Source organism: Canis lupus, chromosome 19 (genome assembly GCF_003254725.2).
Source record: "Canis lupus dingo isolate Sandy chromosome 19, ASM325472v2, whole genome shotgun sequence".
Lineage (NCBI taxonomy): Eukaryota > Metazoa > Chordata > Mammalia > Carnivora > Canidae > Canis > Canis lupus.
Genome location: NC_064261.1, coordinates 4,997,416 through 5,069,504, shown reverse-complemented (window position 1 = coordinate 5,069,504; position 72,089 = coordinate 4,997,416). Strand labels below are relative to the sequence as shown.

Below are 72,089 nucleotides of genomic sequence, written 5' to 3'. Positions count from 1 at the left end.
CACAATCTGTTCCACATCATGTCTGTCAGTGCTGAGAAATAAAGCCTGAAAATTTGCAAAGACTATAAACTTGCAAAAACAAACTTTGAGGCCACAACTGGCTCTGGAGAGACAAGATCACAAGATGTCCTAGAGGACTACTGGTTCGAAAAGTCCAACAATTTGAAAGCGACTTTGGTCTGGCCTGTTTCACCCATATCCTACTTGTGCCTCATCACTCTTCCAAAACTCACCTTCCCGAATCTTGCAAGTTCCAGCCTTAGCCTTATCTCTGTGAGCAGCGATGACAAAACACAAAACAAGACAAAATTTTGTAGTCTCCTTTATCAGATGTTTGTAACTCCATTCTTAGCAGTGTTTTCTCTTGCCAGGCAACAATATGAATAAATCCAGGGTGTTTGACAGAGGCTTTCCAGGTGACTTTTGTTGGGGTGAGGGGTAAATGGGACCATTCCTTCCTCTCCCTCTTAGAAAATATATTCTATTGCTAAAAATTGCTATTTCTCATGTGACTTTTTGGACATTACTATTTCTCATATCATCATTCTCTTTATATTTTTCATTTTCTTGCCAGTTGGACACTTCATGTTGTCTTATTTCTCTGTACAGATTCTTACTTTTAAAGAATGCTACCCTTGGGGCACCCGGGTGGCTCAGTGGTTGACCATCTGCCTTTGGCTCAAGGACATGATCCTGGGGTCCTGAGATCTAGTCTTGCATCAGACTCTCCATGGGGAACCTGCTTCTACCTCCACCTATGTCACAGCCTCTCTCTCTCTTTCCGTGTCTCTCATAAATAAATAAATAAATAAATAAATAAATAAATAAGATATTACCCTTAATTACAATGTATTTGGCTTAAGTATACTTTTAGTTTATTATTTGCTTTTTAATTTTGTTATTATTGAATATGGGAAATTATTAATTTAATTTTGTTTCATCTATCAATATTTCCCTTTGTTGCTTTGCTATTTTCTAAAAATTTTGTAAAACTTAGAAAGTTCTCTCTTAAAAAAAAAAAAAGATTTATGTATTTATTTGAGAGAGAGAGCATGAGTAAGGGGAGGAGTAACGGGAAAGAATCTCAAGCAGACTCCCCGCTGAGCAGGGAGCCTGACATGTGGCTGGATCCCAGGACCCAAGATCATGACTTGAGCTGAAACCAAGAGTCAGAGGCTTAACCTGCTGAGCCACCCTGGTGCCCCCAAAGCTCTCTTTCTTTAGTTTGGCACATTTACATATAATCTACTGTAGACTTATGATTTTATCACATTGTTTTCATCAAACTTTTAATATTTGATTTATGAAAATCACTTACAATACTTAGATATATTCTTGTTTCAAGCAATAGATAAGTACAGTTAAATTTTCAATTTTACCAATACCAGGATTCTTAATGATTCTCAGGCACCACTGTTTCCAGAGACAACCATAGTTAAAAGTTTGATGTTTATTCTTTTCTAACATGTTCCATGAAATAAAATTCATAGAATTATGTTTTTTTAAGTTTATTTTAATTAGCATAAATGGACATATGTCTTATACATTGTTCTTTCATTTGTTCTTTTACTTACCAGTATACTTTGGAGTTCATTTTAGGTCAGTACAAAGAGATCAACCTTGTTCTATTGGCTTTCTTTCTTTTTTTTTTTTTTTCTATTGGCTTTCTACTGTTGTGTGGGCACACTGTAATTTATTTAGGTACATACTGATGAGGGAAATATAGTTTCTTTGCAATTATTTTCACATATATCAATAATTAAAATCATGCTTTATATATACACTCATATTTATATGTTTATGTGCAGAATAGAAATAAAGTGTAAGATAGCTAGAAATAAAATTGTTAGGTCAATGTTTTTGAACTAATTAAATTTCTAGGCACTGCTAAATTGTTCACTAAAAGGGAATATTTCAATTTATAATATTATTAACAATGCAGTAGCATATTAATTTCCCATGATTAATACTTTAATATCTGAGTGAAAAAAACTGGCATATCAGTGTTGCTTTATTTAAGCTTCCCTGAATAATTGTGCTAGGTCATACTTACTAAATATATTGGCCTTTGTCATATTTTATTCTGGGAGTAGGTTTTTTTTTGTTTTTGTTTTTTGATTTCTAGAAGACCTTTCAACATTAAATAGAATAGTGTCCACAAGGGGCATTTTGGTGGCTCAGTCAGTCAAGCATCTGCCTTCAGCTAAGGTCATGATCCCAAAGTCCTGGGATGGAGCCTCTCAATGGGCTCCTGCTCCCCCTGCTTCTGTGTAATCTCTGTCAAATAAATAAAATATTTTACAAAACTAATGCCCTCAATAGATATTTATTTCATCACATCTATTACCTTTTCTATGATTTTTTAGGTTTAGTATTTACTTATAAAGCCCTCTCCACCCCAAAATTATTTTTCTAAACTTTCTCCCTCTGAATATGTTCATACACAAACTCTTAGTATCTATACACACTTATGTGTATTAAACAACAATTTTAAATGGACTTAATTTTTCAACCCATCTGGAATTTTCTGTATGGTTTAATCATTAGAAGGACATTTATTGAATAACTTACAGGGTTTTCTTTTTCTGGTCTGGTTTGCAATTCTACCTTTTTTATTAAGTAATTTTCAGAAAAAGACCAATTTGTAGGCTTATTTCCTAGGTTTTCTTGTTTGTTTATTGCAATTTTCTGCTCCTTTAATTACTATCATTTCATAATAATCTTTGATCCTTGGAAAAGTTCTCTCCATTGTTTATTTTTTCAAAATTGTTTATGATATTTAACTTCACTTTCTTTTTCAAATATAATCATATTCACACAAATTCCTATTGTGGTATTTTCAGAAGTACATTGAATATAGAGATTTATATGGATGAATTGGCATCTTTAAAATTTTTAGTCTTTGAAAAAAGAAATAAATAAAATAAAATAAAATTTTTAGTCTTTGACTCAGGATTTTGTCATGCCTCTCCATCACTTAGCTCTCTTAGGCTCTTTAGTAAAGTATTACTGTTCTAGCTAATAAATCTTAAATACCCTTGCTAGTTTTACTTTTAAATATGTTGCATATTTTTGTAGCAAGAGTTAAATAAATTTTCTAAAAAAAAAGAGTTAAATAAATTTTCTAATTTCATATACTTTTATATTAGTTACAGAGAGAAAAGCTATTTGAGTACTGTGTACTCCTTTTCACATACCTTAGTAAAAAAATAAAATGGCTAACCAAAGAGTGCCAACATCAATTATTACATAATTGTTTATTTCCTAATTAACACTTTGCTTTCTAAATCATATGTGTTAAATACTATTAGTTTTGAAAACAGAAATTAGTTTCTGCTTATTCTGTCTTTATAATGTGTTGTGGGATTATGGCCTTTCTTTTGAGGATAGTGGACACAATGGCACATTAATTTCAGGTGTACGACTTAGTGGTTTGACAAGTTTATACATTATTCTATGTTCACCATAAGTGTAGCTACCATATGTTCCATTTCATTAATATAATGCCATTGACTGTATTCCTTATGCTGTGCCTATTATTCCTGTAACTTGTTCATTCTAAGAGTGGAAGCTTGTATCTCCCTCTCCCCTTCACCCATTCACCCATTTTGCTCAACCTCCCATCCCCCAACCCCATCAGCTCTGGCAACCATTCCTTCCTTCTCTGTATTTATAGTCTTATTCTGATTTATGTTTATTTATTCATTTGTTCTTCTTTTAATATTCCACTTGTGAATGGAATCATATAAGTGGAATCATATGCTACTTGTCCTTCTCAGTCTGACTTATTTCACTTAGCATAGTACCCTCTAGGTCAATCCATGTTGTCTCCTGTTGTCTCAAGTGACATGATCTCATTTTTCTATGTCATACATACATATGTATGTATTATATCTCACCTTTTCCTTAAGCATTCATTGATTAACGAACACTTAGGTTCATTATTAGCCATTATTGTGGCTATTATAAATGGTTACAATAAACAGAGGAATACATACATCATTTCAAATTAGTGTTTTCATTTTCTTTAGGTAAATACCTAGTTGTGGAATTAACTGGATCAAATGGTATTTTTAGTGTTTTGAGGAACCTCCATACTGTTTATCACAGTAGCTGTAGCAATTTGCATTCCCACTAACAGCACACAAGAGTTCCTTTTACTCCAAAAAGTCACACCTATTATTTCTTGTCTTTTTGTTTTTAGACATTCTAACTGGTATAAGGTGATATCTTATTATGAATTGATTTGAATTTCCTTGATGATTACTGATGTCTTTTTTGTTTGTTAGCCATCTGTATGTCTTCTTTGGAAAAAATGTATATTCAGTTTTTTGCCCATTTTTTAGTCTGTTTTTTTTTTTTTGGTGTTGAGTTGTATAAGTTTTTTATCTATTTTTAATATTAATTCCTTATTGGATATATGACATTTAGTAGGTTGTCTTTCTGTTTTATTGGTGGTTTCCTTCGCTGTGCAAAAGCTTTTTATTTCGGTGTAATCTCAGTAGTTTATTTCTGCTTTTGATTCCCCTGCCTGAGAAGATGTATTCATAAATATATTGCTAAAGCCAATGTCCAAGAGATTGCTGCCTGTCTGTTCTTTCAGTAGTTTTCAGGTCCCATATTTGGATCTTTAATCCATTTTAAGTTTAATTTTCTGTATAATATAATAAAGTATTTCAGTTTCATTCTTTTACACGTAGCTGTCTAGTTTTCCTGCACTACTTATTGAAGAGACTGTCTTTTCCCCCTTGTATATCCTTGTTTTCTTTGTTATAGATAAATTGACCATATAATCATGGATTTATTTCTGGGGTTTCTAGTCAGTTCCATTGATCCATGTGTCTATTGTTTTTATTAGTTCCATACTGTTTTATACAGATTTTTAGTATATCCTGAAATCTGGTATTGTGATACTTCCAGTTTTGTTCTTTTTCAGTATTGCTTTAGCCATTTGGGGTCTTCTGTGATTTATTTTCCTTTTTTTTTCTTTTGTGATTTCATACAGATTTTAGTATTACTTATTCTAGTTCTGTGAAAAATACTATTGGTATTTAGATAGAGATTGCATTACATCTATAGTTACTTTGGATAATACTGACATTTTAATAATATTAATTCTAATCCATGAGCATGCAATATCTTTCCATTTATTTGTGTCATCTTCAATTTCTTTCATCTGTATTTTGTTGTTTTTAGAACATGAGTCCTTTCCTCCTTGTGACTTTATTCTTAGGTATTTTATTCTTTTTGGTGCAATTGTAAATGGCATTTTTTTAAATTTCTATTTCTGCTACTTCATTATTAAAATAATAGTTATGAAATCTAGGGACTCTGCAGATAGGGAACCATGGAGTGATTTTCAGGTATTAATTTTATGACTTTCAGGTATTAATTTTGTACCTGCTACTTTAATGAATTTGTTAATTACTTCTAGTAATTTTTTGGTGCAGTCTTTAGGATTTTCTGTGTACAGTATCATGTTAACTGCAAATAGTGACAGTTTAACATTTTCCTTACTAATATGGATGCCTCTTATTTATTTTTCTTGTCTAATTGTTATGGCTAGGACTTCCAGTATTACATTGAATAAAAGTGGTGAGAGTGGATATCCTTGTCTTGTTCCTGGCCCCTTTTGTTTTATTTTCTTACTTGATTTTTTGAAAAAGAAATTTAAGATAACTTTTTCAAATTTTTAAAATAAAGTTAAATATTAGGGTTGAAATTGCTTTATTTTTCAAGAACTTACATTGAAATTGTTCAAACCTTCTCTTTAAAAACAAAACAAAACAAAAAAAACCTTCTCTTTTTAATGTGCTAAATCTCTCATTTTCTTTTTCTTTTTCACATGTTTGGTATTTGATAGATTTAGTGCTTTCTTCACATATGACCCATACTTTTACTCTTAAGGTTATTCCTACTATTTTGTGACTATATATTATGAATGAAGGCGTTTTCCATTATATATGTATAGTTAATCTTTGCAGTATATTAAAATTATTTATTTTCATATTGCGATATTTCTTATAGCTACCTATTGCACTAAGCGTTTTTTTTTACAAATCTAGTAATTTATCACTTACAAATTTATGTAGAATGCTATGACTTCTATAAATAAAGAAAATTTACTCATCATTTATTTTTTTGTTTTATGTCTTCATACATAAACTACCGTGTTTAGAACAACATAGATAATACAGTTGACGTTCAGTATCATTTACTTATTCCTGAATTGGATAAAAATGCCTTTGATGCTGTAGTTAATAATACATGAGGGCAGCCCCGGCGGCTCAGTGGTTTAGCGCCGCCTTCAGCCCAAGGTGTGATCCTGGAGACCAGGATCGAGCCACATCCGCCTCCCTGCATGGAGCCTGCTTCTCCCTCTGCCTGTGTCTCTGCCTCTCTCTCTCTCTCCTCTCTGTGTTTCTCATGAATAAATAAATAAAATCTTTAAATAATAATAATAATAATAATAATAATACATGAGGATCACAAACCCCTTTGAAGATTTTACAAGAGCCTTAAATCTTAATTTTAATGATGACATAAAAAAAATTGACTACATTCACAAAATGTATTGTTTATTGAAGGACCCTTAGACTATTTACGTTAATTTACTAGACATATACATTTTTCATACTTGATAGTTATATAATGCTATTTTCATTTGAATTTACAAATATGTAAAATACTGAAGCAGATTCACTGAATTATTATGAGTGTATATTCATAATATATTTAGAGTTATTATAAAAATAACATTCTTAATAATAAAATAGCAAAAAATATACTATGAATGTTTTTGAATTAGAAACTGGTTATGCATTGGTAATATAGGCTTTATTTTAAGACACTTTTGTTTGCCAGTTTTTATATAGAATTCAAATTTGATCAATCAATGTTGAAGTTAAACTAAACTGCATGTAAAAGATTAACACATTGTTGACTAGAAGTTATTTAAGAACACACTTTACCCCAATTGGCACTATTTTTAATACTGTAAACAAGTATAATCATATTGATAATTCTAACCAAGGAAAAATCGATTCAATAGCCCTCTCTACTCAGAAATGCATTACTAAAGTCCTGCATTGCAGGAAAGATACTAAATTGGAATAAAACAAATATGGGAAGTTGGCTGTTAAACTTTCTAAATTCTGCTGAAGTTGACATCATGATATTGGGTAGAGTATTTCATCTCTCTCATTGTTCTTTACCTGCAGAGTTCCTAGATTTTGTAACTATCATCTTTATTTTTCTATCACAGATAAAGCAATTATTATAATAGTAGTAACATCTTGAAAAGCAATATCTTTGCCTTTTGGATATTTATAATCTGGTGCAAATAGCAGCTGTGAAAGCAGAACATATGACAATTAAGTGATGCTCTGTTTTCATATTTATGATTCTTGACTTGGGAATATGTTTATTATGCTTGTTTGAAAAATGCACTTTATCTCTGTCATCTCTCCCATCTAGCTGTGCTTCCTATCTCCAAATCAATAAACCTTAAAAGTGCCTTGTAATAGTTACAGTATGTTTCTCCAGGGAGAAATTGTTGTGTTAGGGTTTTGATGGTTTCTGACACTATACCAATTTCATTTGACAATGAATTGAAAGTTGAACAGAGCACTGAGCCATGCTGGTAATTTAATATTATCCTTGGAATACTGTCTTTCAATCTCAAACAGGAAGCCATTATTTGTGAAAACTGGACTAAGCTTGTTCTCATCAATGTGAATCCTTCATAAGAGAGATTAAGAAGTAATATCTAACTATAAACATGTTAAAATCTTATCATTGTTACTATTGATAATGTTTTTGAGACTAAATTTCTAAGACAACATAGCGGATAATAATTATTCTTTAACACCATTCACCATACTTCTACCTTTCCCACAAATGCTTTAATTCTCTGGTATTAAAAGTAGCCAGAAAACATTGCCTCAAATATCATCTCTTTCCCTTTATTTCTAGGGCCATAAATTTGTCATTTCAATGATCTAAGATGCAGTTCCTTCAACCATAAAAGGAAAAGAAGGTGAAACATTTTTTGTTTCAATTTAAATTGTTATACAAATCCTGTTGCCTTGATTTTGTTGCCCCAATATAAGATTCCGGTACAATAGTATCTCACGAGTATAGCTCACTGGAATCCTTCCTGACCTTTAAAGTTTTCACTTCTAATAGACAATATTTCTGTATCAAGAAGTCTAATATAGTAAACCTATAGCAAGAGAAATTTGAGATCAATATAATGCATAGATAAAATAGAGCAATATAGTATACAGTTAATTGAAGGAGCTGATAAAATATTTGTAACTTCTAATAATAAATTTGCCATAATAATTATAGAAATAAGAATTATTATGGAAGTCTAAGGATGCCAGGATCACTTCCAGAATTGAGTGATACTCTAGGGAGTGTAAAAATGTCATCTGATAAATGTAGAAAGGGTAAACTATAGGGATATATTTTTTTAGGAGCTTCTCTATAGATCTTGGAACCCTGCTGAAGGGAGCAAGAATGTAGGAAATACATTGTGAACCCTGAAAGTCCTTTACACTGTCAAGGTTTTTCATAACCAATTTCCTGATGAGAACTGATCTAATAAAAAAAAATATAAAGTGATAACTTAAAATTATTCTGGATATTTACCAGAGAGTAGAAGTGCATTGGGGAAATTATAATTTGGATTGAATTCCTACTAATTTTATATATGTTCAAAGATAGGCCAGGAAATAATTTATATGAAGTCCAGATCTCATGCCTCTCTGATAAATTTATATCTGCTTCACTTTACAAATTTAAGAATAATACAGTGATAAAACACAGACCAAATAAGCAGCAAATATAAACAAATGCCACCCTTGCATGCTTAAAACTTTATTGTTTTCACCTTTGTGTAACTGTATTTTGGCTAATAATGGGAATGATCAAACACCTTAAATATCTTTGCTTACTGATAAGAATTAATTATTACAAACTTAGAACCCAAAACACAAAGAAAGGTCTTGAAAGAACTATTTCAGCAGGCTTAATCCCAATGGGAGTTTAAAAGATCAGAGAAATGTTCTTGTTTATTTCAAAATATAGTGAGATATAAATATTTTCATTCTTAAACATATGAAAGGTATAGTGGGTATGTGAATAATTGCTTAGTGTATAAAAAAATGAGAAAATAGAATAGGAAAATATTTAAGCAAGATGAATACTGAATGAAGCACCTTATTATTAAAAGCCTTATTTAGAGAATTGCAAATTTCTAAATATAGTCAGGCAGTAAACAGTTACTCTTTTGAAGGGGGTGGTTAAGGTAAGGAGCCTAACTCTGCCATTTTAGTGAGACCAGTTGGAGTGGAAAGCAGACTAGCTAAATTCTTTATATAAGAAAAGTTTTAGCCAAAAAGTGCAAACACAACACACATACACATCCACACACACGGTTTAAGTGTTGAGGGAGTTTAAAATATTTATTATTCTGATTCTTCTAGGGAAATGAGAGGGAATCAGCTTTCCAAGGGAAAATAGATAAAAATACTCAGATCTAGAGAGACACACAGGCTTTTCTAAATATGCAGGATTTATTTCTCAAAGCAACTGTGATTTGTAATGGCTTGCATAATGTGGAACACAAAATAGACAAATACCTATCAAAGAATTCTATACATACAGATGTACAATCAATACACAATGTGATCCCTGGGATGTCTGGGTGGCTCAGCAGTTGAGTGTCTGCCTTCAGCTCAAGGCATGATCCCAGAGTCCCATACTGGACTCCTTGCATGGAACCTTCTTCTCCTCCCTCTGCCTCTCTCTCTGCCTCTCCCTGCGTCTCTCATGAATAAGTAAATAAAATCTTTTTAAATAAAAAAAATCACTATAACATATAGAATTCCATTATGATAATACTTAAGGTCTACAAATGGAGTGGCAAAAAATAAATGAGTTTTTTAGATTTGGAAAGACAAGAAATTATGTTTTGATAAGTTCCCTGAATGGATCCTTGGTATCTCAGTTGGTAGATATTAACATTATTACTCAGTTGAATTGTGTTCCCTCAAAGTTTATGTGTAGAAGTCCTGACCCCTAGTACCTCAGAATGTGACTGTATTTGGATACATGGTTTTTAAAGATGTAATTAAGTTAAAATGAGGTCATTGGGGTGGGCTCTAATCCAGTAAGAATGGTGGTTTACAAGAAGAAATAATTTGGATACAGATATACACAGAGGAAAGTCTGGGTAAAGACACAGGGAGAAAATGGCAATCTAGAAGCCAAGAAAAGAGCCTCAGAAGAAGGCTGATGCCTTGATTTTGAATTCTAGCCTCCAGAACTGTAAGACAATACATTTCTGTTGTTTCAGCCATCTGGTCTATGATACTTTGTTGTGATAACTTAAGCAGACTAATTTGGCATCCTCAAAAGAAAAGGCCATAGTGCTTTCAAATGTTACTTGTCTCCTTCCTTTATCACAGACTAGACAAATGTAATAATTTGGATAAGAGAGATGTTTCTAGACATGGATACATGAGATTTTTCCACTCTGAGGTGGTGTGCCATAGGGTAGGAAAATTATCCTGGGCTGAAATTTTATATTTAGGGAAGTAGGCAGAGCTTTCAGTGAAGATCATAGCAAACTTAAAGATGCTAAGGAGCCAGATTTTCAAGAGACTTTAATACTCTTTTATATTCACTGGTGAAAATAATGTTTAAAGTAATTTTTTCATAAAAATATCAAGACTATTGGCTTTTCTTTGAACATTACCGTCACAACTATTTATTGATCCATCATCGTCTATAGCTTTATTTGTTGGAGTCATGATTTAACAGAGCACTGAGGATCTAAGCTAGCACTGTCACATGGTAGGTAGCCACACATATTTGACAAATGAATATGCACAATGAACAATGCTAACTTTTCCACATACTTATTACTTACCCAGACTTTATTGAAAAAAAAAGTTATTTTCTGTGGAAAAGATGGCCGAGAAAATTTTATTTTCAACATTGCTAAAGTTATTCCTCTTTTTCAAGTGTTTACTAAAATTAGAAGTTTGGCCCTGGTATTAATTTTAATAAATCTAGGGATTCTATTAAATTATATGCTCAAAAATTCTTGGCTTTATGTGATTATAGTAGTATAGAGAACAGAATTTTTCAAATAGAATATTGTATCAGTTATATAAATAAATTATAGCATCATAAAAAATGTAGAACTGAAAATGTATCAACAATTACATTCATTGACAGGTAATGTGAGTTACAATAAATAGTAGTGTGTTTCATTTCTTTATAACATTATGTTCTCTTTTTAATTCCAAGAAGTATTAAAAAATAACATCTATAGAGGAGAAACTCATAATTACATTTTATAATTTATTTACTATAAATAAAAGGACCTACATTTATTTACTATCAATCTAAGACATAGGGTAAATATCTTAAAAATAGAATTTCTGCTTATTTTTTGACTGAGGAATATTAAGAATCAGTTTAAATTGCAAATATTCCATTTTAGCTATTTCTTCTGACATTAATAGGAAAATATTATGTTTTATTGTTTAAAAATAATTTTGTATACTTATTTCAGGTTTCTTAAGATAATGAAGAATTATGTATGATTTTGTGATAACTACTAGAGAAAGCATGGTGACCTTTCAGCAGCTCTGTTAACCTCTTCCAACCTGAGTCATGATCTATCAACAGGAATAACTATACTGACTTCTTGGCTTGCAAGATTTTATAAAGATTTAATAAATTGATACATATAGAAGGAATTTATATAAAAGCACAATATAGTACCTAGTTATTATTAACCAGGCTGCCATGATTTCTGCAAATTGTTGAGTAGTATCAGGTTTTCTTGGGCACAATCTAAACCAAGATCTTTTCAGCTGAATTTCATCATCACCAGAACAGAGAATATATCATATGTGAACCAAGGAAATCTTTAGAGTACCCTTTCATAACTCAGTAGTGAAAATTAACAACAACAACAACAAAATGGATGAAAACCAAAGGGAAAGGGCTGGCAACAATGGAAGAGTAAATGGTACAAAGGTGAAGCTAGAAGCAAGCATTTCAAATGAAAGTGTGTCTTTTGCCAGAATCATTCCCAATGTAAGTTTATAATAATCCTGGAAATGAGTAAATTGTATGAACCAAACCAGACAATTGAAGCAGGTGTCTGGCATTAGGAGAGATGAAAATGGTTTCTCTTCTCTCTGCTATCAAGATGAGGAAGATATAATAGGAATACATATTGATTCCAAGAAGAGCATCATGCCAACTCTGTATTGCAGATGGAATTGTGCAAAGCATCCCAAATGATTAAGAATGAAAAATAGTCAAAACGGGGACTCATGATGCTCAATAAAACAACTCTTAGCCTTCTTCTTGAATGTCCATTACATTTCACAGATGGTGAGACCAGAAAGTGACTATTTCCTTTCCTAATGACCACTACTACAAAATATATGGTAAATTGAGACTTAGTATGAATATTTTTAGATTTTTTAAACCTAAAATGAATGATACTAATATGAAGAACAAATTTGCACATGATGTTTCCTCCATCAGATGATGGAGGTGAGAATCTGGAGACATTGTCTAACGTAAAACAAAAGGTCTTGAGTCAACTTAAGGTCAGATCCAAAATTTACTATTTTCAAAAACTTGTGGAGTTGTAGAAGGCTACTGGAAACTAAACACGTTGATGTTTATAACACTGTATCCTAAATAGGTTTCTAATCAAAGGAATTGTAATACTGTTCAAATTCGTCTTGATGTCAGAACGGCCAAAGCCAAATGTTAATACTAAGCACTAGATCTAAGAAATAATGTTAAATAATATTTTTCTTAGATATTAATTTTGTTCCATTTAATGATGTACATTTTTACCAATGACTCTATAGGCATTTATATTTAAATATACTTATTTTCATAACCTAGTTTTGAAACCCTGAGTAGAAGCCAATTAATTCTTCATGAGGAGCTGATTAGATACACACCCCAACAACTTCCCTTATCAACCTCTCACACTGGAGCCACCATACACCTGTTCTAATTGCCCTCGGCCAGGTGCCAGAAAACTAGGAAGAACCTTCATTCCCCAGAGCCTGAAAAATTATTCAAATTAGCCAGGAAGCCCTGGAAACCTTGATATCCCTCTTCCCTCTTGCTATATATCAGCTTTCCCCTAGAGCTCTAGATTGCTATTACTCAGTCTTCAGGTTCAAATATCTATTTGACAGCCTTTATCTGTTTGGAGATGAATATTAAAAAATATAATAATTATTATTTTCACATATGTGAGTGTCACTGTGTTGTTTCTACTACCAAACTATATTTTGATACTAAACAGATATTGTGAAGATGAAGAATGTTCATTTCCTTTCCTTTAAGCAAATTTTGACACTATTACCATTCAATTTTATAAGTAGATTAAGAACCTATGGTAATTTTTCAGAGGAGGGAGAGAGATTGAGGTAAGGAGGGGTGGTGAGAGAGACAGAGAGAGTAGAAGGTGCTAAACATCAATAAAGACATTTGGAAATGGGCTGGCAAGATTTTGGAGAAGACTCCATGATGGGGTAGACATTTCTATATAATCACCAAAACCCATTTTGTTTTATTTTCCTTTTGGACATACAGGTAGCCTAAATGTTCCAGTCACCATGCAGTTAAGTATAGCCATGCACAAAATTCTACTTAATAAAATTATGGCAGAAAAAAAATGTCTGCTTTTCTAGGCTTGCTTAAGACCCCTTAAGAGTGAATTGCTGTGCTTTCTACCTTGTTACCTTCCTGGATGGAGATGTCCTCTACAGTGACCTGGGGAGCAGAAGGGTAAAGTTGGAGATGAAAGATTTAAAAGCATCAATATTGCAGGAAGGCTACTAACCAGGAATACCTGTTTTATGACTGTGATGAGAGTGAGACATGAATTACATTGAGTTAAGCATGAAGTTTGAGGGCTGTATTAATTATGTCAACTAACTTATAAATTGATATCCTTACTAAGAAATGAGTTCCAGTCATTTGGCTTTGTGATTAGGCACTGTGGTTGGGCTACATCTCAAAATGGGAAATACTGAAAGAAACCCAGGTTACATTTAGAGAAAAGTAATGACTTCAATTTTGGCAATGGGATATATGCTGATGTTGAAAAAATAAGACTCCCCTGCGGAGGAATTTCTGATTTGTGTATCAGTAACATTAAGTCTACAGCTCAAACAAGGATAGGTATAGTGCAAGATGACCTAAAGAGATAATGTGAGATAAAAGACAAGAAAAAATCTGAGGTACCACTAACAACAATAACGATAAAATATTCAGTTAATTTACTTTAGAAATAGTCCCTACCTTGATTATATTTTTTTAAGTTTTTATTTTAATTCTAGTTAGTTAACATACAATATTATATTAGTTTCAGGTATACAATATCATGATTCAAAAATTCCATACATCACTGGGTGCTCATCACCAACAAGTGCCCTCCTTAATCTCCATCACCTACGTCAACCATCCCCCTCCCCCGCTCCCCACTGGTAACCATCAGTTTATTCTCTGTAATTAAGTCTGCTTATTTGGTTTCTCTCTCTTTTCCCCCCACTATTCATTTATTTTGTTTCTCAAATTCCAAATGTGAGTGAAATCCTATGGTATTTGTCTTTCTCTGACTGACTTATTTTACTTAGCTTAGTACCCTATAGTTCCAACCATATCATTGCAAATGGCAAGATTTCATGCTTTTTGATGGCTGAGTAATATTCAGGAGATAGATAGATAGATAGATAGATAGATAGATAGATAGATAGATAGATATAGATAGATGATAGATCGATCGATCTTTTTTATATACATCTTCTTTATCCATTCATCTTTTGATGGATATCTGGGCTCTTTTTTTTTTTTTTTTTTAATTTTTTTTTTTTTTTTATTTATTTACGATAGTCAGAGAGAGAGAGAGAGAGAGAGGCAGAGACACAGGCAGAGGGAGAAGCCGGCAGAGGGAGAAGCCGGCAGAGGGAGAAGCAGGCTCCACGCACCGGGAGCCCGACGCGGGACCCGATCCCGGGTCTCCAGGATCGCGCCCTGAGCCAAAGGCTGGCGCCAAACCGCTGCGCCACTCAGGGATCCCCTATCTGGGCTCTTTCTAATATTTTGGCTATTGTGGACATTGCTGCTACAAACATTGGGGGTACATGTGCCCTTTTGAATCACTATTTTGGTATCTTTTGAATAAAACCTAGTAGTCCAATGGTTGGTTCATAAAGTAGTTCTATTTTTAACTTTTTGAGGGACCTCCATATTGTTTTCCAGAGTACCACCTCTTTTTTATCCATTCACCAATTAATGGACACTTGGGCGGCTTCCATATCTTGCCAATTGCAAATAACGCTGCTATTAGCACAGGAGTGCATGTATCCCATTGAATTAGTGTTTTTGTATTCTTTGGGTATATACTCAGTAGTGTGATTGCTGGATCATAGTTATATTTTTTAATTTTGAGGAACCTCCATATTACTTTCCACAGTGGCTGCATCAGTTCGCATTCCTATAAACAAGTGTTCCTTTTCCTTAGTCTACTTGTCAACATGTGCTGTTTCTTGTGTGTGTGTTTTTTTTAGACGTTCTGACAGGTGTGAGGTGACATCTCACTATAGTTCTGATTTCCATTTTCCTGATGACTACCTTGATTATATTTAAACAAAAACAAAATACACACACACACACACACACACACACAAACAGTGTAAGGTCAAAGTTCAGGGGATGAAGTTAAATGGAGCAAAAGCAAAGCATTTGAATTTCTATTATAATAAAAGAATCTAAATATTAGCTAAGAGATAATATTGGGGGAAAGTAACAATGAGCATTGCACACATTAGAATTTTAAATATTGATCATGAGAGATTGTGTTCTGGTCAGAGATTAATAGATCTGAAAATATGCATAATTCTGGTATCTGGTTCATATACAAAGAAACAAACCTGGATGGCACATTTACATTTTATCCATCAGCTGCTATGTAACCCAAATGGAAACTATACTTCTAAATATATTAGTCTGGGTTGATATCCAGAGAAAATATGCTTTTAATTCTAAAAAAGTAAAACAAACTTAAAAATCACTCTGGCAGGAATTTCATGGAAAATTAATCCGAGGTCTTAACTCTTATTTAAAAAAAAGTATTGTTATTTTGCAAGTCTGACAATATGTCATACTTTAAATGAAAAGTGACTTCAGGAAAATCATAGTAATAAATGTTACTGTTAAGTGTTAATGACTCAAGCAATAGGTTTACATTTGACTAACAATCCAATGTTTTAAAAAAAAATCATAGAAAGGATTTAATACCACAATCAAAAAATGCAAAACCTTTGCAGTTTACTACATATTTATTGTATCATTCATTCATCTAAGCTATTAATATAGATATAATCTTGGTTTTATTACTAGAGAACTTATTGCCTATGTAGTACCTGACACCTAGTGAGAGTTCACCAAATATCAGTTAAATAAATTAACGTATGACAAAGTATAAAAGAACTATTGTGTCTTTGTATCCAAAGTCCAGTTCTTATTTAACTTTGAATGTCTTCTTCTTCCTATTGATCCTCAGAATTCTCTGTAATGTTTAGCAGACATTACCGCTTTCATAAGCTCTGAAGGAGAAAAATATCTAAAGAACATCTCTTAGTTTACTTTGATTTCACAATCTGTTTTATTAGCCAAAAAGAATTTAATCCAGAGCATTTCTTCTGGTAGGAATAAATCCAAAACGTATACAACATCATGCACTTATAAGAATATAATTGGCAGCATGAAAAAGGAAATTCTTTTTTCAAAAGAATAGAGATATTTTAAAAGGCATGTATGATTTCTTTTTACAAAAAGTTGTACTTTTAAAAGGGGAGGGAAAGAGAAATTTTAATTATTATGGCTTTTTTTATATATCACTTCCTCAATGGTAAAAATATATGCCAAAAATATAATTAGTCAATGCTGAAAATGGTGAGCTATAAAAATTTGGGAAGTTTTATTCTTATATACCAAAGGAAGACATGGGATTTGGCATGCAATTGCTAATCCTTTAGTTTTTATTCTGGTGGGTAACCAAGGCATAGTGCAGATGAAACAAAAAAGCTAACAATAATACACAACCCTTGATAATAACACACATACCTATTTCAAATACTGTATAATCAACATTTGAAGTGAAAGAAAACATATCTGGACATCACTAATAGGCATTTTCCAATTATAGCTTTTTTTTTTTGCTAGTACTTGATTCATTTATAACATTTAAGAATGATGTGTGATCCCAGTTGCATGTAAGTAGCAACACATTAGTTTATACTCCAATGTAAGGTAAAGAGTAAGAATATATTCTTCAATATCAAAACAATTTTATTCCCCCATTCTACCCAATGCCTGTGTGCATGTTGTGCCATGACAGTGCTCATCCTAGTTATGCAATGTTCCAAATAGCTTGACATTTTTAGTTGTTCTAACTTGATTTTCTAAAAAAATTTTCCAGTAAGCTTTCTGACTTAGAATGTATTTACAAGATATACGCAAATCCATGGAATCCTCAAAAGTTCATTTTTGCTGACTTTATCAGCCAACATTCTAATCAGACACATTTTTTTTTTTTTCCTGGCCAACTACCTCACCAACTACCACAAAAGTTACCCTATGGTCATGGTAAAGCCTTATTTTGGATAGACATCTTAGGAAAAAAAAATTCACAGAAAATGAATCATCATGGACTAAACTTTTTTGTCCTGATCTTCAAACAAAAATTGATTCAAAACATCACAGACATTGACAGTTAAAAAAAAAAAAAAGTCATACTATTTGAAATATATAAAAGACCTCAGTAAAGAGAAACATGTGAGTGAAAACATTTCTTGTTCAAAGAATTTCATTTCCTAGACATAAAAGGCCCTCTAATTTTCTCCAAATGAATACCAGTTCTAGTATATTTTATGAGTACCTTCATTGCTGTTAGATCCTGAAATAATAAAATGACCCTAAAATGGGATTCCTCAAAACATTTACTAGACTCTCCAGGAAGCTGTATCAGCCCCAAATTGGAAATACTCCAAGATTTTTGCTTAGTAACTCTTGGGGGAGATTTATTTAAAAGAATTTCATCTGAATACGTAAATCCATCTCATTTTTAATGATTATTTGAAACAGCATTCTTTCACGTCAGTGTCTTCCCCTCTTGAACCCATGTTAGTCATTCTCTGAAGATGGATCGGGTTCTAGTAACTTCTCTGAGCACCTGGGAAGAGTAAGCCTTGGCTCCTTGCCATTGTTACAGATACATTTATCTTCTGTCCACTTAATTAATGAGTCTTTATGCAGAGATCCCAATGTGATATAAGGTGTTAAATGACTGTGGACCACCCTGTGTGAAATAATGTCTACAATAATCACCATGAGGCACAGCATGCAAGTAATACAGAAAAAAAATGTTTCATCAAAGAAGCTGTCATCTTAAATTAATATAATGTAAAATGGCAGAGCACAGATGTTTTGGTGTATTTTTTTTATAATTAAACCTATGAACATAACACTGGGTCCTGGTGTTCATGTTGTGGCAGTGACATCAACTCAATGGGGAGAGAGTACTTGGATAGCATGTTCAGAATTAAAAGCACTATCACTCTCCTTTTTGTAACCATGAAGAACTGTTTAAGGCTTGATTATGGAGTCCTTTACTCCTGCTGCCAGAGACAGGTAGCTTCACTTATATCACAGAACAGGCTTGGGCTTTTTGTTTTATTTCCTACCCTACTCCTACTCCCATCTTTGCTCCAAAACCATGGATAAGAGAATGAAAAGAGAACTTGTTTCAACTAGAAGGCAAGAGGAAAACAATGCTTAGAATGGGATTATTTACCAGTAGGTTAGTTATGCCTAGATTGCACTTAGAACTAAATACTAAAAACTGCTCAACAGCATCACATGCCATTTTCTATCTATTGGGTCTTCTGTAAGGTTCAGCCATATAAGCTTGACTTGAGACCATCATCAATATCTCCCAGTCTGACCTCCAGGATAGAAGACTACTACCTGTTGTCCTGTATAGATAATCATATGTTCAATCTTAGAGTTCTTGGTTTCTCCTTCCTTGTCATTGAATGCTACTTTAACTCCAATTCCCCAACATTGCTTTGATGTTAACCACTTTGTTTTAAACTTGCTGACCATCACACTTTTTCAGGACACAACCAACAAAAGGTGAGAGGTAGCTCCCTGCAGCCATGAATAGGCACCACTCAGACCTCCTGTTGGGGGCATAATCCCTTGTTGTAGCAGCGCAGGTACTATGGTCTGAATCAACCACCAAGTTTACAGAGAGACCACACTTCCTCTAGGCTGATCTCAGGTAACATCTGAGCCTGACAAGGATGCTGAGGTAGGTTCATTTGTATGAGTTATAAAATACAATTCCATGAAGGCAGAGGGCAGCAGATAGTGTGTGAGCTTTGCAAACAATGTCTACAGGACATCATAAAAGGTCAAAATTAAATATTGTGTTTCTCTTAGATTCTGTTAGGCAACTCAGGAATTAGTAGTTACTCTTCTTTGAGTAAGGTGAGAAATCAATTTTTCAAGAGAGGCCTCCCTAATTCCCGTTTAGAGTTATTTACATTTGTATATTCATCACTTAAATACCTTTCTAAGATAAGATCAGTACCCAATAAATGTTTTTAACAAATGAAAAAAGGAATTCACTGATATCAAATTTTTAATCATCCACTTTCAGTGAAAAACAGCATTATGTATATCAAATCAAATTTTATGTGGGAAATCAGGCGATCAGTGTTTCACTTTTAAAATAAATGTATATTGAAAAAATAGGTAAAAATAAATTTACAGAATAAATTATAACATTAAAGAAGTACATAAAAAGATCCTTGGGTTTGTTTGTTTTTAAGATTTTTTATTTATTTATTTTGAGGAAGAGAGCAGGAGTTGGGAGGGGCAGGGGATGGACAGAGGGAGAGGGAGGGAGAATCTGAAGCAGATTTCACACTCAGCAGAGAGCCTGACCTGGGGCTTGATCTCACGACCATGAGATTATGACCTGAGACGAAATCAAGAATTGGATGCTTAATTGACTGAGCAACCCACGCACCACAAAAAGATTCTCAATTGTAATGATAATATGAGACATATCCATAAATTTATAAAAGATATATTTGAGATATCTCTTACCTGTCTGATTAGCAAAAGTGAAAAATGATCCATGCACATGATTGGGAAGCTATGTAGAAGTAGGCCATTTTATACATTTTTGAAGTCATACAATCTTTTTAGGGTAGTAATTTGACAATACCAAAATTTCAGTTATGCTTTCCTTTAAATATACAGCAACTCAAAATAAAAATATACATGACTTAACTTGTCATTACTATCAATGAAGTACTTTCTATATCAGCCATAAAACTAAACACAGTACAATCTGTCAAAAAATTAGGAAGATGCTCATGTACTGATAAAGGAAATATCAAGGTTTTACATCAATATATAAATATCTTCTTAATTAAAAAAAATGGTTATTTATGTATGTGTACATGTGCATGCATGTGTATATGTTTAGTTTGGGATTCGCAAAAGATTTTGGGAACCATTACTTACAGCAGGATCTCATTTGGTTTTAAAATGATAATATGTATATTTGTTTGATAATTTAAAAAGTCAGGAAAGATATGAATCACATTATTAACAGTTAATTTACTTCAGGTAGAAAAGATTATTGGAGATTTTTACCTTGTCTATTATAAGATTCTGTATCATTGGAATGTTTTGGTAATAAGCATGAGTCACTTTCATAATAAGGAAAGTAAAACAATTATTTCTAAATTCATTAAAATGGTATATATATATTTATAATTATAATTTTCTATACATTTATACTTTCATAATTATACTTTCATAATTATAATTTTATAATTATGATTGTACTTATTATATCATTATATTTATGTTCATAGCTTTCATTCCATTCTGTGAGCTAATTCTCTTATGTCTATTTTAATAATTTTTGGCTCTGTCATTGAGTAGAAAATGCATTTGAATAACTTAAGCTCATAAAAAAATGGTGACTCACACAATCTAATTATGTCACGCTTGGCTAATATATATCCATATATTTGTAACATAATATGTGTGTATGTGTGAAAATACGTGAATCACATGCATATGATTTGATATATAACAGACAGGTGGCTTCCCATGGACACAAAAATATTCTAAAAATTGCTGCTGCATGCTTTTATGTTCTTTTTAAGCACTGCCTTGTCATGGCAAAATAAAAATTTACTACCACTCTGTCTAGAGTTCACCTAGCCTCTGAGCACAGAGTCAAGGGATCTATTGAAATAGTCATTCCTTTGGGTCAATTTCAATCTTTGCTTTCCTTTTAATGACTAAGACAATTTCATTGCCAGCACCGCTTCTAATTTACACAGAAGACCTCAAGAGCCAATCATCCCATCTGAAGGCAGAGATAAATGATCTATTGTGTTTTCTTGAAAAGTTCTAAGGCAGAAACTGACAGGCTGGCAGAGTTGTCGAGCCATTAGGTCATTTCCCAGAGAAAGTACTATATTCTTTTGCTTGTCTCCCTTTACCCTCCACAAAAATGATGATTCATACATAATTGAAGGAATCTCATCTCAATGCTATGGCTAGAATTTTGAAAATCTCAAACGGCTTGTATATTTTCAGTAGACTACTAATTCTTTCTTTTTTAAAATTCCAGGGTGTGAGGGGGGAATGAGAATTTTGGCTTCTCCATTCACGAGTGTTCTCGAAAAGAAAAACTCTCTATTTCTCATACCAGATGGAGGAGTAGCAGTGCTCTGAAGTTATTGGCAAAGAGGGAAGAAGAATATTGTAAATGATTCCAAAATAGAGAGATGCATGGAGGGAATCCCCAGAGAATTAGCCAGGCCCATGTTATAGAAGAAAGTGGAAATAGGATTATTTATAAATGTTTTATAAATTGTTTTTATTCCATTGATAAAAAGAAAGGCAGATAGTCAAGGACAAAAAGAAATGTGTAAAAGTCCGGTAAATCTTATGAGGAATTATACACACTGAACTGTGTCCTTTTAGCAGTTATGGAACACAGGCAAAAAGAACAATATATCTGAAAATCCCTGTGCTGAAACCGAATTCACTACTGCCTTACTCCTTACTAATGCAAAAAATATAGTGGATTTCTCTTCACCAAGAATACAATGGTTTATTGACAGCATCACAAGGAACGTGGCTTGCTATGTGCTCTGGGATGAAGACGTGTTTGCCTTACTTGATCTTCAAACTGACCTCTTTTTAAAAAATGATAATTTTTTAAATCACTGGCCGGTAAAGTATTTCCAAATAATTGTCTATACTGTATCATGACAGATAATAATAAACATTGCCACCAGTAAGTTAATGTAGCTAAAAGTAACCTGAGAAAATAATAAGCATTAGGACGGGAAAGAGGAAACTGCTAATATCAAAATCCTCATTTTGGAATGAGCTATCTGAAGTTCAAAAAAGCTAAGGAATGTGCCCGAGTTTATATAGCTAATAAATAATAGATCTGGAGCTTAAATCTATATCTGTTTGGTTCTAATGCCCACGTGTTTTAGAACTGTGTTGTTTTGCCTTTCCCATGGAACTGCTTGTTGTTGTTTTTTTTTTCTTTCTGGAATTTTGCAAAAGTTCTTTCTATGCTGTAGGAGAGAAATTCCATTACCATTTAAGTCCTGTCATATTTTGGATATTTAAAAATTAGTTTCTCAAAAAAAAAAATAAATAAAAATAAAAATAAAAATTAGTTTCTCTAATGGACTTTAAAATATGGACTTTTTTTTATCTTCTACTTTGCACTAAAATGGATTTAAATCAACTTAATATATAAAAACAACTAAAATTAAAATGACAACTTCTGTCCTAAGAGAATTTTACTCTTTTATTTCTTTATAAAGTTTATCCTAGGTAATAAGTTAGAATTTGTTTGCAGACTACTGCATCCAGTGGCTGCTGGACTCATGATGTATTCAATGAAGAATTTGTTAGGTAATCACCTGAAAATTCTGATCATAATTAAATGTTGCGGGAATAAGGAGATAGGTTCCCAGTCTATATAAGAAATGTTGAATTTTCTATCCCTAATTTACTCATATCCTTCATTCATTTTATGGAATCCTACTCTTACTCCCTTATACTAATTTCTTTGAGCTATCCTTTACACTTTATATTTCTCTTCTAATTTTTCTAATTTCTCTAATCATTATAAGCAAATTTTTTTTCTAATTTATGAGCACAGCTATAACAGATGATTTAAAATCTCTCCCTGTAAATTAAAAAATCTTAAATTTTGACCTTAATTTCCATTGAAATTCAAATTTTGTATTGACCCCTAGGCATTGTGAATATTATGCTGTGAAACTTCTAGATTCTATTAGATTCCCCTGAAGAGGGTTGATTTTTGTAGTTTTTTTAGCAATCAATTAATGTGGTTGGAATCAAATTGCAAGCTCTATCTTGGACGGCAGCCAAATGTCAATTCAGTGCTTTTATGCTTGTCCCAGGTTGCTTGAAGTCTACCCCAAATGCATGGTTCAAGAGCCAGGCAGAAATGTGTGCATATTTCTATGCAGAATTTAAGGCCCCTTTTTGTTACTACATTTTTTTTCTGGGATTTTTCCCCCCTCATTTTCCAATAGTTGTGATTGCTTGAAACCAGAAAGATTGTGGAATTTTTTTTTTTTTTTATCAGAGAGTTAGCCACCCTATAGGGCATAACCTGGAAGCCCTCAGATGAAAAACTGCAAAATTAAGAAATTCTCCTTATGCCTTCTCTTTATCCGTGTTGATTTCCCTCCTGAATATCCTTGCTTTTTGCTACCATTCAGTGCCGTTGATATTTTTCTTTGGGTTTGGTTTTTTTGCTTACCTAGGGACAAATTTCTATATTTTAACCTTACTTTATTTGTATCAGTTCTAGGGAATATTAACATAATTCTTGGATTACATGTAACAGAAGTACAACTTAGTCTACCTTAAATAAAACGGAAGTAAATGTCTCCCAGTACTGAAATATTTGGGATTAACTTCCAGAATAGCTGGATTAAAATTCTCACACAGTATCACTAGGAATTTGTGGGTTTTTTACATCTGTTATATCTTGGCTCTGATTCTTCGTCATAGGCTTCTTCTGAAGGGCTCCCTCCCCATATAGTTTGCAAAGCTCCTGACTTACACAATATTAAATTAAGGACTTCAGCAGAAAGACAAGGCCTGATACATACTGGTTCCAGGTTAAGTCTTGGAACCAGCTTCTGTGTCTTGGGCCAGTTGACCTATTCCTAAACTAATCCTGGTGACTGTGGATGACCAAAGGTAGGTCATGTGTTTACCCCTGGAACTGGCTTTCAGTTCAATCCCTTCTAGGCCACATAGCCTGAGACTAGAGGACAGTGGCTCCCTAAAGGAAAACATCAGATAGATAGTACTAAACAGAAGAGAGAATGGTAGGTAGGTAAAACAACAAAATCTCTCTACTGGCACAGACAGGAATAGAAAAACACATCAAACTGAGAAAAGGGAAATAACCAGTAACAGGTGGTAACAAAAGTAGGATCTTGTTTATTGCCAGCTTTTTCCTTACACCTCTTTGGAGCCAAGTCTGAAGCCTCTTCTTGAGCACATTTCCACTCTTTGACTCTTTTCATTGGAATTCTGATCTCCCTTCCCCTTGCCAGTAGAAACAGGAATTTAGTTCAGTTTCATTTTACCAGTATAATCGAACTATTTTTTCCCTGTGCTGCAGCACACAGCTAGGGACATACACCCAACAAAACCCTTTCCTTTTCTAAAGATTCTGAAGAGCCACAATACCTTTGTTGTCAACAGTGACTATGAGATATTAGGAAAACACACCGAAGTCTCTATGCAAAAATAAAAATTAAAAAAATAAAAAAATAAAAAATCAGCAATACAAACATTTTGTAAACAGGGATAGTATAAAAAAGGACTAGTTCCAGGTGCCTGGTTGCTCAGTTGGTTGAGTGTCCAACCCTTGGTTTCCTGTGAGGTCATGATTTCAGGATAGGGTCCACCCCTCAGTGGGGATTCGGCTTGAGAGTCTCTCCCTCTGCCCGTCTGCCCACTTACTCTCTCTCCAAAATCAATCAATCAATTAATCAATCAATCAATATTTTAACAAAAGAATTAGTTATTTTGGTTTACAAGATGATTTTTGCTCTTCCTGTGATTCATACAGATATGTAAAGAAAATGAATAATTTTACTAGCTTGGGGTAAAAATAAACTCACTTTTATTTTAATGTGCACATTTTAATGGCTCTCAGTCCCCAACTAGTCACCAGGGAGTCCATTGTTTCACTCAGGTTGATCTTTCCTCAGTATCATGCATTTAGAAGGTATCTTTGCAATATTCGTGAACTCCATCCAATGAATTCAATTCTAATACTATTATTACTTCTTCTCTATTAATCATTTCTACAAGGAGAGATCCTTTAATTATTTTTGTTTTTTGAAAGTGTTTTTTTTTTTTTTCTTTCATTTGGAGAGAGCTACTTCATATCCCTAGGGTGAACTCCAGAAGACTGTTCCAACCCTCTGCCTTCTCATCTCCTTTTTACTTTTGTCATCATCTGTTACATAGGGGAACCCATTGTAGCAAGCTGAGGCTGGTTCTTATTTGTCTACTACTGTAAGAAGCCATCTGTTAAACAGAACATTCCCTCTAGATTTTTATTACAAAAACGAGGTATTTTTTTTTTCCACTGTCAGATGCTTCCTCTGTAAATAGAGGCAAAACCACAAAGCAAGAATTGGGAACTGGAATCTATTGTCTCATTCATATGCCTTCTGATAGACATAATTTTTGTTTTTGTTCTTCCTATAAACACCATCACGCCGTAAGAACTATCGGTGCCATACTCCACTGTATCAATTTGCCTTTACCATTTCCTCATAACATTGAGCAAAAAAAGGCTTATATTGTGATTGGACCAGACATATGAGGCCAGAGTATAAACTCATTTGCAATAGGTGGGCTACTTTAACCATTCAGGAGAAGAAATAAACTATAGCAGATGTTTGTTTTTCCACTTACCCATGTATCATCATATGAGAATTAGCAGGATATGCCAATGGCATATATCACATATACGTATGTATGTGTGTGTGTTTCCACTCATTTGTACATGCATATAGATTGATAAATGTTATGTAATATATATATTTTATATATTTTATATATGTTTATTTTATATATGTTCATATATGTTTATATATGTTCCCATTACCCTGTACTTAGTAACAACATTTACAAAGTCTTATAGCAGTGATTTATTCATCCACCCTGGGAGTAGTGTTAATTGCTCTATTATACTAATGGTTTATATATAACCCAGCCATCAAATGAGCTTCATTTAAAGTTGGCAATGCTAGTTTACACCTGCAAAAAGGTGAGTATTTTTATCCTAGCTTGGGAGTAGAGGAGACTGTTTCTCATCACTTGGCATATGTCTAAAGAATAATATTTTTGTTTGCCTTGATTATTATGCAAAGCCACAAGGCAGACTTTGTATTAAAAGAAATTTGCTAAAGAACTTTAGGGAAAAATCATGGCTCTTGCAAAGTAACCACATGTTGGACAGGTGTTTACTTAAAACATTTGTTTGAATGCATATGAGACAGAGTGAATAGGATTACAGATTTATCCTGCTTGTAAATTCATCACTGCATTATTTAGATAGTATTTGCCAACCTGAAAAATATAATAATTTTCACCTTTATCAAGCTATTTTATTTTGTTTTGTTTTATTATCTATCAATCCATCATTTATCTATTTTATGAATAAGGCAATTTATTAACCCATCATCATTTGTTCCAATGCTTCTTATTGGCATTTGCCACCTGTCCAGTTATTCTTTCCAGATCTTTGTCCCTCAGATGTCATTTTGCCTCTCTCATCTTGGTCCTTTTATGCCATTTTCAGCCCCTCTGGGGCTTGGAGGCCATTGTGGGCCATGCTCTTGGAGCCTCTGCTGAAATGGCTAGGCCTCACCCCACTTCTCTGACATCCTCCATAGATCTTGGTCATGGAGCCCACCCCAGCACCACGTCAGAAGTACAGGTGCCATGCTATGGAAGCAGCTCCTGTGTGGAACTAGTTCTCATTGTGGGATCAAGCTCTTTATGCTTGGCCAGCTTGACAGTGTCCACTCATTTAGGGACTTCCAGCTTCCCAGGCTTTTGGAGGAAGGCTGTCAGAGCTCTGATGAACTCCTGCAGGTTTACATCTTTTACAGTAACTCCAGGCATCATGTGGCCTCTGTGCTGCCAGCCAAGCGAAAGGCCAAGCTGTTTTATTAATGGAAACTATATTTTTTTTCTTTGTGTAACATGTATAGACAGCATTTGGCTATTTATAAATAATCTCATTCTCATGCTTAGTTTATTTGAATACCATAGATTGAATGATTTGGAGATATGTGGGGTAATCTAATTCTAGCACCCAAAGTGTAACAGATAAAGTATTATCTAGTAACAATCTCTGCTGTTCTAAGATGAAGCAGTATTAATGTGGAAGGCTTTCAACCAATCAATGATTTTCAATGTGATTTTTTATTTTTATTTTTTATTATTTCTCAGGACGTCTGGGTGGCTCAGTGGTTGAGTCTTTGCCTTCGGCTCTGGTTGTGATCCCAGGACCCCAGGATCGAGTCCCGCGTCGGGCTCCCTTCAGGGAGCCTGCTTCTCCCTCTGCCTGTGTCTCTGCCACTCTCTCTGTCTCTTTTTTTTTTTTTTTTTAAAGAAGAGTTAATGTGTATTCTTCTTTTTTTTAATTTTTTTATTTATTTATGATAGTCACACAGAGAGAGAGAGAGGCAGAGACACAGGCAGAGGGAGAAGTAGGCTCCATGCATCGGGAGCCCGACGTGGGATTCATCCCGGGTCTCCAGGATCACGCCCTGGGCCAAAGGCAGGCGCCAAACCGCTGCGCCACCCAGGGATCCCTCTCTCTGTCTCTTATGAATAAATAAATCAAATACTTTTTTAAAAAGTTTTATTTCTCACCCCAACACCAAGGTCATCTTAAAGCTCCCCATCAAAATATAAGCTCCATGAGGGCAGGGGCCTTGCCCAGCATAATCATGTCTATATAAAAAGTCTTTAGGATGCTACCTGGTTCAATCCATATCTGTTTAATGAGTGAGTGAGTGAGTGAGTGAGTGAGTGAAAAAGAAAATCTAAATATTTATCTAGAATTTCAAAGAGTATTTGTATGCATGAATATGTGTATGCACATGTGTGTTGAAAGAGAGATAAAGAGAAACTGAGTATTCACTGAGATCCATTTTTTTAACATTTAAAGCTATTCTTTACTCAAAGGTTCTCTGAAATCTTTGCGTTGAGAATTATTGCGTTGATAATATTGAGATGATAAATTCTGATAGAGTTTCTTTGTTGAATAGTTGCATCTTCCCAGAGTTTGCATCAACACAGTGTTTATTGAACATCTGCTGTGTGCCCACAGGGACTCTGAGAGGGACTAAGGATATAAGGTGGAAAAGCTTGTATGTTTATCTCATTATTTTCATGGTATGATAAATAAATGTTGTCTTAAAACTAACTGCTTCAGCAAGTAGTAATATTTTTAGGCATTTCCTAAGGAGTTAAAAAGAAAAAAAAAGCCACTAGAGTGAAAGCACTGCTATTAGATTTAGTTAGTTCTTTTCCATTACAATAGTATAGTTTTCTTTTTTGGGTCTCTAACAATTAACAAGATAATAGGTGAGACAGAAGAATGTTGACGTCTTGATCTCATCCCCACTCTTTGTCTTATTAATGCTTTTGTCAGTCATTCAGTATGACTGTTGAGGTAAATCTAGATACAGAAAAAAAAAAATGCCTCCTTTCTGTGTATAATCCCAATCAATGCAATGAATAAAAATGAGCCTACTTAGGGAAAAAAGCCAAGACATACTTACCTCTTATTGTGAAGATGACTGCAAGATAGTAGAAGTTGCTAAAAGCCAACATAGATTTGTTTCTTCAATCAAGTTGCCTAGATAAGTAATGACTCAAACTCAGAAGAGCTTCTGTGCTACGCTGGTCTGAATGGAGAAATAGATGCGCAGATCATGAATTAATGCCTGGAAACAGACCATGAACTTTTGCCAGCAACAGCTAATTTGCAACAATGGGGGTTTGGTGAAAATGACAGTTTCAGTCGGCATGGGGAGGCAGGCAGAGCCATTTGAGAGGATGGAGAGCATTGTGTCTGCCAATTGATGTTGCCAGGGGATTGTCAACCCACTGAGTACCAGGACTCATCAGCATATTTAATGTTATGAGCATAGACATTGTCTTTAAAAACATGAGCCATGAGAGGGCAATGTGGGCTGCAGACTGCAGAGGATGGAATTTCAGGCAGGTGGATGGCACAGATACTTATTAAAGTTATGGCAAGTGGGAAATAGAAATACAAAGGAGCCAGACACAAGGAGAAAGAGGTGAAAGGCCCAAAGTAAAAACTAGAAGTAACAAATGTTCCGTGCAAAAAAAAGGGGAAAAGACAAATAATATTAGAAAATACAGAAGAGCACAGAGGGAGTGAAAGTTATTCTGTTGCCATCACTACAAATAGTGCTGTTACAACTATTTGTTGTAAGATTCTTTTAGCATTTTTAAATTCTAAAATCAAGATTAAAATCAAGATCTAAAATCAAGATTAAAATCAAGAATTTTAAATAACTTTAAAAAGAGGCATTAAGAGTTAGTTTGGACAGATGTATTATAATGAAGATAATATTAACTTTCTTTTCCCCACATGTCTTGCATTATGAGCTAATCTGTAAATTAGAATAATAACATTCTTGGAACTACCAAGAATGTTATGGAAACCCTCTATCTCACCTACATAACAGCAAACTGATATTTTGAGAATAGTTGCCCATGTGTGTATATTGATAGAAATTAATGAGCCTATGAACTAGTCATAATTACATTACATTAAATTCCTGTGCTTCAAAATACTTGTGAACAGGTGTTCTATGTCACAAGAAAGTCTTTAAGTTGTTCAGTAAATAATCTTACAAACTTTTACATGTCATACATTCTTTCAGTATTGAAAATACAAGAAATAAATGTAATCAGGTATAGTGGAAAACAATCTTAAAGTAATAACTGATAAGTTTTCATACTTTGGGTTCCTGGAATTCCTTTACTTAGGTTGATCTTATCTCTCAGCCTAAGCATTGGAAGTCATGACTTTTCCAAGAAAAACTACTTGTGGAACCTAATGACTCCCACCTGTTCTACAAACCTTTCATTCTCAAACCCAAAATAGGTAAAGATACTCTCTCTAAGGAGAGATGAAGAGAGGTTAGAAAAAAAAAAAAAAGTAAAAGAAATAGCCTCTGGGGGGGCTTTGTAGAAATAGAACAAGTTTTAGTAGTGTAGTAGGATACCTGACTGGGATGATGAAAGCATATGGGAATAGATGATCTTTCTACATTCTTTGCATCCCAGAATATCATGGGGGGGGAAAAACCCCACAAATTTTGCAATATCTCCAACAAATTTTCAGGCATTAATTAAGAAGAAGAAGATTAAAAAAATAAGAGGAAGAAACTATTGGGAGGTTTGAGGATATGATGAGGGTGAACTAAAACAGCAGCAAATACAAATACAAAATTGAACAAGTGTCCTTTACATCTTCAAAACTATAGACTCCGCGGACTCCAGCAAGTCAGAGCATGGCCTCAGACCTAACTGACCCTGCACTGAAACGAATTGCATAATGGTAGAGTTAGGGTTTTTTTTTTTTTTTTTTTTTTTTTTTTTTTGGTCATCAAGTAGAATAGGGCTTGAAAATTTTTAAAAATCCAGTTGCAAAGTAGAAAAAAATAACTTCAATTGCACCCTTGGCTATTCAAACTCAACAAACCTGTATACTGACTTCTAGGATAGTTAAGAGCTGATACTTACAGTCTCAATTAACCTCACAAAAACCATATTGTAGGTATTAGTGGTCCCTGCTTTTCAGTCATTCATAATTAAAAATGTATTAGGGCATCAGGTGCCTAAATCTGCACGAGGTTCTAGATACTCCCTCTAATAATAGGCTCTTAAAAATAAATAATAATAATAATAATAATAATAATAATAATAGTAATAGGCTCTTGTGCCTTACCTCGTAACAATAATCATTTTAATGGCAACAGAGTTCTAGATGGTGGAACCTGACAACTACTTACATTTCAGCAGCCTTGGATACCTCACACTCATGCAGGTACAATCTTGGAAATGTGGAGAAGTTACCTTATTTTATGGAGTGACCTTTGACCAAGGGAGCTTGGGAGCTGGTGGGTAAAAGTTCCAAATGCAGCAAACATTTCTGAAAAACATAACGTTGCTTTTTAGAATCTCTTGGCATTTACTGAACCTCAGTTGTCCACATCAGTGACCAACTCTACAAAGAACTTCCTTCTTTATGTCATTTTCCCCAGTTCCTTAGTGTGCTCCTTCCCAAATAAAATATCCAGACTCAAGTGTGGTATATGAAGATGTTTGTATATGTGTTGGAGGGAGAGAGCTATGGCACTAGTTTAACAAAACAGATATAACTCATGGTCTCAGGAAGCTAATGGTTTGTGAAAAAAGATTTTAAAACTAGATGTTAGAGAAGATCAGATGCTTTTTTTGAGGCTAAATAACTATTGAGAGGTGCAACCGGAACTGGAACCAGGACTGTACATTCTCAAAATATGTTCTTTCCAATTTAAAATGGAAACAAATAATCAATGATGCTATTGTCTATGTTGTAGTGGTTTTTTTTTTAAGTTTTTTAAAAACTTATTTGTGAGAGTGCACAAGCAGGGGGAAGGAGCTGGGGGGAGGGAAAAGGAGGAGGGGTAAGAATCTCAAGCTGACTCCATGCTGAGCCCAGAGTTCCTCGCAGAACCCTGAGATCATGACCTAAGTAGAAACCAAGAGTTGGAAGCCTAAACCAACCGAGCCATTCAAGCCACTCTGTTGCAGTGTTGTTAAAAATTTCCTCATTGAATATATTTTCTTCAAAATAGGAAGTGGAACAGATGGGATATAATATCAAATGATTTAGTTTGAGAATTTGGTAGCAGGTTTGAAGAAAGGAAGTTTGGGTCAAGAGCTACAGTAAGAGAGTCTGGGAAAATGAGAACAAAAATAAATTCTGCTCAATTTGCAGAGGAGATGAAGTCACTGAGAAAGACATTAAAGAATTCACATAAACAATTTGGACTTTTAAATACAAATAATTCTTTCCATCTGAATATTAAAAATAAAGACACAAGATAAAAATGTACTTGAAACTACAAAGTTGGGGTGCCCAGGTGGCTTGGCGGTTGAGCGTCTGGGCATGATCCCAGGGTCCCAGGATTGAGTCCCACATTAGGCTCCCTGCATGGAGCCTGCTTCTGCCTCTGCCTGTGTCTCTGCCTCTCTCTCTGTGTGTCTTTCATGAATAAATAAATAAAATCTTTTAAAAAATATTAAATAAAAAGAAACTACAAAATTAGTCTGAAGATCTCTACTACAATTTCAGTAGTACGGCTTATATTGTATTGCTTCTGTCAACTATTTATAGACAACTTACTAGGGATTCTAAAAAAGGAATATTTTTCAAAATTACTGTATGTGATCTTTAGTTCTACATATTTGAATGCCAATGTCATTAACATCACATGACGCTATCCTAAGATGTAGGCATTATTCATGATGTCATTTTCTTCCAAAGATTCATTTTTTTATCATTATTGAAGTTGAGTTGACATACAAGATTACTTCAGTTTCAGGTATACAACATAGAGATCTGAAAATTCCATACATCACTTAATGCTCACCTGGCAAATCCAGTCACCGTGCAGTGTTATTACGTTATTACCAACTCTATGCCCTGTGCTGTACTTTTCATCCTTGTAACATTTATTTTATAACTGGAAATCATGTACCTCTTCATCCTCTTCACCTACTTTCCTGTCCCTTAACCCCTTCCCCTCTGTCAACTACCATTTTGTTCTTTGTATTTATGAGTCTGTTTCTGTTTTGTTTGTTCATTTGTTTGCTTTTTAGATTCCACTTATAAGTTAATGGTTAATTTTCCTTATGTAACTGACTTATCTCGTTCAGCATAGAACACTCTCAGTCCATGTTGTTGCACATGGTGAGATCTCATTATTTTTATGTCACTGAGTAATACCCCATTATGTATCTACCCTATATCTTCTTTATCCACTCATCTATCAACGGACACTTAGGTTGCTCCCATCTCTTGGCTATTGTAAACTATGCTGCAATAAACATAGGGGTGCATATATCTTTTCGAATTAATGTTTTTGTTTTCTTTGCATAAATACTCAATAGTGGAATGCTTACTCATATGATATTTCTATTTTTAATTTTTTGAAGAAAGTTCATGCTGTTTTCCAGAGTGATTGAACCAATTTACATTCCCACCAACGGCGCGCACAAGGATTCCCTTTTCTCCATATCCTTGCCAAGGCTTATTTCTTGCCTTTTTTGATACAGGCCATTCTGACAGGTGTGGAGTGGTATCTCATTGCGTTTTTCTTTTTTAAGATTTTTATTTATTTATTCATGAGAGACATATAGAGAGAACGAGGCAGAGACACAGGCAGAGAGAAGCAGGCTCCATGCAGGGAGCCCAATGTGGGACTCGATCCCGGGTCTCCAGGATCACACCCTGGGCTGAAGGCGGCGCTAAACCACCGGGCCACTCAGGCTGCCCTCTCATTGCGGTTTTGATCTGCATTTCCCTGGTGATTAGTGATGTTGAGCATCTTTCTGTGTGCCTGTTGGCCATCTGATTGTTTTCTTTGGAAAACTATCTTTTCAATCCTCCACTCATATTTGTATTGGATATTTATTGTTGTTCTGGTGTTGAATTGTGCAACTTCTTTATATATTTTGGATATTAGTAACTTATTGTATATGTGACTTGCAAATATCATCTCCCACTCAATAGGTTGTCTTTTTTCTTTAAAGATTTTTTTTATTTATTCCTAAGAGATACAGAGGAGAGGCAGAGACATAGGCAGAGGGAGAAGCAGGCTGCTTGTGGTGAGCCTGATGAGGGACTTGTTACCAGGACCTTGGAATCATGACCTGAGCCAAAGGTCTCATTTGGTGTGCAAAAGCTTTTTATTTTGGTGTAGTCTCAATAGTTTATTTTTGCTTTTGATTTGTTTTTCTGAGGAGACATACCCATAAATACATTGCTAAAGCCAATGTCTAAGAGATTACTGTCTATGCATTCCTTTAGGATATTATGGTTTCAGGTCTCACATATAGGTCTTTAATCCATCTTGAGCTTATTTTTGTATATGGTGTAAGAAAGTGGTCCAGGTTCACTTTTTTTATTTTTTTAAGATTTTATTTTATTTATTTATTTATTTATTTATTTATTTATTTATTTATTTAAGAGAGAGGGAGAGAGGAAGAGAGAATCTAAAGCAGAGTACAGGTTGAGCGTGGAGCCCAATTTGGGGCTCAATCTCATGACCCTGAGATCATGCCCTGAGCTAAAGAGTCAATGCTTAACCTACTGAGCCATCCAGGCATCCCCAGTTTCATTCTTTTCCATGTAGCTGTCCAGTTTTTGTAACACCATTTATTGAAAATATTGTCATTTCCCTATTGTATATTCTTGTCCCCTTCATCATAGATTAGTTGACCACATAAGCATGGATTGATTGATTGATGGGTTTATTTAGGGACTCTCCATTCTGTTCTATTGATCAATGTGTCTATACTTGTGCTAGTTCCATACTGTTTTAACCACTAGACCTTTGCATTTGCATTATACCTTGAAATCTAGTATTGTGATACTTCTAGCTTTGTTCTTTTTTTCTCAAAATTGCTTTAGCTATTCAGGGTCATTTGGGTTCCATACACATTGTAGTATTCTTTATTCTAGTTCTGTGAAAAATGCTATTGGTATTTTGATAGGGATTGCATTGAATCTGTAGACTACTTTGGATAGTATGGACATTTTAACAACATTAATTCTTTTAATCTATAAGCATGGAATATCTTTCCATTCATTCGTGTCTTCAGTTTCTTTCATCAATGTTCTATAGTTTTCAGAACATAGGTTTCTTACATCTTTAGTTAAATTTATTCCTATATAGTTTATTCTTTTTGGTGCAATTATAAATGGGAGGGCTTTTTTCTTAATTTCTGTTTCTGTTACTTCATTGTTAGATACATCAAGGTTCAACAGATTTCTGTATATTAATTTTGTATCCTACAACTTTACTAAGTTCATTTATTGTAATATCTGTAATGTAGTAATTTTTTTGGTGGAATCTCTAGGGTTTTCTATATATAATGTCATGTCATCTGCAAATTTTGAAAGTTTTACTTCTTTCTTACCAATGTGAATGCCTTTTTTTCCCTTGCCTGATTGCTGTGCCAGAACTTCCGGTACTATGTTGAATAAAAGTGGTGAGAGAAGACACCCTTGTCTTGTTCCTGATCTTAGAGAAAAACGTTCAATTTTTTATCATTAAGTATGATGTTAGCTTTAGATTTGTCACATATGGCTTTTATTATGTCGAAATACATTCCCTCTAAACCCACTTTGTTGAGAGTTTTTATCATGAACAAATGTATTCTCTCAAATGGTTTTACTGCATCTTTTGAGATGATCATGTGGTTTTTATACTTCCTCTTGTAAATGTGTTTACATTGATTTGTGAATAATAAACTGCCTTGCATACCTGGAATAAATCCTACTTGATTGTGGCCAATGATCCTTCTAATGTATTGTTAAATGTGGTTCGCGAATAATTTGCTGAGGATTTTTGAATCTATGTTAATCAAGGATGTTGGTTTGTAGTTTTCTTTTTTGTAGTATCTTTTTCTGGTTTTATCAGAGTGATGTATGCCTTATATAATGAGTCAGAAGTTTTCCTACTTTCATCTTCTATTTTTCTGAAATAGTTTGAGAATAATGGGTATTAACTCTTTCAATGTTTTGTAGAATTCACTTGTGAATTTACCTGGTCCTTGACTTTTGTTTGTTGGGAGATTTTTGATTACTAATTCGATTTTATTACTAGAATTTGGTCTGTCCACATTTTTTATTTATGTCCAATTCAGTGTTGGAGGAATTTTTTTTCTAAGTTGTTCAATTTGTTATAATTTTTCATAGTAGTCTTTTATAATCCTTTGTATTTCTGTGGTGTCAGCTATTATTTTTCCTCTTTCATTTCTAATTTCATTTACTTGAAACCTCTTTCTTTCTCTTTTTTATGAGTCATGCTAAATGTTTATTGATTTTATTTATCTCTTCAAAGAATCAGCTTTCATTAGTGTTATACATGGATTTTTTTCTCTTTTTTGGCGTATCTATTATAGGTTTTTGAGTTATGATCTGAGGTTCACATATAATAAATATTCTCTGTGCATACCAGTTTGTTAAATTGATGGCCATTTAAGTTCAAGCATGTTCTAAAAGCACTAAATTTGTACTCCTCCCTCCACATTTTATGTATAGGATATATTTTACATCTTTTCATTTTGTGTGCCCTTTGACTAACTTTTATAGATATAATTGATTTTAACCTCCAAATTGGCTTTATAAGTGATTAATCTACTATCTTTTTTATATGTTTGCTTTTACTTACAATTTTTTTTCCTTTTTGCTTCTAATTATGGCCTTTTATCTCCTCTTGAATTTCCTTTAGCACTTCTTTTAAGGGTAGTTTTTTGGTGGTGAACTCCTCTAATATTCTTTTCATCTGGGAAAGTCTTTACCACTCCTTCAATTCTAAATGCTAACCTTGCCAGGTCGAGTGTTCTTGGTTGCCGGTTTTTTCCTTTTCAGACTTTGAATTTCTCATAATTTCTCATACCTTTGTTTCCTGACCCACAAAGTTTTTGCTGAAAAATCAGCTGATAGCCTTGTGGGGTTTCCCTTGAACGTAACTGCTATTAAATTTCTCTTTAATTTTTGCTATTTCAAGATTTTTTTTTTTTTTTTGCTATTTCAATTATTATGTGTCTTGGTGTAGATCTCCTTGAGTTCATTTTGCTCACCACTCTGTGCTTACTGGACTTGGATGTCTGTTCTCTTCTCCAGATTAAACAATTTTTTAGCTATTGTTTCTTCAAATAAGTTTTTTTGTCCCCTTCTTTCTCTCTTCTCCTTCTGTGATCTCTATAATGCAAATGATATTATGCTTAGTGCTGTCACAGAGGTCCCTTAATTTCTTCTTATTTATTATTCTCGGTTTTTTTTCTTTTTTTCTCTTTAGCTTGGTTGCTTTCTATTACCTTGCCTTTCAGATTACTGATCCATTCTTCTGTATCTTCTAATCCGCTATTAATTTCCTCTAATGTATTTTCCATTTAAGTTATTATATTCTTCAGCTCTGACTAGGTCTTTTTTACACTTTCTATCTCTTCAATGAAGTCTAACTGAATTAATTTTTTTTCTGAAGTTGGCGAGAATCTTTATGACTATTACTTTAAACTCTATCAGGCATATTGCTTATCTCTATTGTGTTTAGTTCATTTTCTGTGATTTTGTCTTGTTTTTTTTATTTGGGACATACTTTACTGTCCCCTAATTTTTTTCTAACACTATGTTTGTTAGATCTCCTGGTCTTGAAAGTAGTGGCTTTGAGTAGAAAGTTTGCTAGACTTAGATCTCCTGATCTTGAAAGTAGTGGCCTTGTGTAGAAGATGTTCAGTAGTGCCCTGAACTCTCCTGATTACCTGAACCAGATGCTCCAAGGGTATCCTCTGTATGGGCTCTGTAAACCTTCCTGTATAGCTGAGCTACCATTTCTGTAGGCATACTGCTGGGTGAGGATACTCTCAGCCCAGTTGGTTGCTATGACTTGTTTAACATGATGTGAGTACACTGAACATGGGTTGCTCCCTGGACCCTTGGGAAGCCTGACTGAAGTTGCAATGGGTATATCTGCCTTGCCCTCAACCTTGCTATCTGCAATAAGCTGCTGCAACAGCTGTGAGCACACTTAAGGGCAGGGCTTGCTTTCTGTGCAGCCAGCTACTAAGCATACTTACAGGGACTGTAAGCATGTATAGACATGTTTATGTGTGAAGTTATAGGTTCTCTCTCCAGGGCAGGGGTCACTTTGCAAGGGTTCCTGCTGAGGCAGCTAGGTTGTGTGAAGCTGGGCCATGCGACAATGCTGAGCTGGAGCACATGGTGCTAGCAAGATAGATGAAGAGTGTTAGAACTGATTCCTGCAAATTTCCAGCCATCTAGTCTGGAGGACAGCAGGAAAATGGCACCCATGAACCCTCCTTTTCCTAGAGAAATCTACAGATTCTTGCCCCACCAACACACAAACTAAAATTAATAAATCTTCTTTATGTGTACCCTAGGCTCTCTTCAAACTTCTGCTTCTGTGGTATGTATTGGCTAAGTTACTTAGTGTTCTAGTTTTTTAAGAGTGGAGACTTTGTTTCCTATAGCACTCTGGCTCTCCTAGAATTAAGCCTCATTGATTTTTAAAGCCAAGTGTTACAGAGACTAATCTTCCCATTGCAGATCCGCAAGGCTGAGGATGCACAATGTGTGGGGTTATGATCCTCTTAGTCCTCCACACTTGTGATGTCCTTCATGTCTGTGGTTAGTTATGCCAGCAGTTTTGGATCCCTGCTGCACCTCCACCCTTCTACCCCTCCTACCCTTTTCAATATGGCATTCTCTGTACAAGTAGCTGTGGAAGATCTGTTCTTCCTGTCTTCAAGTTGTTTTCAGAGTTAGTTGCAATGCATAGTTGTTGACTCTGTGTGTCTATGGAACAAGGTGAGCTCAAGATTCTACTTCACCATTTTCCTTGCCCTTAGGTTCATTTCAAACAGCATCATCATATGTACAGAGAAATATGCAAGCGTCAGTAATATTTTGTTGCAAGGAATTTGAAAGTTTGTACACAAAGTGTTAGAATCTTGAGATCAAAATTAAATGTCTGGTGGATATCATGAAGTAGTAGCTGGATGAATTCAAGTGCCCCTACCTGATTTCAACCAGAGCAGCCTTCCTTTAATATGTTGCATTGGAACATAGAAACTCATTTTAGTAAAATAATTAAGAAATAGAAAATGAAGTGATTGAAGTGATGATACTAACTGAAAGAAACATATAATTTAAATTTAAGATAATTGAGACAAAATTATAAATCTAGATGTGCCAAAAATTTTAAGTCTGGCTTGATTTGCAAACTAACTAGACTTAAAGAAACTGACTATGTGATGGGTACTGAAAGAATATACACAACTGAATAACAAACATGACATTCCAGAAATATATGGTTGAGCATTCTATAAACAAGATAAGTTAAAATTAGGGATGTTTCATGGTTTTAATCACTGGGATTTTTAAAAAATTCCATTCACACTTATTGAGCAGCTTCTTTGCATCAAGAACTTTCTGACAAATAGGGCTACACTCATGAACAAAATATCTTCTTGGAACATTCTAGTGAAGAGAGGGGCACAACACTAAGAAAGACAGTAAGTAATTTCTATGTTAGGTTGTATATTAGTTTCTTACGGCCACTGTAATAATTTACCACAAATTTGGTGGCTTGAAACATTATTCTCTTATAGTTCTGGAGAACAGATGTCTGAAGGGATAAAGTCAAGGTGTCAGCAGAACTTTAACGGAGAACTTGTTTCTTTGCCTTTTCTGGCTTTTGGGGATGACCTACATTCTTTAATTCATGACCCCTTTCTCATATCACTCCAATCTCTGCTGTCATCACATCTTCTCTTCTGTATTGAAATATCCCTCTGTCTCCTTATAAGTATGCTTGTAATTGCATTTAGGGCTGGATCCACATGAATAATCCAGGATAATATCCCCATCCCAAGATCCTCAATTTAATTATATCTGTGAAGTTCTTCTGTTACATAAGGTATTCTCAGGTTCTAGGGAATAGGACATTGGTATATTTAGGGAGTAGTCACCACAAGTGATGTAAAAGAAAAAAATATCATGCAGGATAGAAGAGACTGAGAGTATCCTTGAAGTGCTATTTTAAAATAGTGTCTTCAGGGTAAGCTTCATTGTGTAAGGAACACTTGACCAAAAACTTAAGGTAGGTAGGAAGTTGGTTATGTTAATATGCAAAGCAGAGCACAAGAAGCAGAAGTAATAGCCATTTAAAGAGTGTAAGGAGGTGTGTCCATGTGTCCATAGTTGAATCAAAAAAACAGAAGGGGAAGGTAGGTCAGAGAGTAAATGGAAATATCATGTGGGATTTTTAAGGAAGTTACAAATTACTCTGAATGAAATGAACTATTTCAGGTTTGAGTGTTGAGAAGTGGCGTGATTTAATGCACAACTGGACCACTCTGGCTACAGAGTTGGGAAAGAGTGAAATAAGGGTAACACATCAGACAGATATTATAGAAAGCTGAGGAAGATATTATAGCTTGTACCAGAGTGATATAAGAGAAGATGGCAAGACATATTCAGATTCTGGGTATGTTTTGAAGATAGTGCCAACATAATTTGTTGACAGTTTAGAATTAGTATAAGAGAAAAATTGAGGAGAAAAGATGACTCCAAAGTTTTGGACTGAGCATTGGAAGAAGGCTGCAGGAGGAGAGATTTGAGAGTAAGGTCAGAAATTAATCTTTGGATGCATCTGCTAGTTGCATGTACTAGGTAACCTAATGGAAATGTAGAGTAATCACCACTTGAGGGAGTAGTGTTGTCAGGAGAGATACAGGTTTTCAGAGTTTCAGAGAGGTAGTGGAGGATATACAGAATTTTGATAATAATAGTCCATGAATTCTAGAGGATGTTATGGGTGAGTTTCACAATTTGAGGAAGAGTCAAAGAAGAGGACAAAATAGGAAATATGAAAATCCCTACATGGGGTGAAATCCAGAAGATAAGCTATGATCTGGGAATCACTCTTGTTGCTTTTGGGGAAGAAACAAATCTACAAATACAAGGATGTATTCATGAAGTTTATATAGGGTAATCAAATAATATATTGACAATTCTTGGATAGTTTGGGGAGTGAAGAAGGCATTATAATTCCTGGGATAAGAAGCTCAAACTGAGACTATTTCAGGTGAGCTAGAACCTGTGTTCATCCTATGTTAAGAATCTGTGGGAAAGTTAGAATTTATTCTGAATGCATTGTCTTCTTTTGGTCCCTGGTGATGGGAGAAAATAGTATTAGGAGGAGTGGTCTTGGTCCCAAATGCGAGGTCCACTCTTTATCTCTGGTAGGAATGCCTCAGATTTATTAAAAGTTTCCCCCTTTGATTTATGCTGTTTATATTGGGGAAACCTGATTTTAATCCCAGTGCTAAATGCTGATTTAATCCCACGGTGCTAACTGCTGATCTGACTGGCAGGATTGCTTGGAGAAAACATGACTCCCTCTTAAAGATGATTGATGAAGTTGAGGACATCTGGAAAATGTAATCTGTTTAGCTTGGGTCTCCCCTGGATCCCTGTGGTTATAAGGTTGAAGGCCTTGGGGAAACGGTCTTGTTGGCAGTGTGTACATTCACATAGAATACATGTATATCATTAGACTTATGCTTATTAATAACACTATTATTTCATAATCCATTTCAGCCTAACTAAATTAAGTTATTCAAAGTATGCACGAAGTTCTTAATTTCAATGACTACATATGTTATTTCTAGACATTCCAGTAGGTACTTTTCCAGATCCTTTTGCTATTTTTTTCATAACAGGTTTTATTTTCATTATAGCTTATATTTCTTTTTTATATCTTTAATCATTTTAAAACAATATTTATACATTTTCTTCTCTCTCTCTCTCTCTCTCTTCCCCTCTTTTAGCTCATTAGCAGCTACTTTTTACGTGAATGTGTGCCTGAGAGGTAGAGTTGCATACCAGGCCTGAGAAGGATAAGTTGTTATTTTGTTTTCTGTGGGATTCACATGAAACCTGGGATGATGAACTTTCCCTGAAAAAGCAATTTACATTTATTTCTATAGAGTATCTCAGAGGGTTTGTCCTAAACTTGGCTTGATCTATTTTATTGATGGTGTTGATTTTAGGCTAGGGATTCCCTCAAGATACTCTACATTCTAAATCCACATGTAGTTTGGGCCTGAGCTTTTTAGTCACTTGTGTCTCCAACCATGAATGGAGACATACTTCCCTGCTACTGCCCTGAGCCATTTCTCTAGTACTCAGATAAGAGTTCTCCAGTTCATTGTTCACTACTTACCCTTTGATATCTCTTCCAGTGTGCTGGAGCTAGATGAGGATTTCAGTTCCAGCTGCTCCTAATTTTTGGGCCCATGGCCAGTTTACAGTCCTTGTGTAGGCACTGAAGCATATGTTTATGAGGGCCAACATCTGGTCCATTCTTGTAGGTTCCTGGACTGCCTTCTCTATCTCCTCTATTTCAGGCATTCAGGAGTTCCCTTATATTATATTCACAGCTATATATTGAATTATTTTGTAATAGTTGGGGGTGCATGTATATTTGTACTAAGAAGGTAGAAAGTGACTAAGGTTCACCAACTTCATATAACGACTTTCTCCCACTTCTTTTTGTTATTGTTGTTTTATTACTCCTTTGGGGTGTGGGAAGCATTTATTTCTTTAAATATATTAAACTTAATATAAGCCTGCCTCTCATTTTTAATGATTTTTTAACCTGATTTGAGTTTTTTATTGATTTGGGATGACTTTTAATTGAAAAAAATCTGATCTTATTCATAGTTTTTCTGATATTTGGGGTTTTTATTGAAAAAATGTGATTTTATTAATAGTTTTTCAATGATTTCTACATCCTTGAAGAATGATCCTGCATGCAAATGTTTTCAAGATAATATTTTCATACACAGTAAATATTTCCACTATGGGAAATGCCAGTGTAATGGTCTCATTATTTGATAATTATACAAACATTCAATAAATCCATACATGAAACCTAATTAGAATACTTACTTTTCAACAGATGAACTTTTTTAGCAATTGCATTTTATTAGATATTTTAGGAAATAAGCCATTATTTAAAACTACTCAGAATATAAAATATGTTAAATCAAGAAAACTCTTTTGGGGAAAATCATTGTATTATTAAAAATAATGATAAAATACTTAATCTCTGTTCCTTAATTGTATCAGTTCAACTTGCTAATTACATTAATTTTAGCACCCTGTGTCAGAATAGATGTAAAGCAAAACTAATGTTAAATCTTATTGAAATAGATGGTAAAGATAAAAAGCTTCATCACAAAAAAAAAAAAAAGCTTCATCACAAAGATAATTATCTGTGTAATAGCATGAGAATTATGTGCCTTGAGTATTTTTTAAAATTCTCATTCACAATTGATTTGTTCAAGTCATATTTGAGTTTAAAAAATAGAATACATTTAAAAATATAATTCACCAATTGTAGTGGATTACAACAATATTTGACACTAACTCTATATTTTGAACCCTGTAACAAATAGTGTAAAACTGAGTTATACTTAAGCTTTTAAAAAAAAACACCTTTCTGACTATTAAAATCATTAGAAAAAGTACAACAAAGTAGAAAGAAAGAAAATATTGCAAATCAGAATATGAAAAAATAGCATAGGGTAGAGAAAAATATAACAGTACTTCAAAACCTTATCTGAATACAACATAAAATTTTTAAAGGAGACTATAATTTCAAACATAGCAAATGTGACAAATGATACATCATACAACCAGTTCAAGAAAGTGCCCCAATTTAAGAATAATATGATGTGTGTAAATATCTTTATAAGGACATCTGTAGACCTTATAAATGATGTTAATCATTAATACCATCATTTTCTCACTATAGTTATCATCATCATTAAAATGTGCCAGGGATATACAGTAGGAAAAACACTGCACTCATTTCCCAAGAACCCATTTCAAGTTCTGGTTCTACTCACTTATAACTACAGGGTGTTGGGTTAGGTCCATAAATCCTCTGCATTGTTTGTTTCTGAAAAATAGTGATAATAATGCCTGCCTTACTAAACTCACAGTCTTACAACAATCAATTTTAAAAATGCATCATAAAACACTTCAAACAATATTATATTTTCATTATAAAAGAAATGGGAATTAAGTCCCCTTTATATGCCTAGAATTTGAGTTTTATGCTAGAATAACTTCAGAGAATACAATAATTTCATTTCACTCAATATAATATGTCTAAAATGTAGCACCACTTTTTACTATTTAAGCATTTACAATCTTGTTTTTTTTTTCTGGTTATAAATATAAAGCAAGCTCATTTGGCATATGTAGTGTTTCATCACTAAATAGAAAGCTATTGTTTGGACAAAGCTATGTTACTTGCTTCATTAGTAGCAGCAAACTTTTTATATCTTGGCTTGTTTGGCTGACTCGTCTCCCAGCTGGAGTATTCATCATGCAAAATTTTCAAAAAATATTCATGGGTGGCATGATTTCTATGTCTTTGTGTATATAATAACTGATTTCTGTTGTCATTGCACATGATGTGTGATATTTGTGTGTATTCATTGAAGAGCAAACAGCCAACATTGATGAGAAATAGAGGAGGGTTACTCCTGTTTACTTCCAGTGTTGGTTACTTTGGGCTCAATATCTATATATGGCTAGAGGCTACCTTACTGGGTAGCATAGTTGTAGGATATTTTTGATATAATCAAAAGATCCATTGGACAGCATTACTCTAAGGTGCCTGGCATCATCCAAAGGTCTCTCATAGTTACAAATTCAGATCCTGACTCAAGGCATTGCACCTTACTTTTACAAAGTTTAGGCCCTTTCATTTTTTCTAGGCATCCTTTTAAGTCTCTATAATGAATTGATGTGTCTTTCCCCAAGCCTAAATACTTATGAATTGTCCAATGACCTGTGTATTCTCTAGTTGTTTTCTGGGTCCATAATTCATTCATTCATTCATTCACTCATCACTCAATTTTGCACTGAACATTTGCCTTGGAACATAGGGTATCATAAAAAAAAAGTAAGTTGTTCAGGATTTTCAAGATACTGAAGATAGAAGAGACATGATCTTTAATCAACATAAAACTATATGGGATAAATTCTAAATTTTTTAGTTCTGAATGGCCAAGTTCCAGATCCATTATTTTGTGAAATTATACCATTTCAATTCACTATGATCACAAACATGGCATCTTCACTTGTTTTATTTTTATAATAAAACCTAAATTAGATTTTTCCTGATTTTTTATAGCTATAAATACTTACAAAATATACTCAAGTAAAGTTCACTAAATTTAAGCATACATATATATTTATATATGTAAATATAAATATATATAAATAAATATAAATATAAATAATGTATACAAATATATAAATTAATATATACGCATATAAATTTATATACGTATATATGCTGCCAAAATCAATGATATATTTTTCTTCCTGGAAGAACCAAAGAGCACATATTGTGATGTTTTGAGTAAAGAATGGTTTTCAACACAATTTGAGAAAACTGCAATATAAAAGTAAATGTATTTTCAACCACAGATGTACACTATAACTGGATTTCTGCAAAGCCAAACTGAATAAAAATAAAAGTTTTCATATAGCCAGTTATTTGGCACAACAAAATTCAGACAGAGAAAAAAAAATCTTGACTGAACGTTGAAACCAGACTTTGCATGAAGATACTCCATTTTGTCCTGAAATAAAGTGAGAGTAAATGGGAAGCTGTCATTTTATTAAGTTTACATATTTACCACATGGAAAGGCTGTGGTCATGAAGATTTGATAAATGCTAAATTGCAATTGTAATCATCTTACCAACAGGGAAGATCAAGCATGTTGATGGGCCTAACCACAAGTGTCAATGGAATTGGACCAGGAGGGAAAAAGTGAGAACAAGATCTTTGACCTGATGAAGGAGAAGACCTACAAAAGAAGTTAAAAGTGATATTTAATGTTAGAATAGTGGTCCTGCTGTTTCAAAAAATAAATTATAAATAGTAATGTAAAAAAACCTAGTCATCTCTCTCTCCCTATGCCCTTTTCTTTCTCCCTTCCAAGCTATTCTTACACTTGAAATCATAGAGGAAGGTGAATACATAGCTGAAAATGAGTGAACTGTCCCAGAGCAGTTTGCATATTCCCAAATGCCCTCAAACTAGAGGCCCCGTGGCATAACAGAAGCTAGAGTTGGGAGCAGTAGATGAAAAATACTATCTGTGGAGGTGGTAGGTTCCAACAGGTAGTAGGATAGAACAGGTGAGTTATCTTAAGTGAAGCACAAAAATCAGGGACTTGGAAGCATGGAGAAATACTTGTCAGTTTTATGAATTTATTCTAAATGTTTTAATTTCTTTTCTCTGACAGTAGAACTTGTTTTTAACTATACAAAATATTCATGGTATAAAGATGCATGTTTTACACACAGGAAAAGAATACTCTTAAGTTTTGATGTAATAGATTTTCCTAAGGTCACTTCAAAGAAGGAATATTCACCTAAATCATAAACTTGGATCTTTATAGAAAATCACACAGCATTGAGGGACAACAGCTATACTAGAAAAAGTCACACACTGTTTCTTAAAAGGTATGCAGTAGGCATGTAGGCCACAAAAGTTCTTCATTTTCTGGGATTTTCCCATGCATTGCAGGATATTTGACATTCCTGTTATTAAACAGCCAATGTTCCATAGTCAGTGATGAAAAATGCCCTTTCTCAACACATAAACCAAGTTTCCAAATACTCACTAGGGTAGGAAGGTTGGCTGGTTTCACCTCCATTAAATACAACTAAGAAGGATTACAGAAAAAGGATCCCTGACCACCTAAGAATATGAAGGAATTAAAGAGAGGTGTGTGAGAGGGAAGTTAAAGATGTTAACAGGTGATGAATAAGGAACAGATGACTATTTTAGGTCAAAGTTCTTAAAGTCATTTCTCCTCTGTAATTTCTTTACTCACTTGCTGTTCCAGTGATTGTTTTTTGGTTCTACCTATCATCTATCCGTCCATCCGTCCATCCATCATGTATCTTTGTATGTATGTATGTATGTATCTATTATCTATCTAGCTACCTACCTATTATCTATCTATCTATCTATCTATCTATCTATCTATCTATCTATCATCTAATCTATGATTTATCTGTCTATCTGTCATCTAGGAGCTTGGTAAATTATTTAGTTATGAAAACACACTTGTTGCAAAAAAGAAAAAGAGAAACCAAACAACACAGGGGGTATATACAGTAAAAGTGACAGTCCTCCCCCTCACTTTACCACCTCTCCTATTCTATTCCCCAGCAACAATCTCTTTATTTGATTTTTTTTTAAGATTTTATTTATTTATTCATGAAAGATACAGAGAGAGAAAGGCAGAGCCATAGGCAGAGGGAGAAGCAGGCTCCATGCAGGGAGCCTGATGTGGGTCTCGATCTTGAGACCCCAGATCACGCCCTGAGTCAGTGGCAGGTGCTCAACCACTGGGCCACCCAGGCATCCCTTTATTTGATTTTAAATAACCTTTCTAAGAATTACGAGTCTGTGTTTTAAACTCATTTCAAGCTTCACTTCTCTGTGCAAGGCTAAATCTATGTACATGGAAAGTTCAAAAGGTGTTATCGGTTCCATAACTAGATTAACATGGCTTCATAACTAGATGGAGAAAGTAACATTTCAAGAGGGTAATGATACCACTGGTTATGATGCTGTCTTCTCCCCCTGGAGCTCCCTGACCTCGAATCTGACCTCTTCAGTTTGGGAAAATTGTATTGTGCAGATACAGTCCAATCCAATCCAACGAGCATTTTTTTGAAATCCCTAGATTTTGTGGTAGTCATATGCAAGACTGTGTAAGGGAGTGAATGACAGCTCTCAAAATGCTGTGTACATGTGAATGGACTGACCCTCATGAAACGTGGTAAGTGCTATAACTGTGTGATTGCTGCTGCCTCCCCCTCCTCCTAACCAATTCTAGTTTAGCCCTACTGTAATCCTATCATTCCACTGGGTAATCTGATTCAAAAAATACAAGCTAATAACTCAAAAGGCTCTTAGAGATAAAAGATTCCAAATATCTCATTTTATAATTGGAGAAAATATGATCGAATTTGATGACCTGTGCACATTCAATCAGTAAACTTATTCATGATAAGTGTTCATGAAAGAGGGTTAAAGGGCATTAAAGCAACATAAGTACATTCTGGAATGGCTTTCTAAAGATGATGTGTTCAACTTATTTTTATTTGTTCTTTTCTACTTTATTTACCTGTTTTTTTTTTTAAGAATGATTGGGGGAAATGTAGTGAAGAATTATTTGGAGGGAAAGTGAGGTAAAACATTAACGGGTCTAAGAAAATTATTTAGAGAATATTTCTTTAGTGATGCTGCATAACTCACCTTTTTATGGCCTCAGTTTACCTACTTAATTATTGTACTCCTAAGGTCTTCAATGTCAAAGTGATAACTTTTCTGTAGAGAAATTTTATTGAACATTTTTTAAAATTCCATGTTTAGGAATAGTTGAAATGCTGTGTACCCCATAAGCTCATTTTATTAAAAAAAAAAACTAAACAAAACAAAAAATGATAATCTCCATGTTGGAATTGAGGACAATTCACTATTGATCTATAAGGGGAAAAAAGTCATTCACGCATTTATTATTAACTAATTGATTATATAGATGAAGTTTCATACAAATTATTACACTTGTTTTATTTTCTCCCAGACAATATCCTTCTCCTTAAAACACTAAGTGAGATATTATGTACAATGGTACAGTTTTATTATAATAAATTACTTTCTGCTAAAAGGCTCCCTAAGTAGAAGATCTAGACAACGTGAGTTGCTATCTTCTACTTTTTCATTTTAAAACAAACATTATTAGTAAAAATGGATGAGTATGTATTTTTATTGAAACAAATATTACTTAGCAAAATCTCGAAGCTCAATATGGTCTTCTGTTTTGTACAGCTTTGGCATCTTATTCAACTAACCTACAAATAGGATACACGGAAGTTATTTCCTATATCCTTAGGCATCTATTCTCTTCTTGTTAATGCAATGCCTGAGAGGCTCTATTGGGAAAATGAAACATTTTCTCAAATAGGATTAAATAGTTATATACTTCATTGTTTTGGGGCTATAGTAACAGAAGTATTTTCTAATATAGCACTTAGTGCTTATTAAATACAAGTGGATGATGATGATTGATATAGGCCACAGTGGGGATTTAAGCTATTATTGTTGCATTACTTGCCTACACACACTGTGGGAAATATTTATACACTTATAGATATGCCTGAAATCTGAGAAAATGTTGATTTACATGGTGCACAAAAAGTACGACTATTTAAAAAATTTCTACCAGTGATCATAACTCAATGTGGTTATGATATCAGTATCCTTATATTTTGACCCCAAGATGAAAACTTTGGAGTTCAGTGAGTACAAGCAGCATATCAGGACTTATATCTGAGTTAGAAGTTGTTGTGATTAGTGATATGTATTTCAAGAATCACAATCTTCATTTTTTAATTCTGGCATATGCTAAAATAATACTGAGAAATGCATTTTGATTCAGCTTTTGTAATTTTTTTAACATAGTCTGTTTTAGTTTAAAGGCAGTAATTCCAATATGCTCCTCACCTCACTATCTGAGCAGATAAACTTGTTCCTATTTTAATGTTACACAAACAATCAAACATGAATTTGCTCACTTATCTCCATTAAATCTCCCAGCTCGTTTGCATTTGTATACTTTCTGGCTCTCTCCAGTTAAAATTGCAGGAAATGTTACCACTTTTATCAAATACTAACCTCTCTTGCTCTGGATGCCATCCCCTTTCCTTCTCAAGGATTTCGCTTCTTGATTACCCCTCTTTCTTTCAAGATTGGTTTCTCTTTACCCTCCCTACCAGTTCATTTAACATGGAAATATGCACAGAAGCTCAGATTAAAACAAACAAACAAACTAGTAAAAATCCTCTTTTCATCTCTTTCCCCATTTACTGCTATATTTTTATTGTCTTCACATTTTTTATTCTTTTTTACAAATCACTTGAAAAAATTGTCTTCAATCACATTTTCACTTCCTCTTCTATTTTTTTTTTCTTAAAATCATCCCCAAATGACTCCACATTCTACTCTTCATGGAAGCTACTATTATAACAGTAGCTTTGCAAAATTTATTATCATTTGTATGAGTTTATATTGATCTTTGAACAGCAGTCAACACACTTGATAAGCCTTAAACTAATTTCTTCTTTTGACTTCAGTTCTACTATTCTCCTGGGAGTTTTTTCTTCTCTTTTGGCTTCTCTTTCTCAAATCTCATTGCTACTTTCTTGTATTTCTACTGGATACATAATGTTGAAGTGACCTAGAGCTCAGTTCTAAGCCCCTTTCTCTGCTTCAAATAAATTTTTCTCTAGATAACTAATCTCATCAAGAGCAATGGCTTTAAATAATATCAATATGATCTAAAATCTATTTCTCCATAATTAAAGTCTGTAATCTCATTTCCAAGCAGTCCATCCAATTATCTCCCTTGGGTGAGACGTATTCATATTAAATTTAATAGGACCCAACAAAAATATTTGTTACTCTAAAACATGCATCTTCTGCTCATTTCTTTGTATCAGTTGATGCCACCATTACCTACCCAGTTGCCCAAGCCAACACTAGGAATTGTTCTTGATTCTTCTCTTTTCTCTCATCATAGTATCTAATCCACTAGCAAATCCTGTGATGTAACTTCCAAAATGTATCCTGACAATATAGTCTCCCTTCACTCAACTCTCTACCTAGCAGGGAGAGCGTTCTTTTAAAACTTAAGCCAAGCCCCATTATATAGCCATACATATAGTTTAAACACTTTACTTCAGTGACCGACCCCTTATCATCACATAGAATCTTTACATTGTGCTTAGAATGTTTACATTTACTTAGAATAAATTTCTGATTCTGGCTTACAAAATCCTGATTTCGTGTTTTTACTTCTGTGGGCACCTTTTTCTCTCTGTGCTTCAATCAAACTGACATTCCTTCTATCTTAGCTTAGGAGAAACTTTCTCCTTTGTACAGAATACTATTTCCTCTCCCTGGAATATTCTTCCCCTGAATTTTAGAATACCTGGATTTTTCATATAAATTTAAGCTCAGAGTTATAGTGCTGGTTATATAGGCCAGTCACAGTGGCCATATTCAGGTCTTAATTCAAATTTCATCCATGGAGTCTTCCAAAACAAACAAACAAACAAACAAACAAACAAAAAACAATAACAACAACAACAACAAAACACAGAGTAATTTGTAGAATGTGGGGAGGGAGGAAAATAGATGAATGTGTTCAAATTGTTATCTTTACTTGAAAGCCTGTTGATATCTTAAATAATTATTTGTAAAATCATTGATTTTGACTCTCACCAAGAATAAGCTCTATAAAATCACAGAAGTTAACAATCTTGTAAACTACTCTAATGTCTGCCAGATAGAAACAAGAACAAAAAGACATATTTGTTGAACAATAAAAAGTAAATTAATTAAGTAGAAAGAGGATGTAATTTTAAATCAAAGGATTTGAGTTCAAGTCCTAGGTTTTTTTGGACACTGCAACTTTGAGCGAAACTACCATCCTCTTTAAGACCCAGTTACCTCATTTTTAATATTGGAATAATAACTCTAATAATAACCTCTCAGCCCTAGAGATATATTTTGAGTGCTAAATGAGATTTCACACCCACACATATACACACGCGCATACACACACATCCTATGCAATATAAAGGGCTTTACAAAAGCAAATCCCATTATTAAGTAAATCTTAATCTCACTCATTAAACATGAAATCAGTGATAGTTTTAGTGTTACAAAAAATTTGACAAGAAGCACTATATAAGTAAATTGGGGAGGGGAATGGACAATGGGAAACTGAATAGAACTTTCATAGCATACTGAAGGGAGGTGGGTAGGCGGGTAGGTGGTTAGGCGAATAGGGTTAACGGGTGACAGGCATTCAACAGGGCATGTGATGTGATGAGCACTGGATGTTATACTACATGTTGGCAAATTGAACTTCAATATTTTTTAAAAAAGAACTTTAATTGCAAAGCCCTTATTTATATACATATAATCCCTGAAGATCAATGTAGTCAAGAGTGAGAGAGAATAAGGAGACAGCAATAAAAATCCCTGTGGCGCTAAGTCTGGCGACCAACAGTATTTAGTATAAAAGCATGAAGAGAGACACTACATAGCTCTTATTATTGGACCAGAAATATCAAGCAGAGTGGATAGGACTTCCAGGTATAAATGACAACATAAATGCTCCCTACCAAAATATACTAAGCCAGTTTTGTTTCACTCGTGAAAACTACAGGATGGAAAGAGGATGGAAGGAATGATAGGACTTTTAAAGCTGGAAAAAAAAAAAAAAAAAGATATAGCTAGGAGCTTAAAAAACACGAGAAAACTAAATTCTAAGCCAAAAGCAACCAAGAGATAATCTTATGAGCAATTCAGAATTCCCAAAAGACTCACAAAGTGGTAGCACCATTACCTTAGGAAGGGATTATCGAGAAAAAAGAAAGCTATAATAAGAGGCAAAGTTGAAAGTCTGTGTGAGAATAAACTACTTTCTCAGATTCCCTTCCAAACTGCCCTCTAGCACTCTGGAAATAGACTGAGCATTTGTTAAAGGATCTCTGGACTTGTGGACACCTCGTTTATTTGAGAGTAGAAGTACTATACTGCAGGGATGTTCAGTGATTATATGCACCGTGATGCATGGGACCTCAGCCCATCCTAAGGGCTCTTTCCCTTGGGTCCCAGAACACTGCTGGGAATTTCACCCTCTGGGAAATCTAAACAGCTCAGGAGGAAATATAAAGGTTCTGACTTTGGATGAATCCCAACTGAACGTCTGGGAATATCACCCTACAGTGAAGATTACAGTTGATAAGACCCATCCAGACATTTATAGATTTTTGCATGTCTTTTAATTTCCCACTCTTAGGTAAGTTTAATCATTCAAAGACTGCCAGGAACATGAAAGATAGAACCCAGAACAAGCAAATGGGTATATGAAATTTGGAAGAAAAATACTAGGCCAAAAGATTAAAATTTGAAAAGAAAAGCAACATACTTACAGAGATAAGAGAATGTGTTGAAGACAATAGAAAAGAAACAGGATATTATTTTTTAAAAGAGAGAGGGATGTTCTTAGAAATTGAAGCTCTAGTCTTCAAAATCTTAATTTTGACCACCATATTTTCCCGGTGAACTTCATTTTTATTCTCAAAAATGACGCTTTCACACTTTGCCTTCTCTTTTCAAGCTTCCCACTTGCCTCCTTCCATTCTCAGCTCATGGCCTGACCTCATGTTTCATGGGGAAAACAGAAACAAATAGACAATAGCTTCCTCACTGTCTTACCATCAAATCTTCAACCTTCAAATCTGCGATCTCTGCACCCATGCCCTCTGCCTTCTGTCTTGGTGCAATGTTTGATGTGTCCCTTCCCCTGTCAGTGTCTAATCCTGCACTTCTGTCCTGGATCTCACCTCCTCCTGCCTATTCCAGGTCCTTCTCTGGTGACCCTCTCCTATATCTACTGCACCATCAGCTCCTCTCTATATACTGGACCTGTCCACCCAGTGTACAAATGTGTCTCAATATCTGCCATATTAAAAAAAATAAATCTCCTTTGCTCGCTAATCTCTCTCCACATACCACCCCATTTCTTATTTCTTCTTCTTGATCAAATTGTCTAGTGACTGCCTCTGCAACTTACTTCATGTGTATTCCCCTTTACCTTCTTCAGTCAAGAAAGCCTACCTGGGGGATCCCTGGGTGACTCAGTGGTTTAGCACCTGCCTTTGGCTCAGGGTGTGATCCTGGAGTCCTGGGATCGAGTCCCATGTCGGGCTCCCTGCAGGGAGCCTGCTTCTCCCTCTGCTTGTGTCTCTGCCTCTCTCTCCCTCTGTGTTTCTCATGAATAAATAAATAAAATCTTTAAAAGAGAGAGAGAGAGAGAGAGCCTAGCCACATTCCACTGCTGAAACTACTCTCATCAAAGTCACCAAGGACTTCCATGTTGACAAACGAATGACTTCCTCCTGTCTTTATACTATTGCTCTTAACACAGTTCAACTCAGCTGACTGCTCTTAGATCTTCCTAAACACTGTCTCTCCCTATTTTCCATGATTACTCATAATTAGTTTTCTTCTTATCCCTTGGTTTACTTTTATTCCTCTATTGATTTCTAAATCTTAATGTACCCCAAGGCCTTGGTCCTAGGACCACTTGAATTTCCTTTCTATGCCCCTAGAAATATCAACCAGTTTGAGGCAATAAACATCACCTATATTCCAACAAACCCTACATTTGTTTCGTTTCGGCCCTGATCTCTGTCCTGAGTTTCCTATTCACTTCACATAGTGTCTACTCAATATAACAGTGTAATTTCCGTTAGGAAACTCCAGCCATGGTACAAATCAGTTATGTATACTGAATTATACGGTCCTCATTGGAAAGTGGCCCTTCTTCTTAACAGTTCCTATGAAAACATCACCTATTATCTATTTTATTTTATTTTTTATTAACTATTTTAATATCACTTCTGACATCACAAATTTAACATGTCCCAAACCAAACTCTTCACTCTTAAAATTGTTCCTCCTCCAGTCTCTGCATCACAATGAAATGGCATCACCACTACCTGGTTGCTCAATCCCAAAACCTGCTCACCCTCATTTCTTCACTTACTCTACTGTCTCTATGGCTGCTTACGCCCAGTATACCACTTATTCCTGTTGACTCTACTTCCAAAATATGTATTTCATCCATCCATTTCTCTCCATTACCCTTGCTGTCTCCCCAGTCTCCGTTGCTTCCATCTCTCCCCTGGACAACCGCAACAGCATCTCCCAAATTCTTCCCAGTGCACTTAAAATTAAAATCTAAATCTCTTATTGCAACTTAAAATCAAGCATAATCTGGGTCCTGCCCTTCTATGCATTTATTCTATACCTCTCCCTCTCTTTATGTCCTGCACTTGCTTCCCTCCATCCACAATGGTTGCATTTCAGGTGTTTCATCTTGCTTGGAAAAGTGAATTTTTTCCTAAAAGTAATGTGATATTTGTTGTAATTTTCACTGTTATTATTGTTGCTTGAAACTTATGGGAGTAGTTCTTTCTCTTTGAAGTCTCATAAAATCAGGACATATCCTGGGGTTAATAAATCCATATTGGTTTTATTTGAATACACTATACCTTTTTAATCTGTGAATTCAACCCTTCCTTGATTTCAGGAAAGCTTCCTTAAATTATATCTCTGAATATTTTACTTCTCCATTTCTTTTTTTCCCCTTCTTCAGGGACACAAACTATGCGTACCCTGTATCTCCTTGTGTTTCGTATCAATGACTTTCTCTTTAATTCTTCTTAAAATTATTTTTTGTTTAGCCCATTTTTCAAATACATTCTCCCTGTTGCTGCTCTAGTTTCATCCATATCCTCTCTCCTTCTTTCGGTAGTTAATTTCACCTCACTTTTTATTCAATTTTTTTTCTTCCTCCTCTTTCTTAAGTGCCAGCAACTTACTTTTCATCATCTCTGATTGTCTTCTATTTTATCTTTAAGCCTGTGTCTCCATCATCAGTCCATGATTCATAGAGGCTGTGTGTATCATGCAGCTCTTTGAACTCTTATACAATGGCATGGCATGATTTTCCCTGGTCCACAGGAACATTATTCTGCTATGTGCTTTTCATCTTCCTTTTGTTTATCATATGTCTTCCTTCTTTCCCTTCCTTCCCTATTCTCTCCCACATTCTCTACTTTGGCTTGTACTTTAGTCCTCAAAGAGTCCAAAGACCTGGAATGGCCAATAGTTCCCATGTTGACTCCTTTACTGAGCCATATCCACAGTTGGCTGGTTGGAAATAAAAAAAAAAAAAAGAGCTCTTAATGCTTCCTTTCATAGCCCCTAACCCTTACACTCTGGCCCAGAAAACTTTCAATGGCTCCTACAGTCAGTGCATCTACTTTTACCTTATGTCCTACAGGGGGCTGTGGGATTAGGTTATAAGATCAGGATATTTGTTGCATAGCAAACACTCTGCCAGCAATGATCTTTACTCTTCCCAGCAGGCATTATGTCTCTCAGATCTAACTGTCCCAAATCATCTCCTGGATCCAACATTGTCAGATCCTTGCATCCCACAATCACTGTCCTATCCATACTTTACATCTGCCAAATCTGCACGTCCCACATCATATCCTGAACCAGCTGTTCCGATGTCACCTGTCAGCTCCTCATGTCCCACATGGTCTTCAGGACCTACAGTCTGACATCAACCTGCAATGGGTAGTCTGTCTATAGCCCATAAAGGAGATACCTTGTCCCATGATCTAACAGGTGATGGTATTTCCATTAAAAAAACAACAGGCAGAGAACGAGGATAGGAGCCCACACACAAAATCTGAGTGGGACCTCCTATGCTCAGAGGCTGGAGTCCCAAGATGTTATAAGATCCTTGGGACTGGGTACAAATCCATTTTTGCTAGCAAAGTCTTTTCCCTGTGAAAGGTAGGTTCCATAAAACTTACTGCTAAGACCTGCTTGGGACATTCTGACATGGTGTCAGACATATCCGTACATGATCTGACTCTGGCCAGGTCCCCGGTCTCTGGTCTTACCCAGAGTGGAATGTGGTCAAGAGTTGAACCCTGAACCCCTTAAAAGCCATCCTGCTCCACGGACCATGGTGGGGTGGAATGAATAAGTTAAGGCAGCGCAAGTTGCTGGAATGAACATTCACCTATTTAGTGGTCAACAAGAAATTAGTTATGTGTCACTCAAAGTCCACCATACGAGCTCCTGATTGAAGGTGTGTCCTTTCCAGGGACAACTCAGGTGCCCAAGTCACTTACTTCTTATGGTTCCATTAGTTCCATTTTTTTGGCCTCCAAATTCCCTGGTGATCTGAGTCAAGCTGGTGGAAAGTCCAAACACAGTGGGAGGCTGTTCATGGGAGGCTTTACAGGTCAGCCCTGGCAAGCATCTCTCCTGCTCACTTTCTCTGACCTTGAGCCTATCACTTGGCCGCACATAACACCTTGGATGTGGAGTACACATTCTAGCTGTGCATCTAGAAGGTCCAGGATGAATGTTTGTCTACAGCAGCTTGTTCTCTGCACCCAAGTGTCCACAAGAATAGACATGGAACAAAAGCAGTGCTGTGTGCAGGGTGAGCTTCTGTTGTGTCATCAAGAAGGGTCTGGGCCCTACTCAGTGGGGTCCCAGGGTCCCTGTTCTTTGTGATTAAAAATGCTTAGCATTACTACACGTAAAGAAGAGAAAAGCAAAGAAAGAGAAAATAAAGAGAAGGGAGAGGAAGGAAAAGAAAAAAGGAAAATAGAAAAAAAAGGAAAGGAAATGGATGGAAGGAAGAAAGGGAAGATGAGAAAAGAGAAAAAAAGGGAGGGAGGAAGGCGAGGAAAGAGAGAGAAAATCATGTTTGAACGTTTTGGGGGGAGACTTATTCTTATGAAGAAGATTGGGGAATAATTTGACTATAGAAAAAAATGAGGTAATTATTAACCGTAGGGAAATCAACAGGTTTGTAAAAGAAAGGAAATATTATCATAATAAACCATTTGACATAGCTGAGCCATCAAGCACATTTGTGAAATCATAAGGCACACAGTGATTAAACTAAAAATTATCACATAACCACGTGGGAAGAGAAGACTTCTTTAGGTGTAAGAGGGAAGAGAGTGTGACAAAGGCTCTCTGGGCCAAAGTGTAGGCAGGCTCCTCGGAGTTCTCTTTTCTACTAGGCCTCCTCCTTAGCTTTGTCCTCAGCCTGCCTACTAGTCCAGTTGTAGAAAGAATCCCTAAGTCAGTTTTGCAAGAATTCCTCCCATCCTTGATGTCTTATTACTCTTGATATTTGATCAAATTCCAAATCCCCACTCTTGACACTTGGTCACCCTGGCCTGCCTTCAGCAAAAGTCCTGTTAACTTAGTTTAGCAATAAACTTCCTACACTCCGTGTCTCCTTTTAGTAATCTTCTATCTGTTGACTCCATCATTCTGCTCCTCGGTTACAAACCCCCAGCTGTCTTCACTATATTCAGAGTGAAGCTGGATGTCTCTTCCCTATTGTGATGGTCTTGACACCTATTGCAATAGTCCTGGAAAAACTCTTCCTTACTGTTTCAATGAGTATCAGAATACATTTTAATGGGCATATATGAAAATAAATGTTAATCTTACACATGGGAAAGCAATATGCCTTAAAAAATAATCAAAACATAGCAATATTAGCATGTTTTTAAACACATGGAAGTAAATATCTAAAGAGACAATTAAATGGCTTCCCTTGGAGGTAAGGGGAGGCGGGGAGAGTTGGGATTTACTATTGGAAAGGGGACAAAGGTCCTGTTGCTTCTTTTTTCAAAAACCCTGCAGAATTATTTGAAACTATGTGTATGTATAACTTTTGTAACTTTAATATTTTTTCGTGCACATGATACTGAATTGAAAAAGAAAATTTCAACATGTGGGTTTATATCTACACGCGTAGATTACAATCTATAGGGTTTTTATGCTTGGATAGATCAAATCAAAATCATTGTTTATCACGTTTAAATCCTTAGTTACTAAATTAGGGTGAGCTTTTGAGTCATTTAATGAAGAGTTAGGCTGTTCCCAGGATAGATGTCTTGTATTTAGCTACATGCTTTTCAGTTCGTCCTAGAAGACTGGAAGCTGACAAGGTAAGGGGAATTGACCTGACATTTCTGGTCTGATGTACTTCAAGAATGTTCCTCTTCCTGGGCAATAGAAGAAGGTTTTGGTGGAGGTGATCTCCTTCCATTCAGACTGCAAAGGAAATCCCAGCTGACACTTCTCACCCTCAGCCCCTTGCAGTGTGGCTCTTGCTTTCTTTTCTCTATCATCTGTCAGCCTCCAACCAACCCACCAACACACAATAGCAAATTCAATCAGCTGTGACTAGGAACTACCCACACTTGCAACAAATCTCTGAGACTCACTCAGCCTGAGTTGGTCTTTGTCTCTCAAGTAACCGAATAGAAATAAAAGGAAGGAGGGCGTGGATAGAGTATGCCAACGCAACAAAGGCAAAGGCTCCCAAATAATCGCTCTACATTCTTGTTTCCCTTTTCTCCTAAGTCTAATTGGGAGCTGTGAATATCCACCATCCCACTGTTTCTCAGAAGTCTAATTAGAAGCCAACGTGGCTCTGAATTAGAATAAGTGCAACATTTGCCAGTGACGTCTGTGTTTTGCAGGTGTCACTGCCAAGTGCCAATGTTATGCAATATTTGCTCACCACTGCCCACGTGGGACCAAACCCACACTTAAGAAGACAGGGACTGCATTGTCATGACATATGTGCAATAATATTCCCTGCGTTTAAGCCCCAGAAGCACAGTTATTTAGCTAACATAGTCCTCTGCTATAATCATAGCAGTTTTTCTTCCAGCAGTAAAAGTCTCACCAACTACAGTTAGGCATTTTCTGCTTTCCAATTACTTGCTGATGCTATGCCAAGTATAGACTAATATTTTCATGTATCATTAAACAAATGCAGTTGTGCTCCCCAAACAGGTTTCAGTTTGGGCTAAACGACATCCATTACAGCTTTCATAAATGGCACACCCTTAGCTTGTAGTTTCTTTTTACTCATAAATATTTAAGCTGCATGGATAAAGCCTCAACTTCCCAGCAAGTGCTGCATTAGCCGGGCAATCTTTAAAACAGAAAACTTTGTAGCAAGAGAAAACTAGGAATGGAGAAATGAGTTGTCCTACTAGGAAAAAAATACCAGAATCCTAATATTTTCTTATTTCCAAGAAATCCATTTTTTTCTGCGTATACCAAAATAATCATTTGAAAGATACATATATCGATAATAGTTTAAGTGTCGTCTGTGCCACAGATTTATATGGAAGAATGGACAATATTCTTCTTTCTGAACACTTACTGAAAGTAAAAGCTTAAACCTAAGGTCCAGCGACGTGAATGTAGTAATTATGTGAGTGGAGTGAAAGAATAAGTTTAATGCTATATTTTTATCAAAGAAAGTTGAAATGATTCAAGGGATTTTTTTTATAATAAATTTATTTTTTATTGGTGTTGATTCAAGGGATTTTTTGTACAGTGAGTAACTGTTGTGGTTTGGCTAGGGATCATTTGGTTGCTAAGAACTGAAACCCATATCAGCTGTCCTAAGTAAAAGGGAAGCTATGTTAAAAATGCAAGACAGCTCACAGAACCCAAATGTAGACAGTCACGGGGCAGCAGTTCTCTTTAGGCTACACCCCCAGGCAGCCAGGCTCTATTTATCTCTCCATTTGCTCTTTCCCCTTCTGTTTGGAAGACATTCATCCTCAAGGTTCTTAGTTTCAGTGTCCTCATGATTTTGGCTTACCAGAAAATTTAGGTAAACATGGAGCCAACTCTGACCATGACTTTATATAGTCCTAGGATTCCAGGGGCATCATCTGGAAAGTACTTTTTGTTAACTCAATTCAAATTCTTGAGAGGAAGATCACAGAGCCTGCCTGGACTGTATGCCTAACTCAGTTTAGTCACTTGCTGCAAGCTTTTTTTTTTTTTTTTTTTTGGTGCAAGTTTTGAGTTCTAGGTTTATCTTCATCATCAGAGACTAGGACAATTTAAGGAAAGCAATGCGAATGAGGAAGATATTCAAGAAATATCTACTAAATAGGCTTCAAGAAAATTTAAATGGAAGTTGAGATTTTGGGATGAAAAAGCAAAACTTTTTTTTCAAAACAATTATATAATTCACACTGGAATTTACAAATTGCAGTCAGATACATTATCATATATGACCTTTAGCACATCCTTGTGACATATGGAAGGAAGACGGTGCCATCTCTATTTTAAATATTAGAAAACCGAAGGCCAGAAAGATAGAATAAAAATGGCTTGTTAATAATTTGGACACTGCCTCTTTAACCACTCCCAGGATATCTCTACATTTGGAACATTTTCACAACTCTAAACCAAGCTCTAATAATAATAATAATTTTAAAATGCTATACTGATGTGGGTTCTAGGAACACAGAAGTAGCAACATCTGCTTATCCCTTCATTCTCCCATCCTGGTCTACGTGAAGAATTATTTCAAAGGAGGTCAGGTGTTTATCTGTTCGTTTGACTATGGCTTCCATTTAGCATGACCACATAACTACATGTTAAACCAATAAAATTGTAAAATAAAAGAGACATTATTGGTAATGAGGGTAGGATGACAGGCATAATCCTAATTGTCCTGTGTCAATCAAATTGTATCACTGCCCTTCTTAAGATAGATGTAGGTTTGATGGCCTCTTCCTTCTAGAATACAATTCAAATTTATAGATCCAGTCTTCCTTCCTGAAGAGAATTGAAATACTGTGGTCAATTTGGATTTCAGGGATTGGAACAGAGTAAATATTGTTACAACAGGAAATATCTTGAAATATGTCCAGGCCCCTGAGTTTTTAGTGCTCCTTACCTATCTCATGTATGCTAAAGACAAGCCTGATTTTCCCACCACACAGTGATCAAGAACAAGTCCTCCTTACCTTGGAAATACTTGAGTTATAAGGGTTATATAGAGTTTTTCACTAAATATAAAGGCCCTTCATAAAAAATATGTAGGGCTATTTTTCTGTGTATTGTTGAGTTGTAAGTGTTCTTTATATATTTTGAACTAGATCCTTATTAGATGTATGATTTGCAAATGTTTTCTGCCATTATGTGGGTTGTCTTATACTTTTTTGATAGCATCCTTTGATGCACAGAAGTTTCCAATTTTGATGAAGTTCAACTTATCTATTTTTCTTTGGTTGTTTGTGCTTTTGGTTGTTATATTTAAGAAATCATTACCTAACCCAAGGTCACCAAGATTTACACCTATGTTTCCTTGTAAAATTCAATATCTTTCCCTCTTACATTTAGAATTTGGTTTCTAAAAAAAGAAAGAAAGAAAGAAAGAAAGAAAGAAAGAAAGAAAGAAAGAAAGAAATTTGGATTCTTACTTTTCCTATTTGCATTTTGTTGAACTTCTTAGATATGTAAATAAATATTTTTCATTAAATTTGGAGGAATTTTGGCTATTATTTTTCAAGTATTTTTCTCCTTCTCTTTCCTCTCCTCCTGGAACTCATTATATGTACGTTGATAGGCTTGATGGTATTTTGCAGGTCTCTGAGGTTCTGTTTATTTTTCCAATTTTTTTCTGTCCTTTAGATAATCTCAATTGATTCATGTTCAAATTTGCTGACTTCTCCTTTCATCTGCTAAAGTTTGCTGTTGATTCTCTCTAGTAAATTTTCATTTTAGTTATTATGCTTTTGTATTATACTTTTCAACCTCAGAGTATCTATTTGATTCTATTTTACAATTTCTGTTTCATTGATATTGGGGTTTTTTGGTAAGTAATTATGCTAATACTTTTCTTTAGTTTTTAGACATGACCCTTTTAGTTCTTTCAAATAAATGATTTAATCCCTTTGTCTAATAAATCCAACATCTAGATTTTCTTAGGGATTATTTCTCTTGACTATTTTCCCACATAAGAGACATTAATTATTGTTTTCTGCATATCTCACAATTATTTGTTGAAAACTGAACGTTTTAAATCATATAGTGTGACAACTTAGAAAATTAGATGTTTCTCCCTTAAAAGTGTTGTTGTTTTGCTGTTTGTTGTTGATGTTTGTTTAGCAACATCTCTGAACTAATTCTGTAAAATCACTTTATCATGTATGGTCATTGAAATCTCTGGCCATCAGCCTATGATTAGACAGAAATTTTTTTTTAGATGTCTCAAACCAGTCAGTATCCCATTTTATGCCAAGGGGCTACGCATATATTCTGGGACATGCCTTCAACACCATCCAGATTTTGCAATTCCATTTTAGGAATGGAATTCCTTTCCTTTTTTTTTTTTTTTTTTTCTTTTTACAAAGTCTCAAGATTAGCTGGAAGGGAGAAATTAGGCACTTCTTAGTTTTTCCAGAGCATGCACACTGTCCTGTCTATATGCACAGCTGTACATATGTGTGTAATAGTCTACGTTCCCAAGAATATGACATAGCCTTTCATTGTCTCTTATAGAGAGACATCTCATTATACAGTTTTTCCTTCTAAGCTTTTGGCTAGCCTATTCACCTCAACTATGATCTACTTCTTCAATATTCAATAACTGCCTCTGATTGTTTTGTTATATTCAAGAATTGCCTCTGATTGTTCTCGACAAGTCTCCGAAAAGAGGCTGTTTGCAGTAAACTTAATAGTTCTACAGTACATAGGTGATTATGTCCTCTGCAAATACAAATTGTTTTGCTTTCTTTCCAATTTATATGCCTTATTACCCTGGATAGAACTACAATTACAATTTAAAGTAGGAGTGGTGATAAAGGTCACCCTTACTTTTATTCTGATCATAGGAAGAAGGAATTCAAAATTACATTATTAAATTGGATGTTATCCCTGCGGTTTTTGTACCTTTATTTAATTGAGGAATTTCTTTTCAACATCCAACTTGCTGAGAAACGTTTGTGAAAGGGTGTTGAATTTTGTTAAATGCTTTCTTTTGCATCTATTGGATTAATCATATAATTGTTCCATCTTATAACCTTAATATGGTGAATTAAATTGATTGATTTTTAAATGTAAGCCACCCTTTCATTCCTACAGTAAATCTCACTTGGATATAAGAGATTATATATACATATGAAGATTTTTTTGCATCCATATTTGTAAAGTACATTGTTTTGTACTTTCCTTTCTTTTCTTTCTTTCTTTCTTTCTTTCTTTCTTTCTTTCTTTCTTTCTTTCTTTCTTCTTTCTTTCTTTCTTTCTTTTTTTTTTTGTAATATCTTTGGGTCTTTTGTTTCAATATTAGAGCAATGCACACCTAATAAGATGAGTTGGAAATTGTTCCTTGTTCTCTGGTTTTTAAGATAATTTATATAAAATTGGTATTTCTTCCTTAAATGTTAGAATTTAACAGTAAAGCCATTTGGGCCTGGAATATTATTTAGAGGAAAGAATTTACCTTCTTTAATAGATAAAAAGATTTATTCTAGCTATAAATTTTTCTTTAAATGATCTTTGGTAGTCTATCACTTTCAAGGACTCTGTTTCATTAAAATCATTGACTATCTTAAGATTTTTTTGAATAATGAAGGACTCCAAAGAGTTTTCCTTATAAGAGTTATAGCTATCTTACTAAATTAGGAATTAAAACTAACATTTGAACACAAGATACACATACTATCATTTTATTGCCCAACAGAGCAATGATACTATCACATGATGAGTAGTCTAAAAAATTCCCCTAAACATTCATGAGAGAATGAGAATTAAAAAGGTATATGGTGTCTTAAAATTATTATGAAAATGATTTTGGTTTCATAGATCTACTTAAAGTCTCAGGGACTTCCAGGGGTTCATTTCTATCATCACTATCTTCCTTAGCCAAGAAACCTAAGGGAACTCCTGCTTTCACTTTTCTTCCTTAGGGGCACCTGCTTGGCTCAGTTGGTTAAATGTCTGACCATTGATCTCAGCCTAGGTCTTGATCTCAGGGTTGTGAGTTCAAGCCCAAGTTGGGCTCCATGAAGCCTACCTAAAAAGAAAAAAACAAACAAGAAGAGAGATCTAATTTATTAATAAGACATAGCTAAAATGCAGGGATCAAAATGTTTATTTTTTTAGTTGGCTTTACATTCAGTGTGAGTTAAGTGTGATACGACTACCATATTCTGCATCCCCCATCACTGTTTATCCATCGAGTATAAGTGTATCCACATTTTATAAGTTTCTTTTATGCATATACCCTTCCTCTCTTTTCTATAATTTTGGGGGAAAAGTCATTATCTTTAGGAAGGCTAACATATGCTCCATCTACACCACTACTACCTGCTTCATACCACTACCTGCTCCATTGTGTTTTCCTCCCACTTCAGGTTCTCACACTCTCTTCCTCCCTGAGACCACAAGCATTAGTACATGAGAGAGAATAACAGATCTCCTAAGGTTGTTTGTACCTACTGCTGTGTGACCACTTTACTGGTTCCAAACCTACTTTCAAATTTACTCTTAGTTCAAACTATTGGATCAACACCCTACTGGATCCCATTTCTAGTTCCATGGACAGAGTTTATGTTTTGGTCATGCTAGCATTTCCTAGTAAGTTTACCCTAATTGATTTGTTACTTCAAATTATTCAATCCTGGACTTCCTTAGAAGAGAGACTTCTTCCCTGGCTCTAGCTTCTGAAAATCCAGCCTCTAACATGGACAACCAGGCCTTTGCCAAAATGTAGCCTTTATGGCAGAGGGTGGGTTTAGACATCTTCATCTCCAGTTCTTTTATCTGCACTACTTTTCATCTTCTCCTCATTAACACATACGCTCAAAAGCACAAAAACTCTCATTCTTTCATCCATCTTCATTTTCTTTTCCCTTTATTTTGCTTTTAATATGATCTAATAAAATGTTACCTATAAAAAGTAGTTTTTCTAAGTTCAGTGTTGTAAAGGGTAGAACTTAACATTCTCTTCTAGAATGTAATGTTTATATATAGCCAACAGATTTTAAGTACTATCCAAGGTCTTCCAGCAACATATGGTTTTGTTTAGAAACTATGTTCATACTGAAACAGGATTTTGCACATTCTTTACACATCGAGCTCAAATTTTTAAGTGCAGTTTTTAAAAATTGTTTACTGAAACCAAATAACATGTTTTGATATAACTCCAATTATCCATTAAATTGAAAGAATCTCATCAAAATGTCATAAGAAATGACTCAAAGTCAAAAACACAGTCAACAAAAAAATCACATAAAAAAAGAAACATTTAAAGTTTCTTCCCTTACTAACAGTTGGTAAATTTAGATGTGCAGTGTAAAAAGAAAAAAAAACACAATTTGCAAAATATTTTACATTTCAGGTCATAAGGCATTTTCCACTTCAGAGCAGGTATCTTATATGGCTATTATAATCAAAAGAGTGGGATCTGTATAATTCAAACTTAGGTGGAATCGCAGAGAAAAAATCTTGTCATTTGGATTTGCTTGTTCTACAACTTGAAGTTGGTAGTTTTGTCCTATGAAGACTAATATTTTAAGCGTTGATATTAATAAAGCTATTCTGGTAACATTTATTATAAGAATCTATCATACTGGGATCCCTGGGTGGCGCAGCGGTTTGGCGCCTGCCTTTGGCCCAGGGCGCGATCCTGGAGACCCGGGATCGAATCCCATGTCGGGCTCCCGGTGCATGGAGCCTGCTTCTCCCTCTGCCTGTGTCTCTGCCTCACTCTCTCTCTCTCTCTGACTATCATAAATAAATAAATAAATAAAAATTAAAAAAAAAAAAAAAAAGAATCTATCATACTTTATTTATTTGATATACTGGGCAAGATAATTAGCACTTCTTTCCACTTGACTGCTGTCCAGATTGCATTTATTTGTTCTCTTAACCACTCAGTATTTTAAACCTTATTTTCTAGAAGCTAGCAATGTATGAAATGAGAGTAATCATCTTGGTTTGCTACAGGTTTATAGAACATTTGTTATGCACTTTGAAATTTTATAAGAAAGTGATTTTCCCATGGTAAATATCAATATTTATCAAATGAACATTATATTATTATCTTCATGAGTGCTATTATTTGCAGACTCCTATGGATAAAAATACAGTATGCGACTGATTTAAATCCGTGTAATCTGTAGTTTTAGTTAATGTATATTTCAAACACTTTGTATGATTATAGGACATCGACAGGAAACCGTTTTCAGGACCTGGCTACTTTAGAGAAAACGAGAGCATCACTGAGGTAACATGATGCTCTCATGCTCCAAGTCCCCTGGAGGGACTTGGGTTAAAACTATAATATCAGGTAACTGTAAGCAAAACCCACACCAGTATGCTGACAAAGTCCAAGTACTGTTATACATTATTTCCTAAAATAATTAAGTTATGATAGTGTCAGAACACCTCATTATAACTCAAATCCAATATAAAATAAAGTTTTTTTATATTGATCCTCTAGATTGTTGTTGCCTTCCCTGGACTGTCTATAAAGAACTATATTCGGATTCTATCTATAAACTCCTCTTATCAAAATGGTCTTACATTAACATCATATCTAGGAAATAATTTAAATAGCATAATGACACTTCCAAGTGATTTAAAGCTATGCTTATGATAATTTACCCATTATTTATAATATCAAGAAAAGCTACCCTAACACCCATGACCAAGGCTCCAAGTGATTTCTTCCCTTGGAAGTGACCAAGGCTTCCAAGTGATTAGAGATTCTAAAGTCTCTAATATTTCTATTAACTTTAAAAAAAATCACGCAAGATTTCTGGGCTCTTGTTGTAGATGCTAAGTATGTTTCATATTATTTGTAATAGATTTAGCAGCCATAAGGGAGAGATACTATTATTACTTCCTTTTATGGATATACTATTATTACTTCCTTTTATAGATGTGGTTTGGAGGAATGAGGTCACTTGCCTAAGAGGAAGACCTTAGTCATCTCTAACATGGACCTCCACTTCTACACAGAGCATATTTGTTACTCTGTAGTTTTTATGTAATAAAAGTTCAGCAAGACACTCAATACTAACTTGGACTGATTTATTTTTAAAGACTCAGAATGTTCAATATACAGGTTTATGCATTTACATAGAATTTTTGGTATATTAAACAATTTATTTTAATTTTTTAAAGATTTTATTTATTTATTCACGAGAGACACAGAGAGAGGCAGAAACACAAGCAGAGGGAGAAGCAGGCTCCCTGCAGGGAGCCCAATGGGAGACTCGATCCCAGGACCCTGGGTCATTCCCTGAGCCGAAGGCAGAGCTCAACCACTGAGCCACCCAGGTGTCTCGATACTAAGCGATTTAAATAACACTAATATAACATGGGCTGTTTGTAGAATGAAGAATGAACAAATGGATAATGAAATTATATTTAGTTGCTGTTGTTATTTTTCTTAGTGATAGTTAGAAGGTTCAAAGTGCAGTAAGGCTTGAAGAAAAATGCTGAGACAAAAAGTTTACTCCATAATATTAGAGAAACATAACCATTTGCTGTCAAAACTAGCCACTAGGTCTTCCACATGCAAACTTGTGATATTTAGATGTCCGCGTCTTTTTGATCTAGTTTATAATTTTTCCATAAGACCTGTCATTTGAAAGCTAAGATTTCTTTCTTTGATAATTAAGGTTGTTATTCCTTCAAAATTGTTTTATTCTGAAGTCGGTAAATGTCAAAAATAAACAATGTTCACCATTGATCATTACTCACGTCGCTTTAATATACATATGATTGTGTCATTATAAATGCAAAATGTAGTTGAAATAATGTTTTCAGACATCTTCTTACAAATCTCATATCCTGAAGAAACATGATTCTAGGTCATCAGTTAAGTAAATCGTTATAGATGGTATCTTTGTGTTTGTTTAGGAAAATTCTTCTAAATAGAACTAAAGGGGCTCCCGGGTGGGTCAGTCGGTTAAGCATCTGCCTTCAGCTCAGGTCATGATCCCAGGGGCCGGGGATGGAGCCCTGCAATCAAGCCAGGCATCAGGCATTGGGCTCCCTGGTCAACAGAAGTCTGCTTCCCCATCTCCCTCTACCTGCTGCTCCCCCTGCTTGCGCTCTCTTGCGCTCTCTGTCAAATGAATACGTAAAATCTTTTTAAAAATAAGTAAATTAACAGAGCTTAAATTTTGTTTTCATAGCAAATCTCAGACTTGCCCATTAAAACTGATCTCTTAAGGTTGCTGGAAAAATAACACCTGATTTTCTTTTGAGATCAAAGGACAAGAAAAACATCTTAAATTATTACTGCACTACACCAAGCAGTATGGTTATCCCCTGGAACAATTTGGGCCCTCTTTAAAGTAGCATACCAGTCTAAGGGAGAAAATGAAATTAGCTAGGACATCTCTGGTTAACTGTCTCTGCCTCAGTGAAAGTGACCTTTCTAGAAGTGTAAAGAGAAGCCAGACACAAACACATGGTTTAAGGGAACAGGTGCTACTAGAGCAGTCTGTTGGCATACAAGGCCATGTGCACAGCCAATGGCGCGGCTTTGGTGGTGATCTGTGGTGGCACTGAAGTGCTGTTACTCAACCTGAACCCATACGTGCAGTTGCTACCCCAGTAGCGAGTGTTTGACTTTTCCAAACTGTTGGCAGTCACTCTTTATATCGGTTATAAAAATGGTAATGTAACGTATTCATTCAGCCAGTCAATCTCAAGGCTAACTGACAAAGATTGCAGAGAATGTATTTACCTTAAATCCATATTTCCTAACTCAAGATGTGGTCAGAATTTTAAAGAAGCTCGATAGCATGCAAACAGGCATCGTATAATTCCTTAGGGCCTACTTGTGGGAAATATGTCTAAATTCGAAGATGAAATTGCACATTCGCAAGTCACTAAGCAGCATTGTGGGAGCTTGTGGTGTTTTTCCCTTTGAGGAGAGTCAGTCGGGTTGACCCACACACAAGAAGGGTAATGTATCCTCATTAGCCTCCGTGCATACAAAGCAAGGTGGCTGAGAGCACCAGCTCTGGAGCCTGATAGTCCATACCACTCTGCTTCTGACTGCACTTGTGGGGTTCATCAGCTCCTCACTGCCTCAGTTTCCCGACTTGCATTGCAGATAAAAATAATACTGACTTCAAAGGGCTTGCCATGAGGACTGAGCTTAACCATCTAAAATATTTTGATTGGAACCTAACAAACAGTAAGTACTATGTACGCGTAAGCTACTGTTAAAGTAGTATCTCCCCTCATTCTAACTGCCTGTGGCAGACTATGGCCTGAGACAGAAGAAAATAAGGGAACATTCCACCAAGGGAGCTACAGGTTATGAATGCAGCCCTCAGGGTAATGCTATGAGGAGATGCAATAATGATCTTGTTTACAGGTGAGGTGACTACCTGGATTTGAACTTGAGTTTGCTACTAGCACCATTACCTGCGGAAAGATATTTAACTCCTTTGCATCTCAGTTTCCCCTCCTGTAAAGTAGGAGACATGCTTACATCTCAAAGTTGGGGGCAAAATGAAATGAATTACCATATTCAGAGAATTTGGGACATCATCTGCACACGTGGTAAATGCAGACAGTTACCCACTTACAATGGTTCGATTTTTAACTTCATGATGGTGCAGAAGGATGCATTTATTTATTTATTTATTTATTTATTTATTTATTTATTTAATATTTTATTTATTTATTCATGAAGGACAGAGAGAGAGAGAGAGGCAGAGACACAGGCAGAGAGAGAAACAGGCTCCCTGCAGGGAGCCCGATGGGGGACTCTATCCCAGGTCTCCAGGATCAGGCCCTGGACTGAAGGCAGCACTAAACTGCTGAGCCACCCGGGCTGCCCCAGAAGGATGCATTTAGAAACCATTCTTTGAATTGTGAATTTTGATCTTTTCCTGGGCTATCAATATGCAGGGGGCTCCTCTCTCCTCATGCCGGGCAGCGACAGCCAGTTGAAGCTTCCAGTCAGTCACACAGTCACAAGGGTGAACTACACATATGCTTACGGTCATTCTGTGCCCACATAGCCATTCTGTTTTTAATGTTCAGGACAGCATTCAATAAATTACATGGGACATTCAACACTTTATTATCAAGTAGGCTTTTTGTGATAGTATTTTGCCCAACTGCAGGCGAACATAAGTGTTCTAGCATGTTTAAGGTAGGCTGGAGCAAGGCTAGGATGTTTGGTAAGTTAGGTGTGTTAAATGAATTTGCAACTTACGATACTTTAAACTTATGATGGGTCTATCAGGACATAACCCCATCGAAAGTTGAGGAAGATCTGTAACCTATAAAAGTTGGCCATTTTTATTCAAAGAGTATAGGGCGGAGATAATTTGGATGGTACAAGGCGGGAAGGATTAGAGACAAGCAATTAATAATGGGAAAAATAATTAACAGTAAGTATTCTCAGTAAGGCAGAGAATAACACCTGATGAAAAAAGAAGTATAAGATTGAGTGAGGGTGGTCAGGAGTCTCCACGCCCTGCGCCAAAGGCAGGCGCTAAACCGCTGAGCCACCCAGGGATCCCCAGGAGTCTCTATTTTTAAATCCAATGGCAATGAGTCCTAATATTGATTAACAAACTTGTGTGATTATTTTTTCCCTTACCATAGTATCTCTAAAGTTTAAGATCTAGTTTAGTCATTCACCTGACTTTTCTAAACCAGTCTTTTTAACCATGGTTTCATGTTTTTATCACTATCTACTCACACAGTCACAGATATTTCCAAGATGTCTTAAATACTTTGATATCTTGAAGATCTCTTATACTTGAAAGAATAAAAAAAAAGGATTTGGAACAATAGTAAGAGTGAAGCTTATCACAAAATGAGAAGATTAGTCTCTTCTTTACTGTTACAGCCGTGGGACAGTAATGTCAGCTCCACTGCTCAAGTGCTAGCACTTTCCTAAATACATAAATGAAGAGAGTTCAAGTAAGGTATAAAGTCCTGCTTAGCTCCATTATACACGTACACTCACACGAACCTTTCTATTCAGAGATTAACCAAGTCATAATCAAATCAGACATATTGTATTTTCTACTTTAGAAATGTTTTGAAATCCCAAACACTTTGTGGGGTTGGGGAGTGAATGAAAATAGTCAACAAAATAATATAAAACATAGTACTTACCGAGGCAACATCAAGGGTGGCTATACTGACACACAACCACAAGCAACAAGTCTCCTAAAATATTCACAGCCTAAAGACCACACCTGACATTTATTTAAGCAATTCTGTTCCATAAATTGTTATATTAGTCATAATCACATCATTGGGTAGTTAACTTCTTTCATTTAGACTCTTGCTACTCAAAATGTGGTTTATGGACCAGCAGTACTGAAATCACCTAGAAATCACCTTGTTAG

At 34.9% G+C, this 72,089-nt stretch overlaps 1 long non-coding RNA gene across 1 annotated transcript; it reads right to left on the bottom strand.

Annotated features, from left to right (window-relative positions):
• Positions 1-19,981: 19,981 nt before the first annotated feature.
• LOC112669336 (uncharacterized) lies at positions 19,982-50,958 on the bottom strand. Its single transcript, XR_004807022.2, has 6 exons — positions 50,741-50,958; positions 45,899-46,006; positions 44,026-44,078; positions 31,387-31,462; positions 29,052-29,177; positions 19,982-20,110 (listed from the first exon to the last, which is right to left on the bottom strand). It is a non-coding gene; the product is annotated as an uncharacterized LOC112669336 (long non-coding RNA).
• Positions 50,959-72,089: the final 21,131 nt, after the last annotated feature.